At 46.1% G+C, this 64521-nt stretch overlaps 3 protein-coding genes across 3 annotated transcripts in view; all 3 read right to left on the minus strand.

The window, feature by feature from the left end:
• The window catches only part of LOC116814651 (BPI fold-containing family B member 4-like), a 9312-nt gene extending 4402 nt beyond the window's left edge, over positions 1–4910 (minus strand). Inside the window, exons 1-7 of the mRNA XM_032762412.2 lie at positions 4682–4910; positions 4513–4591; positions 3469–3573; positions 2696–2839; positions 1908–1968; positions 864–924; positions 53–144 (exon numbers count right to left, since the gene is read on the minus strand). Of these exons, the coding sequence (XP_032618303.2) occupies positions 53–144; positions 864–924; positions 1908–1968; positions 2696–2839; positions 3469–3573; positions 4513–4591; positions 4682–4910 (771 nt within the window). The remainder of the gene's footprint in view (positions 1–52; positions 145–863; positions 925–1907; positions 1969–2695; positions 2840–3468; positions 3574–4512; positions 4592–4681) is intronic.
• Positions 4911–12330: 7420 nt separating this feature from the next.
• On the minus strand, positions 12331–23027 carry LOC116814659 (BPI fold-containing family B member 3-like). The gene is made up of 16 exons (XM_032762423.1): positions 22951–23027; positions 21730–21855; positions 21267–21381; positions 20340–20444; positions 19853–19990; positions 19356–19416; positions 18648–18708; positions 17777–17868; positions 16897–17079; positions 16009–16062; positions 15747–15911; positions 15575–15642; positions 14937–14979; positions 13779–13842; positions 13587–13663; positions 12331–12743 (listed from the first exon to the last, which is right to left on the minus strand). Exons 2-16 carry the CDS (start codon positions 21839–21841, stop codon positions 12714–12716), a joined length of 1368 nt encoding a protein of 455 aa, XP_032618314.1. The 5' UTR covers positions 21842–21855; positions 22951–23027; the 3' UTR covers positions 12331–12713.
• A 7432-nt stretch (positions 23028–30459) lies between these two features.
• LOC116814660 (BPI fold-containing family B member 4-like) lies at positions 30460–59160 on the minus strand. Its single transcript, XM_075072419.1, has 15 exons — positions 59055–59160; positions 57877–57991; positions 56193–56300; positions 55253–55396; positions 54849–54912; positions 54133–54223; positions 52747–52838; positions 50693–50863; positions 37309–37485; positions 34711–34881; positions 34348–34415; positions 33107–33152; positions 32194–32257; positions 31169–31245; positions 30460–30600 (listed from the first exon to the last, which is right to left on the minus strand). Exons 1-15 carry the CDS (start codon positions 59158–59160, stop codon positions 30460–30462), a joined length of 1635 nt encoding a protein of 544 aa, XP_074928520.1.
• Between the last annotated feature and the right edge of the window lie 5361 nt (positions 59161–64521).

Here is a 64521-nt window from a genome sequence, read left to right on the forward strand (position 1 = left end):
CAATGATGAGAAACATCAGCCCTTGGGTACACATGACAAGAACAGGACTTACATTTAAATCAACTTCCAGGAACTGGCCAGTTACTAGCGGAAGGCTGGAAACAGTGTACTGGATGCTTCCCAGTACACCCAGGGGCACCAGGGCTTCATTGAAATAGAAAGAAAGCTAGTGAGCATCATCTGGATTTGGATGCAACTCTACATCCTAGCTCCACTGTCTCCCACAAACATCCCAGAGCTCAGGTGTTCTGAGCAGCCAACTCAAACACCCTGCTGAGAGTCCCAGAATAGCCCTTGGCACCAGGCAGTACTGTGGATGGAGCTGAGCTCCTTGCAACCAGTGTTTTCCATTGCTGGAAGAGGAGGAGGACTCCAGCCAGAACAGCCTTGAACATAGTCCCAGCACTGGAGAAGTTTGGAGCCAAGACCCAGAGAAATCCACATCTCAAAATTGAACAAAAACCAGGACCTTCTCGACAGGGGATATCCAGATCCAATTCCAGATATTATCTTAGGGTAAATTGCGCCCCTACTTTGGTGAGTGCAGACGTTCTCTGGCTAGTGGAGAAAGGCTCAGGAAAGGGAGGGATTTGGGGAGGCAGAAGGGGGTGTATGCATAGCAGGCACTACCCCATGTGAGGTGGCATTCTGCTCCGTGCCTGGCCCCTATATGTAGGGTGCAGGGTCAGAGCAAGGGAGCTCCTTGAAGATCTCGTGTCGAGTGGCAGAGCAGGGTATGGATTCAATAAGCACCTTTTGCCCTGAGGATTCATTGTCTCCTCGGGTCTGTGTATTGCATGAATAGTCCTGAGGGAACATGAGGAATGGACTTGGCACTTGGGGAAAGAGAAGCAGAGACTTACAGTTCACGAGGCCCAGTTCATCATTGACAAGGCCAAGGACAACATCAACCACTGGGCACAGCTGTAAGAGTCAATGCTTTGATGAGACATTCCCAGGAACCAGGCTCTTGCTCAAAGTCAGACTGGTGAACACAACTAACAGTGTAGCAACGTGTCACGGACAAATCAAAACCCTTTAGTGTAGTGCCTGCAGCCAGACCCTTACCTGGTGTAAATCAGCATGAATCAGCTTGTCTGATTTGCATCAGCTGAGGATCTGGCCCCTGGAGCTTACTACACTCCCTTCTCTGTATGAGGAAAGCCACCATTCATGTTAATTACAGATGGGCCAAAGCTGGAACCTCGAATCCCAAGCCCTGGAGTTATCAGAGGAAGGGGACAGGGACTCTGCAGGCACCGGGCATGGTGGGCTTGATCCTGCTCCACTGAAGTCAATGGAAAACTGTCACTGACATGAATGGGGCAGGACTGAGGCTGTGCTGCGCATTTTCACAGGCTCACTCATTGCTCCCTCAATAAATTTGCCCCATTGTGTATCAGGCTCACTCTAAGCTCAGAGTTTTCCAAAGAAGGGATGGTTTCAACAGAGCTGGTACGTTCTCTGATATATCATTAGTGCTGGACCCAAACCAAAACTCTGGCCCCAAAGACCCTGAACTTTGAAGGAACAGTGGTTTTTGAATACATGCTTAGATCAGAATTAAAACGTTACTAATGGCTTCTGCCTTTATAATGGACTGAACCAAAACCCTGGATCTCACCTCTAGGATGTATGAAATCTGAATACTATAGCCTGAACCTCTCTGTACTGGGGATTTATTCTCTTCTCCCTTCTTTGTGAATATTACGGAGTCAGAAGGTGAATCAAGGAACAAATCAAGCTGTTTGGGAAAGGGCTACTCTTTACATTTCTTGAAGATCATCTAACAGAGGCTAATTTTTTGAGAAAGATTAAAATATTTGCTTGTTTAAAATATTCGAAAGGCATTTTGTAGCATGGCTGTAGTTACGTGATGTGCTAACATACTCTCTTTCTGGACTCACCAATTCAGGAAGCAGTCTGTTAAGGACCCGTGCCAATAAATTATCCACAATCGGGAGCAGGCTGAGAAAAATAAAACAAGAGGATGAAAAATGTTGCTGAGGAATAAAAGTATCTTGTTGAACAACAGAACTGTGGATTAATAGTACCTGATGGGTACTGGTGTGGACCTCTGGAAGTAACTGTCCTGCCAATAAGACAACAGTATAAAGCAGTTAAGAGCTTTGTGGAAGTTTTGATTTTGAATGCTGTGATGAACCAAATTCTCATCCCATGGAAGCAAATGAGAGGTTTGCCACTGAGCTGTATGTTCTATGGTTGAACCCTTTTAAAATGTTCATGTCTTTAAAAGAAAACCTTGTCCCAGGAGGGGACTGTGCAGTGTATGTGAAATGTATATCTCAGAACACATCCAGTGGTGAAGGAATTCAAGAGCAGAATAGGTAATATTGATGTATTTCCCTATGGAATAACTGGAGCATCTCACACACCACTCTGCCGTAACTCTAGTAAGTGCCAACTTTTCCGTAGCAACCACTGTACTGTAAATGCATATTGAGTAACCCCCAAATAATATTGGTTTTGTTAATTGCATATGTATGTGACCAGCTAGATCCTTAACTTACCACAATGGCCACTATCACACATGCAAATTAGGCACAAAAACATAAACACATTGTAATACATGCAGCTGCATTTGCAATTCAGAAGATATGGCCCTGAAGGTCATCAGTGTATGTTCATAATACCACCAGCACTAGGGGCAGTTTAAAATCCCTTTTGCACCTACCCTCTAAGGAGTCTGATTTTAATACCATCGAGAAGAGTATCACAGCTCTCAATCACCAGCCTGGGGTAGCCAGTGCCATCCATGGTCAATCTGACTTTCGACGTGATGTTCACTTCCACTGCAATGTCAAGCAAACCTAGGAGGCTGCACAAGATGACAAGAGCAAGGTCAAGACAAAGGATCTCCTCCAAGGGGAGACTGATGGACTCTTTCCCCAACCAGCAGCTGCCTCCTGATATGCAGTAGCCTCCATCCTTTCACCCTTGTACAGGGATGGACGCAGTCCCACTGCAGAGCACAGGCACTGAAACCTGTTAATGCTTGGATATGATGGGAAAGAAAGGAACTTGCTACCTAAAATAGGGACTGAGGGTAGCACCATGGCCCCACTTCCTCCCCAGTATAGCTGGCCAGGGTAGAGGGGAGCGTATCCCCACAGTGCTTAACATTGTGATGGAGCTGCCATGGCAGAGTGTGCTGCTCCCAGTGGCCCTGAGGCCAAATGCTGACTGAGTCTGAGGGCTCCTCCTAGGCCTGCCTGCTGCATCACCACCCATCCCACATCCCTCTGCTTCTCTTCACTTCACAGGAGTTAGAGTCTGAGCCCCTTGTGTCACTTAGTGACTTGTGTTTGACTGCCCCCAAAGCTGACACTTCCACCCGGAATGATTCCCCCACCCCCGGGGCAGAAGCTAGAGAATGCCTAGTGCAGGTGATGATTTTACTAGCTGTCCAAAGTGAATGAGACATTTCCCAAAGAGTACCCTACTCACCTCTTACCATTGATTGCTACTCTAGTATACAAGTCCAGGCGGACTCCAATCCCTGGTAGGAGTCTCACAGATACTTTGGGGAGTGTTAGTTCCACAATTCTCAACCTGCAGGATGCAAAGAGTTATCGTGAGCAAGTGACTGACTGGGAGGGCCAAGTCTCAAGAAACTACTTAGAAATGTAGCATACAAATGGTGTCTTCTGACATCCTTCAAAGATCTTTTAAACTAATGCATAACTGTTTCAAAACTGTTTAAAGATACATTGCTCTAGGGTTACATTAGCACTCTCTCTAAAACAAGGATCTCAAATGGTTAAATAAGGTTTTAAATGATGCCCTCTGTGCATCGCAAAATCATGTAATCAAAATAATTTAAAAATGCCTCCACTGAAGTAATGTAAGTGCCAATGGAGACAGAACCCTAAGGAACCAAATTCTCTCAAAACCTAGTTCCCAACGTACAAGTCTCTCAAGTGGCCATGGGAACCTTGCAAACAAAGTGATAAATAAACAAATTAATGGAGCCATACCTATCTTCTAGAACTGGAAGAGACTCCGAAGGGTCATTGAGTCCAGCCCCCTGCCTTCACTAGCAGGACCAAGTACTGCTTTTGCCCCAGATGGCCCCCTTAAGGACTGAACTCACAACCCTGGGTTTGGTAGGCCAATGCTCAAACCACTGAGCTATCCCTTCCCAATAATTGGAGAGAAAAAATGTACCCAGTAGTTCAATGTAGCTCTTGCATTTGTGCATCTCTATTTGCTTCCTGCTTTCAGCTGGTAGGGGTCACAGAAGTACTGAAATGCTCTTCAGTATACTATACTGGATACGTGATGTTACTGCTGTATTTTTTACCTTTCCAGAAGCAGGAAGCAGTGGAAATCTTGTGGGATTTCCAACCTGATTTCTAAGCCCGAGAGGTTTCAACTCTGAACCTGCTCGAGTTTACCTACTGCTCCTGAGCCGTATGACATTATTGCCCTGTGACCATGCAGTGGGCTCATTGCCACATCTGTGCAGAGACCTTTGCAGTATGTTCTCACCCTGTGAGCCCCTGGACGGTGCTGAGCAGACCTCCTTCCCCGAGGATACCAAGTAGACCTCCATCACCCAGCAGACCTCCTAGCAATCCTCCAGCTCCGCCACTGGGGAGACTCCCTCCAGGAACATAACCACCAGCCCCAGGTAGGCCTCCGCCATAAGCATTGCCACCATCGCCAAGGAGACCTCCACCACCACCACCACCTCCACCAAGCAGGCCACCACCACCACCACCACCACCCCCTCCACCAAGCAAGCCACCAGTAATCCCACTAAGTAGCCCTCCTCCACCGCCACCTCCACCAAGTAAGCCCCCAAGCAGGCCACCACCACCGCCACCACCAAGGAGACCTCCTAGCAGGCCTCCATCTGCATCTGGACCTCCACTGTCGAGTGGCATGTCCCTGATTGCGCCTTGGAGGGCATTGCCTTGTATCAGTGAGCCTGTGACAGCTGGAAACAATGCACAGGGTAAGTATTCAACAAATGGGAATCTGGCTTCTTTTGTACCATCTGCCTACTTTATTTTAACAAGGGAGATGTCAGGCCACCTATATCCAGCTGAGCTCAAACCCTGGATGAAGCCAACTAATGAATTTTAGTTCTGACTTCTGAATATTCTCTGTAAGCATGGTTACAACCATTGCTTTGACAACACATTAGAATTCCTCATCGTCATGTCAGCAAAGGGAATTCTGGACCTATTTGACACTACGGGGATGGGCAGCAGCAGAAAGACCTCTCTGTGAAAGACTGAGTGGGTGAATTTGCCTACTACCTGGATAAGCAGAATAAAATTTCTTGCACAATCACAATAATCATGCACCTGGTACGCATCCTAACTGTGTGGCCTCACTGTGCAGGTCAGTAACCATAGCATCTCTGTGTGCCTACACCTGGCGAGGACCAGCCTCACAGCTGGTACAGGACCAGGCTTAGCAGGTAGCTGTTGCTGTCACTGGATAACCCGCGGTGAGAGGCAAGTGACTGAGGCAGCTGGGCCACCACTTGACTCTCTCATGGGCAGCCCTTGACTGCGCTGATGTCAGCATACCCATCCACGGCTGGAGTGGGTTAGCTGGGTACTGTCCTCCCCATAAGAGCACATGTAACCAGGCTTTTTGACATATCTGCCTACTTCACTCGGGTCCGTTTTTCCCATGTATTCCCTGCCATACAAGCCTGGTGGTTTCTCTCTTGCCAGGCATTTCCCCTGCTCTAACAGGCCTCACTGTGTTTTGTCTGCACAATAGTTTCAGCACCTCTGATAACAGCTATTTATTCCTATTTCCATCTGTACCCCAAAGGCGACATTCCATTTACTTACCATTGCCTATCACACCTTTACCAACCCTGAGGACAGCGTCTGGCACAGGCTGGCTTAGGGCTGGCGTAGGCTGGCTCAGGGCTGGTGTCAGCAGACCACAGAAGATGGCAATGCCCCAGCCCTTTAGCATCTTGGTGTCTGCGCCCTGGTGAGAACATTTCCGGTTAGCATCATGCCACGCCAGAAAAGGGGAAGAAACGAAGCTGCACCATGAAGAGAACAAAGAGTCCCAGGGAAATTCAGGACAGGAAAGTGGAGAAATAGATCATGCACATGAACTGGAAAAGACAGAGAAAGGAGTACGAGGCTGAATTCTGCTCCCATTGGGCCTGATCCAAATCCCACTAAAGTCAACGGGAAGATTGTTTTTTTTACCAAAATATGGCAGATAATTATTGTTAATGAAAACACCGTACTTACACCAGGATTACAAAAGAAATTTAAAAATAAAGAGCAAAGTTCTTCCCAGCAGTATTGTAGGGACCATGAGCACAATGACTAAAAGCACCTTGTACCAACCTCATTGCTTTTCTTACCTGGCTTTATCCCAAGCTTTAGAGGTGGTGTTATTCTTGCTTTGCTGAGCTCTCGATCAGCCAGAGGTTCGGTAGCTGTCCATAGCAGCCTTGTTCTCACTGTGTTCTGTGTCTGAAAATATAGAAAAGGCAGGTCTTATATAGCAAAAATCTGCAGAGGCGAAGAGGAAAGCAGCCTAAATGGTAAAAGGTGGGATAATGGCTTGAGTGTAAAAAGGATGTTTGTGGTTTTGACGGATTCCAATATAAATAACTGCTGATAAATCTGGAAAAGCTATTAAGCAACAGGTATCAGATACAGCCCAGGTTAATCAGCCAGTGCTGTTACTCAGCTTTCCAAGGGCTAATGCACATGTCTCCAAGCGCATACTAGTCATTTGCCAATACGACGGGTTTCAGGTGCCCACAAGCCCAATCCTGCAAACTCATGCTCATGTGACAAGCACATAAAAGGGCAATAGACAGGGATGGACCAAACAGCCATTCCGAATTGAAACAGTGTGATCTTTGCAGCATGGGACTCACCTACCTCAGCTGAGATCTCACTGGAGACCAGAGCTTTCAGCTGTGACTGCGGAGAGAAAGGCACCTGCGTAGAACTGATGTGAATGAAATTGTTTTTAGTTATTCACTGTATCATTGTAACTTCTGTTCACCATTTCATTACACTTGCCATTTTACTTGCATTGTAACTTCTGTTCACCATTTCATTACACTTGCCATTTTGCCTACATTGTAACTTCTGTGCACTATTGTAATTCAAAACCCATTTTAAAATGCTTACTCCATTTTGTGGAAGGCTTGTGCTGCAGCCTCCGTTTTTGCAAGCCATGCTGTAATTTTATTAGTTTAGTTGAGATGTGTAAATGAGGTATGTATGGGTGATAGATTAACCTCCAGCACCAGCCTGTCCTGATGAGATAAAGTTCAAATACCAACAACTGAAGACCTAGACAACAGCCCTAAACAGAGTAAAAAGCATCCACCCTAAAAAGAAAAGAACCCAAGAACAACAGAAAGAAGCTCAAAGCCAGGTTCAAGGCTGACAGTCACGCCTGCAATTGACGGGTGATCAATCACCAAACCCGGAGGCAGCGTGACACAGCAAGACCTATAAACCTTGAAACCAAACTAAAAGCCTATAAAAAAGAAGGGTAAGATGAGAGACTTTGAGTAACATTCTGCTATCAACATCGAGGGGCATCGGTGCGCGCCCGACAGAGACCCAGCTCCCCCCCCTGCTCAGCTTTCCTGGCCAGTTAGCTGCCACGAGCTACGATCCCCAGCTGCAAACTCAAGCCACGAACTCAAACTACAGTCGGGACTGGTAACTATCCAGCAGCTGCAGAACGTTTGGGGGAGTGTGTGTGTGTGTGTGTGTGTGTGTGTATATAAGTATTAAGGTATTTGCTAGTAGTTATAGATCATAATAAATGTGGCATCTTTGTCTTGACCCCTAAAACGATCCTGTGTAGTTTTGTCTGCACAACACCTGCACCCATGTCTGCGTACATAGGTATGTGGCCTGGTCCTCACAGATGCTGAGCATTTGCAGCTCCCATTGACCTGGGACAATCAGACACTGCTGAAAAACCAGGCCACCGATTTAGGTGCCAAAATGCAGATTTTGGTGCCCAGCTTTAGCAGCCACTTTTGTGACTGCACCACACAAAATTGCCAGCTAGCCATCTCTAGGTACGTGTGTGTGTGTGTGCATAGCCCAGAGTCTGGGGCACAACTGTGGCCATTATTTATTTGTTCAGATTTCTAAGCATCTCAGCCAATCAGTGCCCAGCCTGTTCGCTGGATGCTCTTCCATTGTTTTAAATGTACAATCCCATCATCCACTGAACATCCCACTCTAATAACCACCCCTGAATTGCATGTGCAAATTAGAGATGCAGTTGCACATTCAATTCTGAAAATTCAGATCTCAATGGCTCAGAGGTAATGTCAATGCCAGGATTAGACTAATGAGCTCTAAGTATATGTCTACACTGCAATTAAAACCTGCAGCTGGCCTGTGCCAGCTGACTTGGGCTAAGGAGCTGTTTAAGGGTGCTGTAGACATTTGGGCTTGGGTTGGAGGGTCCCAGAACTTCTACACTGCAATTAAACAACTCCTTAGCCCAAGCCCCACCAGCCTGAGGCAGCGGGCATGGGCCAGCCACAGATGGCAAACTGCAGTGTAGACAGACCCTGAGTGCCCCAAGCAGGGTCAGCCCGCCAGGGCAAAGCTTCCTTTCATGCAAATGTCACTGGCTGCTTTTCGTCTCTCTGTTTGTTATGCACGGTTCATTTCGGAAAAACAACTGAAATCACTCACAAACAAGACACTAAGGCCCCTGATAACCTGCCTGTGATGAGCCCAGCAGAACACCACATGGTGCTGAATGCCAGCTCTGAATTGCAGAACAATGGCATCTGGAGCCTGCATGGGGAACAGTCTCCAGGAAAGTTCAGAGGGAGGTTTATGTCCTTAAAGTTTCAACCTGAGAAGTGTTTTCTGAAGATTATCAGCACAGTTTCTACAGCCTCCATCATGTTATTGATAGAACTGATGCCTTCAACAGACATCGACAAGTCCCTACCCAGTGAGAAATTGAGGTTTAGTGTCAGCTACTAGCTTAAATTGCCATCAGCTCATAACGATGCTTTTGTCCTAGTCACCTGAATGGTTAATACCTTTGAGATAAAATCTTTTGTTAGATCCCAGCTACAGCGGTGAAGTATATCACACAATAAGGGAAAATGTGTTTTCAAACCAAGTAATCAGGTCATCAACTCAGCTTATCCATATCAGACTCTTTGGATATAATTACCACCTTCATGGACTCTCATTAAGTGCAGCTCTGGGAAATGCCAGTGGATGTTGCTACAAGAGCAAACATTTTAAATAATGGGCCATCTTGCCACAGAAAAAGGAACCTCTCTTCACTGATACTCTTGGCTCTGCTTATAGGCCACCTCTGTGAATCATTGGCAGATTTTCCAAGTTTAAGTGCACACGGTGCTCTGAACTTTTGTCAACAACTGCCACCATTGCATGTGCAAAGTAGGTAATTGTGCGTGCAAATTGCCAACCAATACTGGGCAAGCAGTGAGACAATTACCTGTGAAATCTGAATTATAATTCAATACCAAGTCGATCGTGCTATTTTGCTGGTGTTGCTTCCCCATAAACATTAGTGTGGCTGGGGTTTGACCCTCCCTGTCACTGAAGCCCTGTCAAGGTGGTGCGGAAGGGAAGGGATGAGCCATACAGGGGGGTGCTACACCCCATTGGCCTGCTGGAGTTCAGTGCCCCAGCAGACCCAAACTGATGCCTGTGGAAGGGAAATTCCATTTGGGGCTGACTGAGGAGGAGGCCACGTTTGTGCAGATGCCCTGACTCCCTATGCAAGGGATACAAGGTAGCAGTGGCCACTACTCCAACATGTGGGCCAGAGACCCAACCATGCAGGGAGGATGCTGCAGCCCTGCTGCTTTCACAGACCCTTTAAATGCCCCTTGAGGGACAGAGTAGTGTCCTGCACAAAGACCAGTCACTTGGCTTTGGGCTGGGAGAGTGAATTGCTCTACAAACGATGCCATAACCAGAGTGGAGGCCCCTGGGAGCTGGAAAGGGCATACTGGGTTATTGAGCTCCCAGAGAGCTGGGGAATAGACAACAGTGTCATTCAGAGGCTCAGTTCTGGAATAGTTAAGTGCCAGTAGAACAGTGCAGTTGCCTCTGTTCCTTCCCAGGACAGATGGTCTCTCAGCTCTCTGGCTCGCAGCACAGAGATCTTCCGCTTGAAAATAGATTTCTGGTGAAAGCCAAGGAGTCTCCCAGCCACAGAGGGAGGAATTTCCAGCCAGATGATTTAGCAAATGGGCTGCTTTCCTATGCAGGGTTTTCTCCAAAACAGCAGCCTGACTACCTTTCCATTTCCTCCACCCCACAAATTTATAGTCTCTGCTGCAACGTGGACATTAACAATTCAGGGCCAGATCCTCTGCTGCTGTAAATTGGCGTAAGCTTGAGACATATTGATGGCACTATATGCAGTGTACACCAGCGGAGGCGCTGGCCCGTGGGCACTACTTCTGTACATCTCCAAAGATCCCCAGTTGTTGAGCCGGAGCCTTAACCTGGTGTAAATCTGAGTGGCTCCATTGATTTCCGTGGCTCTGGGCTGACATTACTGGCCTGTTCACTCCCCAGCCACTCCCCATAATAGCTGGGAGACAAACTAGAAGTTGCCTGTATTCAATTTGCACAGCACACGTAATCACCTGTGATCTCCAGCTTGTGAAAGGGTATTTTGAATAGTACCTGGCTCAATGTACCAGGGGAAGGATGTCATCTAGGGCCATAGCAACTCCACAAACCCAACTGCGACCACTCAGTCTAAACGTGGTACCTGTATACGTGGCTATATACATATCACACACATACCACATAAACGCAGCCAACAGAAGCTCAAGGAACAAAGCCTCTACTTCTACAGAGAGTGATTAGAGGAATAATGAATAAATGGCTTATGGCCTAATTTTCAGAGGTGCTGAGTGTGTGCAGCTCCCACTAACATCCACAGGACCTTTGAAAATCAGGCCATTAGTGGTTAACCTCTTAAGATATTTCCAGAAGATCTGCCTAGATCTGCGGCTGAGGAGCATGCAGCATGAGCATCCTGCTTAGCTGTTGGGTATAGTGACCTCATCTGTGTGGGGAACACATCTCCTGGCCTCACAGATAAGGAGCTTCCTTCAAACAGTCTCTTTGAAATGCCAGGCAGACTCCGTGCTCTTCAGCCAGGCAGAGGGGTAAGCAAGAAACTTCCCCTTTCCTGGCTCAGCTGTTCCAAAGTTAGGAAGGATGGTTGGTAGTGGCACTAGATTGGAACTCAAGAGACCTTTGTTCAATTCCTGACTCACCCCCAGCCTCCCTGTGTGTCTTTGAGCAACTTACTTGGTCTCCCCTGTGCCTCCTCCCCACCTATAAAGCGGGGATAATACGGACTGTACTAGGACTGTGAGGTGCTTAGATACTATACTGAAGAGGGCCATGTGAACAGAGTTGGGGTTGTACTCCAGGGCACAGGAATTGCTCCCATTAGGGGAGCATAGCCGCCGAAAGGGGACAGAGAGGCTAGTGCAAACACAGAGGTAACATTACCTACAGTTCTCCATGGGAAATGAGACCTTCCTCAGGACACTGTTGCATGTAACTGATTGGTGAACAGACATGCGGGGCGTTGCCTGATTGGTGGGGAAGGACATTGTGACAGTGCTGCATCTGGCACTCTGGTCATTATTTGTACTAATTAGGCCCAGCCTCCCTGAGAAGGATTAATTGTACAGAGGTGTACCCGATTGCCAGGCCAGATTGTAGGGTTAACAACCCTCCGGGATCGTCCTGGAGTCTCAGGAATTAAAGATTAATCTTTTAATTAACAACTGTGTCGTATGATAAAACCTCCAGGAATATGTCCAACCAAGCTTGGCAACCCTACCAGACTGGGACTAATTAGCCCATTAGCAGAGAAGCTGTATAAAAGGGCACAGGAAGGCTTGCTAAGGGGGGAAGAGAAGATGAGAAGCTGAAGGCTAGGAAGTCCTCTGAGTAGACCCCGTTCCCCACCCTGATTTTGGAGAAGGGGTGAGAAAGTTGAGATGAAGTGTGGAGACACTGCTCTGTTTTGGGGGGAGGGACTGGTGGTGTTTACAGAATGAAGGCTCAGAGCAGTCTGTGTTTGTGAAAGGAAGGAGTGGCCCATTGCAGACATGCATTTGGGGTGGCTCAGGCATTGTGCTGAACTTCAGAAATGTGACCCTTAAAGGAGCAGCCTAGCAAACAATGAATGATGGCTCCCTTTTCAGTGTCTTGTCAGATGCAAATTTCTGTATTAGTTGTGTGGCAGTGGGTGTGAGGGGGGCAGGGGAGCATTCTGACAACCAGAGTCTTACAGCAAAGGGAAACAAAACGAAATCAGGAATGCTGAGGCAATGAAAGCTTTTATTGAAAGGGTAACAAGAAATGGAAAGAACTTCCATGCACAAGGCAGGGCTCTCGGCTCCAAACTCTCCTGAAGCTTAAGCTGACTGCAGAAGTTTGCTTAGAAAATCCCAATTATTTTCAGCCAAGTAAGCAACAATTTCATTCCTACTAAGTCTTTTCTACAGCTTGATTCAATGATCAGAAGCAGAACAACATTTTGTTTCTATCGTCATAGCCTTGACTCAAAGTGTCATGGGGAACAAAAGTAAGGAAATGCAGGGTTCTTCAGTCGTGAATTCTCTCCTCCATCCCGGTGCCAGTGGCAGGCTGTCCCCACACTCGCCCCTCGTAGAAGGGTTAGGCCAGCGCATTAACCAATAAAGCATTCTGTGGGAAAGAGAAGGTACTCGGTCAGGAGAATTCAATTTTCTCCATGGGATTTTCACCAACTTTTCTCACCTGCGCTAGAGGGACCATTGAAAGAATTAGTAATGGTTAATGGGTGCTACAGTACCAGTACGTAGTACATTAGGGTACATGGCCCTAGTTTTATCACAAGTGGAAATCAGATGGAGGTTCAAATCCAATCTATAGCAAACATGTAATGTATCCACTTCACAAAGCTACTGCATGGGTTAGCATAACATCCTCTCATCTCAGGAGACGATTTGACTAGAACAGGATGGGGAGCAACAAATCGTCACCTAGAGTACGGTTAGAAGATTTGACAGGACATCCATGTATGAAATTGTGACAGTATGTGGCTCCTGGTTGCACTGTGAAGACTGAGCATTATGTCCCATTCAGTCTGTGGTAAGAAGACGTGTTTCTCAAATAAAGCAGCAGGGTTTATAAGGTTTTACCATGTCAACAAGGTGGGACATTTCAATTGAAGTCCTTACTTTCAGAGGTGGCCTCTAATTTTCTACCGTATTTCGCACCTGCACTAATTGTGTGTACAATTTCGTGGACACAAAGTATATCACTTAATTGTCGGAATACTTGATTGCAGCAGCTCAGTCAACAAAGTACTATAAAATAAACAGACAAAAAATGTAGAGAGCAATTCAGAGGCACAGTTGAGGCCCTTCTTGAAAATTCAGGACCATGACTGGCAGGGTCTAAGTGTACAATATGTTACTGCGAAGTCTGAGCAAGTGAGACTCCAGAAAAAGAGACCATCATGAAACTCTACAGGAAACCAACATGAAGAAATGAGCAAACCCTTACATTAATGACTTTGACAAGGCCATTTTCCCAGTTCAGGTTGAAAAGATTGGGCAGAGGAATTTCCACCGCCAGGGCACCTGAAATAAACAAGCAGAAACTATCAGCCCTGCGCTAAACAATGTGGTTGCAGCCAATGAGGAAAGACGAGAGAAGGACTCTATGAGACAGAAGACTCAAATATAAAGAATGTACCATTGATGAGTGGCACGTATGCAGCATTGAGTATGTCACTGATTAATGGTTCAAGATGTGCAACCTACAATGGAGAAAGAAGTATCTTAGTGACAGCATATTTTATGACTGAAAAAGAGAACATCTGCCCTTTCATTGTGGATACATTGAATTTGATCCATTCCGTCTCTGGATCAAAATGTCCCCCCACCTGCCAGCTGTTATCATGGGACGGTTTTTAGTAAGCAAGACAATCATTTCTCGGGTTGAGACATTCCCATTTCACAGATCACAGGAGGAGGACAGCACGTGTCTCAGTTCCCTGCTGGGCCCCAGACTGTCAAGTCACTTCGTTTCTCTGTGACTCTTGTCCTATAAATGAGGATAAAAGCACATCCCTGCCTTGCTGAGGGCTGTGAGGGTAAATACCTTAAAGATGATCAGGTGCTCAGATACTCCAGTAATAGGGGCCATCTAACTCATATAGATAGAAGGTGCTGAACGAGAGGTGCCTTCAGTAAGCTTCCTGTCAGAACCCCAGTTAGTCCAATCTGTGATGCTCCTTTTTTATTTTAAGTGAGCATCAAGAGTCCAGAGATTGCTTCAGAATCTCCCACTTGCTTTACACCTAATGCCCTGAACTCCTGTTCTCTCCCCACTAGAGATGCCAGAGGCTGGGTGTTTGCTTGTGGAGGTCAAAGCTTCCTCTGCTCTAGGATGATGCCTATAAGGGTATAAAACCGAGTGGTGTCAAATTTATTAAGCAAATTCTATCAGTGCAGGACACTCGGGGCTCTTAAAATGCAAATCTTAGGCAAGAGTTTCCCAACTTTTTCCAGGACTGAAAGCGGGTGTGTTAATCACAGAAATGACTGACAGGTAATTATGCTCCATTCCTTCCCATCCTCTCCTACAACCTTCACAAACTCACAAGATGCTCCCAACATGTGTAATTAATTCATGTATTCAAATGCAATTCTTAGAAATCAGAATGGCTTCGTATGAGTGATGATTGAGGAGTCAATTAAAATAATCCTCTCTAGGAACGTGAGAATATCAACGTTTTCTCCCACAAGAAAAGCTTGGAGACCAACACTTATTAAAACTTCTGTTCCTTATTCCCTGGATACAGTCTCCATCATTATTGTACTTTGTTCAGTGTGTGTGTCATGAACTTACATTGAAATTGCTAATTAGCGAAGAAGCCAGTCTGAGGCCGACTCTACAAAAAATGGAAAAAGTCAAGATAGAGTCAGAGACTATCCTATGCGATATCAAATTTTCCAGTATCTGCATAACCAATGGAAAGACATTAGTAGGTCAGAGAAAACTAATATTTCACTGGGATGGCAACACAGTTACACACACATAAACAGTTTATCATTAAATCAACGGAACATGGAAAATCTAGGCTTTGACCTACCAGTGCCTGATTTCCATAGACTACAACATATTGTAACAACACGATGAAGTCCAACTCTAATCAAGTCTTCGAGTGTTAATGAGATGCCCATTTGGCCCCTGCTTCTTACACATGTACAGAAACAATTTTTGTGAAAACCAAGCTGAAAAATAGAGTGACATTTTTCAGTAACCAAAGCTCCCTAATTATTTTTTATTCTTTTCAGAGTCCACATTTCAAATATCTGTCGTTACCGAAGTGAGCCAAGGGAATCTACTGTAAAGAATTATCAACTCTTTGTATTGAATTTAAATTGTGCATTTCCATTTAATCTTGTCTGGTTCACTGCCTATTGTTCTCCTGAGGAATATTCTTTCCGATATGAATGAGGCACAAGGGACAAAGCCCCATTTACCTTTCCAGAGATACAGAGATGCGGAGTTTGTTGTCTGAAATGGTAGGCTGGACTCTCAGACCAATATCCTGCAATTAGAACAAGAAAATATAGCAAATTGATTCCTTCCTCTCCCATTTCCAAGATTGAAAACAAAAGCCCAAGTCATGTAAACTTTTATCTTTATACTTACAGCATTCAGAACAAAAAGAGACTGCTGGGGCAAATCTGAGGGGGAAACCTCAATGGAAGCAGGGAGCCTCACAGTGACACTGCCATCTTTCACCAACACTGCAGGCGTTTCCAGAACTCTGATCTTCAGCAACGGTTGCTGTGACTCCAGCAGCAGTTTGGAGACCTGTGCAAAGTCACCAGATTCAATTACAGCAAGGAGTAGAAGATTTTGAAGGTAAGAGGGATATGGCAAAAAATCTGAAAAAAATAAAATCACTGACCTCAGGAATGAGAGCGCGAAGCACAGAGGCTGTCAGTGGGATGTCACTGGGCAGCTGAGGGAGAAATACCAAGTGAGTCAGAGAGCTGAATTGCTTCCAAGAAATGCTTTGCTCAACCAGTTCTCAGGGTTGTTCTTCTGGCAGCAGATCTTGCAAGTAGCAGTTTGCTGAGATTATGTAGATACAGTGGATGATGCAAGGAGAATTGTGTGGCCCAGATTCATTTCTGCTGCCACTTCTCTGGCTGCTCTGGGGCTGAACCTGACCCCAGACTGACAGCTGTTAATTACTAGCAAGCTGACATCCAGTGTGTCATAGCCTGGATTCTGCAAGTCCTTGCACAGTGAGTTGCAGGAAGCCTGTGGTTGCTATGCTCCAAACAAGGCTGAGCTCTGCTACATGTGGGCACAGGTAAGTTGATTTGTCAATCATTTGCACTGAGCAGAAGTCTCAAGCCTCTTGTGCCCTTACTCTTAAGAGCACAAAGTAAAAAACTTGCAGGGTATGTGCAGAAAATGGGCTTGTCTCAAGAGACAAGGGCTTAATTGCCAACGAGGAGTGCAGCTGGACTCTCCCCTCTATGACCTTACTGCTACTACTAGATGGATAGAAGTCAGTGGCCATGCAGAAGCCCTCTCAATAAGGCAGGATCAGGTTCCCCTGCTCATCAATGTTTTTATCTTGTGTTCACATGTGCAGCATCCCACCCCATGCTGTGCAAGCTCAAGCCCCGTGTGTTATCAAAATGCACAAGGCAGGAATCTTATCCTAAGGAGTCAAACTATTCCTAGGTCATTTGAGAGCAAAAATAGATGAGCAGGCCTAAAGGTGGCATGCCTGGGCAGAAGGCTCAAAGGAAACGGATCCCTTCCGGTTTGCTGCGCTCACCTCTTGAGCTGCGATGTCTGTGCTGAGATTCTCAGACGCCAGCAGCAGCTTGAGCACTGAGCTGAGGAGGCACACAGAGAGGCCAACCTGGGAAGAGCTGGCCACCACGGACGGCAGAGATACAGTTGCTGCTGAGCACGCAGGATCGTTGACTTTATTGCCAAGCAAATCCTCAACTACAGCCTGAAAGAAAGTTTAGAAGGGGCGGGGGGAAGGGGGAACATCCATAAGGCTCCCTACAATGAAATACACTAGTCATTAAGCCAATATCACTGTGGCCGATCTGTATAGTAAGATTCCATTCATAAATAGTTTATAAATGGTCTGTGCACAATTAATAGATGTTTTAATAAATAGTTAATCAATTGTGAAAACATTCAACAGATCAATAGGTTGCTTATAGCCATGGCTTACAAACATCTCTGATGTCATCTACTGATGTCCTCATAAACATCAACAACACATACTACTGATGTAACGTCTATTAGCCATCTATCAACTCTTTAGAAATGGAAACTTAATATGAAGCATCATCATTGTTGCTTTAGGCAATGCATTAGGCATTAGGTGCTTCTGACTGAAGATCAACTTAACATTGTTGTATTAAACTAGCAAATATCTAAGCTGCTGTTCACCTCTCATACCCAATCATCAAGCTTTAGTGCATGATGAAGTCTACAGAGAGTGAGGAAGTGACAGTAATAAAATGACCAGTCACTGGGCTGCAGCCCACAGCCTCTTTGAATGAGTCCTCTGTTGCTGACAGCTGGAAAACAGTGGGCTCCTTTGAGAAATCGTCACCACACTGAAGGGGACCACAAGAACCATCCAGCATTGCGGACTCAGGGATGCGCACGCTAAGGAAAGCGACAGCACTTACATTTAAATCCAGTTTGATTGCCGCATCACTGACTACAGGGACGTTCGCTGAAGTGTACTGGAGACTTCCTACCACGCCCAGTCGGACCACGGCTGCAAGGAGACAAAGAGTCTCTTACAATGGGATGAAGAGGAAAAGCCCTTGCTCTCTCTTCCTCTTGTTATTTGTTATTTTTTGTACTCTCATCTCACCTAGGAGCCCAGCCAGGCACCAGGACCCCGCTCTGGTGAGTGCCGTGCAGACACAGAACAGACTGTCCCTGTCTGGCATCGCTTGCGCATGAAGTATTTCTGGGTATCCCCAATCACTTACTCCCAGCAGAATAGTGCTGAGAGCAGCAGTCCTTGAAAGGACCTGCACTGGAAAGAGAACCTGCAGAGAAACACCCAGCTGCGGCGCCGGGTCACTCTGAGCAAAGCTGTAAGAATTGGCTCAGAACTGAGCTGTGAAGCTCTCTCAGGACCAAGTGGCTCTTAGAATGGAGAAGGTTGTAGGCTTCCTGTGGGAAGTCCCAAAGCAGCCATTGAACTTTCCCAGCATCTTCTCTATCAGAAACTTTACAGAGTTTTCCCCCCACATTGGGAAGGTTTGTTCCCATCCCCTGTTCTTTGGATCACTCGGCTCTGAAATAATCTCACCTCCAGCACCAGAGCACTGATTGCTTCTACCGCCTACGGCCTACGGCTGCCCTTTCTGCTGCAGGTCAGCTTAACAATGGCTTAACGATTTAGAAAACCCGGTAGATCCTTTAGGTGAAATACTCTTGTAAAATCAGATCATTTTTCATATTGCGCAGCTACAAAGTGCTGAACTGGACCAGGAAGGGACTATTTTGGAACAGGAAGGAAGGAGGAAGTGACCAGAGACTTACAGTTCACGGTGCTCAGCAGATGGTTTGTGGCGTCGAGCACGGAATCAATTAAAGGACACAGCTGTAACACACAGGGAAAAGATCCTACTGCACGAGACTCTCCCAGTAACTGGATTCTATCACAGGCTGTATCATACTGGTACAGTCATAGGAATATTACCAGTTCATGAACTTGGCAAGAAGCTGCCGTAATGCAGCCCAGGAAGTTCATTGCCTGCTTGGGGAAGCCTCTTAGAAAGCCTCCTCCACACCCTCTCTGCTGACAAATGAAGGACCAATGCTGGCCTCTCAAAAGGGGTACAATTGTAGTGTACCAAGGGGTGCAGAAGCTCACCTCTCTGCACAGTGTGTGGACCCTCTGAATCAAGGTGAACTTCAGCCCAGGACAAGATTTTCACAGCTTATGTGCACAAAATGCACAGTTAATTCATGTACACATTGACTGGGAATGCGGACTGGAGTAAGTGAGCATGCAGATAGCTAGGCACATGACAACATGCTACTGCACATCACAAGGGCCCAGTTTTCAAAATGGTGGGCCAGCCTCTCTTTGGGGGGGTGAGCCTTTACTCTCAGGAATGGTCCTTTCTCGTGAGAGGTGCCCCAATGACTTAGTGCAATAGGGTCCACGCAGCTGACTACTTGTTTGCACATTTGGGCTTCTCAGGAATCACTTTGATCCTTGCCACCGTTGCTTTGCACACTTACCACTCCATCAAAGAGGTTCCCAGGGGCCTTGTTTAGGACAGGTGAACCTAGTCGGAGCACACCAAACAACAGAAGAATATAGAATCAGAGATGATCCTGGCTAGTAACTGGAAAATGAATGTAATCAGCACAAGAGAAATTGAACTGCTCGCTCGTAGCTTCACGCTGTCCTCTGCACAGCGCAGTGCTGGGATTTTGTTCTGAAATTAATAGCTAAGAAAGAAATTCAGGATCTGGCCCAATATTAGGATTAATATGCATCCATGTATAGTGCAGCACAATGCAGAAACTCTCTCTTTTGGCCATTTGAGCCAAACCTTTGACAGAAACATTTGTTCTAGTCACAACAAATGAATATGGCACTGAGGTATCCTAAGTATCAAACACAAGAATTAGCGAATTTATTCTCTTTGAAGATAATAGTAAAAATGGCTGATGCCAGCCCATCTATGGCACACTGTCATTGTGGCACAGCAGATATCTGTGGTACCCACTTGTGGAGGATCCGAACGTTAACAAGCTGCGTCGTGCAGTGTTCAACGGTTAACTCGGGGGCATCCTTGCCATGTTGTGCCAGTCTGGCTCTTGCAGTAATGTTCACGTCCACGTGGAGACCGAGCACCTTACCTAGAAGGCTGAAAGCAGACAGAGGAATTAATTGCATCCATCTTAACAATCGCGCCTGCTGATTGACTCTGCAAAAGAGGGCAGGCTAATGGTCTCTTTACAGGACGCGTCTACATGCTAGACCTGGGGCTTTCCAAGTAACTCACCGCTGTTTCACGCTATCCTCTCTCTGTTATTTCTGAGCCATGTGAACTTTTAAAGGTGGAAATATGGTTAATAAATGAGAGCTATTGATATACACAAGTCTATGAAAGAAACGACTCTGTCCACAGAAAGCCGGGAGGACTGCGTCCTGGCCTGACTTTTCTCGCGCTGCACTCTTTTGCTTTATGGCCCCCTCCAGGGAAGACTACTCACTCTTTCCCTTCAATTAACACTCCGGTGTTGACAGTCAGCTGGACCCCCACTTCTGGCAGGAGCTTCAGCGATACTTTTGGGAGAGTAAGTTTTTTTATTTCCAGCCTGGAGACCGAAAGAGAACAAGAAGTAGGCAATAGAACAGTAGTGCTGAGGACACGGACTCTCCATAGCCCAGTGTTTGTCCCCTCAGCCCGCCAGTCCCCCTGGAAGTGGCTTCATGAGCTAGAGGGGTTTTCAGTGTAGGAGTTTAAGCTATGTTTTCACAGTGCTTTAATTCCACTGTGTGCTGGGAACTCTCCCTCCTGCACAAGTTGAACTGGGTACAGGGTTTTTTCCTTCAAGGGCTTATACTAGCTGTTAATACTTTAAAACCCCAAAACAGAGGGGAAAACCCACCAACTGCAATTTCAGGTGTCACCACTGGGTAGTTGTGAAGCACACCTAGGTTCATCACTTATTGAGTTGCTCATATTGATGGTAACGAGTCATATTCTGGACAAGTGAGTGCATAGGCACATACCTAGAAACATGGTCTCAGCACTACGTGGGACAAATGCTTGCTCCAATCTTAGATCCCCAAAAGATCATGGAGAAGTTGCACCACTGCTCCTCACTGACTCGGACCAGCAGAGGGATGTTATTGGGGGTGGCCAGTGGGTCGGGGTGCACAAGTGGATGATCAGAGCTGACAGAGATGAATGCAGACCGCACTTCCTACTAGATTATTCTCACTCATTAGAAACGTACTGGAGTAGGGAGGGGAGGGGACTGCTCATATCCAGAATGGGGCTGGACATCAGCGCTGCCTTTTGCAACATCTTTGTGCTCCTCGTTGGAAGCTGGTTCTGCCAGTTTCCCCCTTCCCCCATTGGCCAGAAATCAGCCCATGGTTGTTCACTGACACCTGGGCTGCCCCTGACTTACCCTGTGACGCCAGTGCCCAGCAGATTTCCCAGGTTGAGGAGCCCTCCATTGCCAGCTGACACGAGTCCTAGCACACTTCTGAGAATGTCATCTCTGTGGAGCAAATCATCTATAACTGAAGAGATGACCAGTGGTTAGAGGAGGTAAGCCAGGTTTCACCCCCAACCATGTAGCCTAGGGCACGTCTCTTCCTCGCCCGTGCTGCTGTTTCCTCATTAGTGAAGTGGGTTTGGTGATAGTTTCCCACCAGGATAAAGCCCTTTGGAATCTTTGGGTACAAAGTACTTTATAAATGCAAGAATGACTCTGATTATCATTGTGATTGATACTCAGTGACTTTGGTACTGCCTGCAGCTTTTCTGTGTAGGAGCAAATGAAAGGAAGGACAAAATGGTTCAGAAAATTGTAATAAATCTGACCCCTTCCACAACACTGAATTGAATAGTATTCTAATAAAACTTACTTTTTCCTAATACGTTTGGATTCACCCTGGCAAGAACTTGAGCAGCGCCATCTAGTCCTTGAGATGGGGTCAGCAGGCTGCCGAAGAGGAGAATGGCCCAAATCTTTAGCATCTTGGCTGCAGTATCTGTGAAAAGCATTCCCAGTCCGTTAAACATCAGAGGATGATGATCAGGAACACGGTGCCAGAGGGGATTAGAATAGACAGGGAAAGAAGCCAGTTGCACAGAAAGAAGGGGAAGCAGAAAGAAAGGAGAAGGCATCACAGAGGGGATCCATTTAGGCAACAAGCAGATGAGTGTCAATAAGTACTTGTGGCCAACTCCTTATCCCATTGAAGTTAATGAAGTAAAATTACCAGGGATTTAGAAGAGACAAAACCTGAACCTTCAGTGGATGACTTCCATAATGGAGCCATGTGAAAGGAGCAAGCAGTTATCCCACTTTCCTTACTCCCTCGCCTTAGGAAAGTTGCATCATTTTCCTCATTCCATCGGGAATGGTTTCCAGAATTTTTGCATTGGAGTTTGACTGAGAATTTTCTCCCACAAACCAGAACCCAAATCCCACATGTAGGGGAGGCAGAACCTTGTTTGCAACACAACACGTCATGAACGTTAATGGGATGGCAGAGACATAGGTTTCACTGAAGAGTCAGCTAAGAAGGAGTGCAAACTCTTATTACACAGAAGCCTCTGATAAAAACATGAAGTGTCTAAACATGTTAGAGTCGTTTTTCAAAGACCATGTTAAAGGAAAGGACAGCAGGAACACGTCACTTTTATTTTTTGGTTTTAGAGATATTACCAGCTCCGGCCATACAGTCCCTATACTTAAATGTGGGACACAAGTAGAATTAGTATCATCTCAAGAACCAGAATGAACTTCGTCATTGCTCCTATTGCATCAACACATGTACATGGAAATACAACAACAGAGCAAAAAGCATCAGGATAAAAATTAAGGGTCAAATTCACCTTGGGTCTAAGCATACCTGGTTTATGGAACTACTCAAGGGATGATTTTAATTATTATAATTATTTATAAAAACTTTGAAATAATATTTCAAGAATTCTCAACAACATGCAGCGAGCATACATCTGTGCTTCAAAGTCCATGAAGAGCAGCAATCTCTCTGCCCCCCTTTGTCTGTGATGGTGGATTTGCTTTCATCCAGGCTTGATCTAAGACAACGCTCTTCAGAGAGTAGTTTTGGTCTTACCTTCACAAGCTCTTGGTCACTAAGAAAGGTCTCAAGAGTTGTCGTCCTTCTCTGAAGCTGACCTGCAACTGGCAGCCCTTATATACAAAAAAATCTGTGACTAGAATGAGGAAAACGACATGACTGAGAAAAAGTCAGGCTAATTGTTTGCGTTTAACAACAAGGTGTGGTCTCTGATGTCTTCCAGTGCAAATATTTCCTTATAGATGTGAAAAGTTAGGTAAATTATTGAGCAACACGTGTCAAATGCGCAGCCTGATTTCTGGCCAGCATTTAGTTCAGCATTCCAGGTGCAAATCCATAAGCGTTGATTTAAAAGATCCTTGCCTCTTTGCTAGTCTAGTGCAGTGAGTTTTTTGCCTTGCTGCTCAGCTGAGTAGTAAAACTGGGATTGGCTGTAGGGTTGGTTGAAAATCTTCCATAGAAACAGTTTTTGATGGATATGTGGGTCTTTCATTAGATGAGGTGGGGGTGGGGGAGAGAGAAAAAAAGTGTCTGCTTTCCTCGGAAAATTTCAACTTATAAGAAAACCTGACCACCTGAAAACAAAAACCTTTTCAGTTTTCAGCTAAATAGCAAAAAAATCCAGCTAAACTCAAAACACTGCAATTCAGAACTGCCACCACAGGGGGCTCATGCAATTTGTAGCTCGAGTATCTCATGCCCCCATCCACCTCGACAGGCTGGGTTCTCCAGCTAGACTACATCTCCCATGATGCACTACAACCAAGGGCTCCCAGCATGCACTGTGATGGCTTAGCAAGGGAGAAACTATGGTGTATCACTGGAAATGAAGCCCAGCATACACAGAAGAAGGAAGGTGTGAGGCACTTGAACTATAACTCCCAAGAGGCACTGCAGCATCATTTCCAATTTGAAATTTTTGGTTTTCAGCCAGAAGTTTTTGGCTTTCCATTTTTCACCAAAAAGTCAAAATGTTCTGTGGAAAATGTTAACAAAAACAATTCTCCAGCCAGATCAATTGGTGTGGCCTAAACCCTGTTCAGTTTGGTTGAAGCTGGTGAAGTACAGGTAGGAGCTAGCAAGGAACAGTCAAGAGTCTGTTTAAATATAACACATGAAGGCAGGCAACCTGAATATTGACAAAATGTACAAGTGCTTATATACAAATGCTAGAAATCTAAATATTACGAATTGTGAACTAGAATATCTGGCATTAAATGAGGATATGATATAATGGGCATCATGGAAATGGAATGAGGATAATCAGTGGGCCAGGGTAAAACCCAGGTACAAAATATATAGGAATGAGAACGGGTCGCCTTGGTTGGGGGAGCGGCACTAGATGTTAAAGAAAGCATAAAGTAACAATCATAAATGCATCTAACTGTACCAGAGAGTCTCTATGGCTAGAAATTCCGTGTTTGAACAATAGGAGCATAGCAGTAGGAACATACTACTGACAACCTGACCATGATGGGGATGGGGATTATAAAATGCTCAGGGAGAGCAGAGAGGCTTAAAAGGCAGGAAATAACAATAATGGGGAATTTCAACTGTCTTCCTATTGAATGGGTTCATGTCACCTCAGGAAGGGAGACAAAGATAACATTTCTGCTGACTGACTCTTGGAGCAACTAGTCCTGGAATCCACAAGAGGAGAGGCAATTCTTGAGTTAGTCCTAAATGGAGCACAGGCTGTGGCCCAAGAGGCAAATATAGCCGAACTATTCAGTAACAGCAACTGTAATGTCATTAAATTTAAGATGTTTGGTGGGGGAGAGGAAATACCAAAGAAACCCACCACTGTAGCATTTAACTCAGGGGTAGGCAACCTATGGCTCGTGTGCCAAAGGCAGCACATGAGCTGATTTTCAGTTGCACACTCACTGCCCGGGTCCTGGCCACCGGTCCAGGGGGCTCTGCATTTTAATTTAATTTTAAATGAAGCTTCCTAAACATTTTAAAAATCTTATTTACTTTACATACAACAATAGTTTAGTTATATACTATAGACTTATAGAAAGAGACCTTCTAAAAACGTTAAAATTTAGGCCTAGCAAGTGAAACCTTAAATCAGAGTGAATGAATCAAGACTTGGTACAGCACTTCTGAATGGTTGCTGACCCCTGATTTAACTTCAAGAAGGGGAACTACACAAAAACAAGGCAGCTAGTTAAACAGAAATTAAAAGGAACAGTCACAATAGTAAAATGCCTGCCGGCTGCATGGAGACTATTAAAAACACCATAGTTGAGGCTCAGACTAAAAGTATGCCCCAAGTTGAAAGCAAACAGTAAGAGGAACAAAATGTGCCACCTTGGCTAAACAGGAGAGTAAAAGAAGCAGTTAGAAGCAAGAAAGCATTTGACCCTTGGGCGTGAAATCCAGCTGAGGAAAGCAGAAAGGAGCATAAACACTGGCAAGTCAAGTATAAAAGTATAATAAGGCAAGCCAAGAAAGTGAGTTGCTCTTTAACTTCTAGAGACACAAAAACAGCAAAACTTTTTTTTAAATACATCAGAAGCAGGAAGCTTGCAAACAGGCAGTGGGGCTACTGGACGATTGAGATGCTAAAGGAACACTCGAGCACAATAAGGCCACTGCAGAGAAACTAAATTAATTCTTTGCATCAGTCTTCATGACCGAGGATGTGCAGAAGAGCCCCACACCTGAGCCATTTTTTTAGGTGACAAATCTGAGGAACTGTTCCAGGTACAGGTGTCATTAGAGGAGGTTTTGGAACAAATTGATAAATGAAACAATAATAAGTCACCAGGACCAGATGGTTTTCACCCAAGAGTTCTGAAGGAACTCAAATGTGAAATTGCAGAACTACTAACTGTGGTATGTAACCTATCATGTAAACCAGTCTCTGCACCATATGACTGGAGGATAGCTAACGTAACTCTGATTTTTAAAAAAGGCTCCAGAGGTGATCCCAGCAATTACAGGCCTGTAAGCCTGACTTCAGTACCAGGCAAACTGGTTGAAATGCTAGTAAAGAACAGAGTTATCAAACACAATAATGTTGGAGAAGAGTCAGCACGGCTTTTGTAAAGGGAAATCATGCCTCACCAATCTATTAGAATTCTTTGAAGGTGTCAACAAGCATCTGGACAAGGGTGATACAGTGGATATAGTGTACTTAGGCTTTCAGAAAGCCTTTGACAAAGTCCCCCACCAGAGGCTCTAAAGCAAAGTAAGCTGTCATGGGGTAAGAGGAAGATCGTCTCGTGGATCAATAATTAGTTAAAAGATAGGAAATAAAAGGTAAGAATAAGTGGTCAGTTTTCACAGTAGAGAGAGATATAGAATGGGTCCCTCAAGGATCTGTACTGGGACCAGTGCTGTTCAACATGTTCAAAAATAATCTGGAAAATGGAGGGAACAGTGTGGTGGCAAAAATCTACAGACCATATAAAATTACTCAATATAGTTAAATTGAAAGCTGACGGAAGAATTACAAAGGGATCTCACAAAACTGGGTGACTGGGCAACAAAATGGCAGATGGAATCCAATACTGATAAGTGCAAAGTAATGCACATGGGAAAACATAATCCCAACTACACAAATGATAGTGTCTAAATTAGCTGATACCACTAAAGAAAAATCTGTATGATGGACACAGCACTGACCAGCCAAGGGAAAGAGGAAGCCATGAGAGTTAATACAGGGCTCAAGGTCCAGAAGTCAGGAGGAATCTAGGCTGTAGGCACTGATTTTTTTGGCCTGTTGCTGGCACCACAATAAATTATAACCCACCCACTGCACGGTGTGCATGTTTCCTGCCCTAGTTGGCACATTAAGCAGTACCCATGAGGTCTTGTCTCCATTGAGTCACTGAGTGACCACACACAATGCATTGAGGGCTAGCTTGTGGCGTAAAGTCACTGGGTCATGTGGAGGTGCCTTTTCCATTTGGTAAAACCAGTTCTATGAGCCACCCACCTGGGAGAGAGGGTCCCAGGGATGCACCGATAGACCAGTCCCTGCAGACAAAGGGGGATCGGTGGGGAATGTGATTAGTTGTGAATGAACCACTCATTACTATTAGAGAGACTCCCAAATGGGATTCTCTGCACTTGTGAGGCACAGTGCAGGACCCACTAGAAAAGCACCTGTTCAGATTTAACACTTTGTCTAAACTTCTGACGGAAAGACCTGGCCACAGAGGATTAGCTGAGATGGCTTTTGTCTCACGCTACTTCCAGCTTTAAAGATCTTATCTTACAACCAAAGTCAACATAGGAGAGGTGCCAAGGTACTTATAATGCTGCCATTGTCCTAGCAACTTAATCACTCACTAACCTCAAAAGAACAACGGGTTTCATTGCTGGCTAGAACACAATATGTAATGAAATATAAGTGTGTGTTGATAAAGGAGCTCATCTAAGTCACATCGAACTTTGAGTGGATGAAAATAATGAGCACGAAATCAGCATAAGCAGAGCTCCGGTAAATGTCACTGGGATTAATCAAGAAGACCAAACTGTGTAATAATGGGATACCTCTCCATGACAAAGAGCCGCTGCTCATTAGTGACCTTTCAGTCATGCTCATAAATTGGCTTCCTGTCAGCTGTAGTCAACTAGCGGTGTCAATGGAGGTCATGTGCCTGTTTTAAGGACATCATAATGGCATTACATATGTTGTGCAAATTGAAGGGGATTTTCTTAGAACTGGTCTCAATGTGAATCTTTTTAAGGTACTTTCATAAAAGTAACTCGCAAGACACAACGATTAAGAAATTAAATTATTGTAGGAAGAAAGGAATAGAGATGAAATTGGAGGAGATGAGACTCTAGTTCAAAAGGAGAATGGGATTAATATATGATTTTGGTGCTAGTAATCACTGTGCAATCTTAATTGGAAAGCAGATAACATACCTAAGCGGAGACTATGGCTTGTCTACACTTGAAATGGTACTGTGGCAGAGCCGCACCACTTCTGAGTAGATGGTACCTATGCCAACAGGACAGATTCTCCCATCGGTGCAGGGAATCCACCCTCCAAGAGGCAGTAGCTAGGTTGATGGAAGAAGTCCTCCAGTGACTTAGTGCTGTCTACACAGGGACTTGGGCATCTTAACTTCGCTGCTCAGAGGGGTGGATTTTTCACACCCCTGACAGTTACGCTGACTTAGTTTTCCAGTGTAGAGCAGGCCTTAGAGAGAGCTGGGGACTAGGGAGATGGAAACCAGTATTGCAAATGTGTGTGAGAGATGAACAATTGAAATCAGGTGATTGGAGAATAAAGATGTTACGGAGTCCAGCTATCTGTCTCCTTCAGCCTAAAGGGCCCATGATCGTGACTCCATTAACATGCACAGTGATGGGAAAAGGCCAGATTCCAAGTGCAGCGATTGTGGTAACCCCACTGGCATCAGCTGAGCAATCTGGGTTTACGTGAATGGGATTTAGAGCAGAATCTGGCCTGCAGGATTTTTGGATATTCCTGTATCACTGAGCTCAACACAGTGCAGAAAAAAACTTTTACCCTGACTTAAAAGACTCAGACGCCTTGGCTGTTCTATGCTGCACCACAAGTGGTAGCCTCTCTGCCCATATACACTCCATCCCTGCTGCCAGAGGGAAGGAGATGTGGGCTGGGATGCCCCTGTACTGTGCTAATCTCCAGCTGTGCTTTCAGCCCCTAGGGGCCAGTAGCAGCCAACGTAAGTTAGAGCTGCCCAGAGGCTTCTATTGCGAGAGTCCAAGTTGTGTTTGGCAACTTCTGGAACTTGAAACTGTATTCTACTGTTCAGCCACCAGGTGCAGTGTATGTACCTCATCTTATTTACAGGAACCTCAGCTGTACCGGGCAGAGCATTAGGGGACTGGATGGTGTGTATAAGCAAGCTCTGGGACCGGTTCAGATCTGGTACCAATGTACATGGCAAACCAGATGCCCCCCAAGCTGGGACTGACCAAAAAGTGCTCAGTGATTCCCACATTGATTGAGTCTGAGCCAGTCACATCTAACCAGGGCCTCCCAGCAGTGACTGGCAGTTTCTATCACATTTCATCAATGGCTATTAGCCAGGCTGGGCACCGCCGTGCAGGAGAAAACACCACCACCACCTGAAGTTCAGACATACCTTGGTATCCCATGGAGAAAAGGCAACACGCTTTAGTGGGGCAAGGCAGTTATGGGGTGAGAGTGGTCTGTACAGTGCACCCAACAGAGGCTAGGGACACCATCCCTCCCCAGACTGGCTAATAGCCATTGATGGACCTATCCTCCAGGAACTGATCTAGTTCTTTTTTGAACTCTGTTATAGTCTTGGCCTTCACAACATCCTCTGGCAAGGAGTTCCACAGGTTGACTGTGTGTTGTGTGAAGAAATACTTCTTTTTGTTTGTTTTAAACCTGCTGTCTATTAGTTTCATTTGGCGACCCCTAGCTCTTGTGTTAGAAGAAGGTAAATAACACTTCCTTATTTACTTTCTCCACACCAGTCATGATTGTATAGACCTTTATCACATCACCCCTGTGAAAGTAGAATGAATTATATTCTAAAAATAAGAATGGATTAAAGAAATGTTGTATGTACCTTTAAACAGAAATAAGAAATGTTGTAATACAGGTGCCAGGAAAAGAAACATTAGGCATAAACAAGGGTGCTAATGGCGAAACATTAACAGAAGATCGGTAATAGTTAGTAAGAAAATAAAATATGCATGGCTAACCCAGGTAAACTTATCAGATTCTGCTTCCTTTGTTATCTTGCTAAGTGCTCCCCCCCTTTTATCTGTACAAATAAGATAGTTTGTGCCTTGTATGGTGCTCACATTATCTGGGTGTATTAGCAGAGCGCTGTGCTAATAAAACAGAGTGGTCTGACAAACTGTGAGTCCTGAGTCTAACTTTGACACCCCTTAGTAGTCTCTTTTCTAAGCTAAGTCCCAGGTTTATTAATCTCTCCTCAGATAGCAGCCGTTCCATAGCCCTAATCATTTTTGTTGCCCTCTTCTGAACCTTTTCCAATTCCAATATATCTTTTTTGAGATGGGGCGACCACATGTGCACGCAGTGCAGCTGCTGGTCATTTGTTCCCAGGCACCTACCTAACTAAAATGAAGGGAATCAGTGTTCCATTTGCTCTCTTGAAATATCCCTGCATAGACAGTAGTTGCCATGGACAGTGTGTGCGCTGACCAGCTGCAGAGTGCTGCATACTCAAAGGTTAACAACAACCCAGTGAACTTGCAAAACTGTTTTTTATAGATTTTAAGAAAAATACATGTTTCCTTTCCTTTGCTAGATTTTCCATTGAGAGACCTAGGCCATGTTAGAGAGGGGTCCAGGCTGAGGAGTTCAAAACTGTAATCAGACCCAAATCCAAACTTCCCTAACATTTGGGGATGCTCAGATTCAGTTTTCTGTTTCAGCACATTTTAGAGATCGGCCCAGGTCAGATCCAGATCTGGATGGGTTCTAGCAGTGCCAGATCCAGTGGTGGTTGGGTTTGGGATATATCGGAACCAGTTCATTTGTAACTCCAGAGCATATTTCAGCACAATGTTGCATGACTGGGAGTCTGCTCAAGGCAAGCTCAGGACCGGAAGGGGTTGGAGAGCACTGGCAAAGTTGTGTGGCGGCATCTGCTCAGTGTCCTCCTGCCTAGCACTCTTTAGTTCCTCACAGTCCTGGACTCTGCATCCAGACACAGCCAGGAAGACCTTCTGAAAAGAGGAAACACCAAGAATGCAGAGAAAGAAACTAGAATCTTTTATCGCAATGGCATATGAAATGTGAAACTCCACTGCCCACAGTGCACTGCTGTTCTAAACTCCTGTGAAGGCTACAAGCTATAACAAACCGTCACTGAGAAAATTACAGAGATTAATTATATTCAAGCAAAGGAGCAGCCCTTTGATTGCGCTACAGGCAGAGCCCAGCACCTGCCAATTACCGGGAGCGGTGTTGCCTTTTTATATTAGTTCTATAAAGCCAAAAAATTAAATCAAAATGTTCAAAATGAAAAGAGGAAGAAATGGTTCCAGGGACACCAGACTTGCTTTTCTCCGTCTCCCTGACTCTTTCCAGTGGTGGTGAATAGTGTAGTGACGCCTCCTGGATCAGCTTGATGTGGCTTTTACATTCAGCACAAGAGCATTCTGACAGAAGTAAAACATGTCACAAATATTAGTCACCAGCTAGTTCAACGCTTAGATCCCTATGTGCTGACTACCAGCACAGACCATGCAACATACAGAAAAGCTTGTGGCAAGTCAGTCTCCATACACTTACCTCAGACATGCTAATATCAGCATTTGCATATTTAATGCCTAGCAGGTGAGGCAGAGGGATCCCTTCTTGCAGTGCCCCTGAAATGCGCAAACAGAAACCAGGGTAAGAACTGCCTTGGGCAGTTGAAGACTCTAGCAATGTCTACAAAAAGAACAGGAGTACTTGTGGCACCTTAGAGACTAACAAATTTATTTCAGCGTAAGCTTTCATGAGCTACAGCTCACTTCTGTGCATTCGAAGAAGTGAGCTGTAGCTCATGAAAGCTTATGCTGAAATAAATTTGCTAGTCTCTAAGATGCCACACGTACTCCTGTTCTTTTTGCAGATACAGACTAACACGGCTGCTACTCTGAAACCTAGCAATGTCTAATCACTTCTCCCCTAGTCTCCTGCAGCTTCCCAACTTCTGTTAAAATGCCTAGCAGATTTTTTATGTGCACCAGGAAGGAAAATTCCTCAAGATGGACTATTCTATTATTCTGATGGCACATTTTCCGTTCTAAACATCGATCTAACACCCAATAGCTAGAATGGGCCTTCTGTGTATTTTGTGATCAGCAAACCCAAGGAAAGCTAAGGTCAGATGAGCCCACTGGTGTTTGGAGATTTCCAAAACATACTGAATTTATGAAAACGATCTCCAGTTTCCCATGGGATCTAGTTTTTATTTTGCCAGCAGGTACCATATTCAAAGAGCTTCCAAAAATGCACCTGTAGTCTATCTGTTTTGCATGCATAGACCTCAGGTTTCCATGAGCAACTGCACATGCAAATAAGCATGAGAACATACACACATTACCGGGTCTGAATGCCCAAATGCAAGTTCTCCATGTGCAAAATGGCTGTGTCTGCAATTTGACTGGGCACAGTTATTCACCAACTCGTGAAAGTTGGAAAGGCTTTGCTGGGTCAGTTAGCCCATGCCACTGTCAGAAAAGGTTATTTCAGTCTAAAGAAAGTACCGGTAGTCATGGTATCTGAGAAGGATAAACAGTTTACAAAATGAAACCATCTCATCACCTTACCATTGATTGCTGGCACATACACAGCTTCAATAATATTCACCAAAAATCCCTTCACCGGCAACTCCTGAAAAGAGAGAAGTGACCTACTAATCCTGCCACAAGCAGCATTCACCCAGTCATTTTATATTGGCTCTGATTTCACGGGTGCAGACGTCCAGTTGCAATGGGCCCAAATTCACGCGAATTGCCTGTTTTGAGAACCAGATGGATAAATTTGAAAAATTCAGAATTTCAAAGGAAAATGATCATCCTCTCCATTTTACCACCAGTTCTAGTATTTCCTTTGGCAATGACTCATGGCTCTTCCATGAGTCAGCTAGTAACCAAGAATCAGAGAGCAGTGCAAATGATAGATCTCCTCGGACAAACTGAGTGCTAAGAGCCTGCTGGTATTGTCTCCTGTCCTTCACGGGTTTTTATGTTATCTATGTACACATCCTGGACAACAACAGCCCCTCCTTCTCACTAATGAAAGCAGGATTGGAGTGAATGAGGAACCTTGAACCTGCAATGCACACACTGTTAATGCAGAACAGATTTTCACTGCAGCATTGTTGCAAGCATTGGGGACGGTTATTTATTGACCAAAAGTCTTCCAGGAATTAAAGTGAGTGCATTAACTCACAGTGATCAGTCCAGATTGCTAATATTTCCTGACAAAAGAGATGGTGAGTTCTCCAATTAATTTGTCACTAGAACTTCTTACTCGTAATAACATTTTGATTTAGAGGATTACAACACATTGATTTTTGAAATAAAACTATTACAAGGAATACAAGAAATCCAGCTGGGTTCCCAAGAATGAACTCCAGGGCTAGAGATTTTAGACCAACACGTCAACACTCCAATTCATAAATACAACTATTCTTCAGCATTTGCTTGTGCCGAGTATCACACACACCACTGAACTCACAGCGAACTTGCCGATGGACGAAGCCGCCAAGGCCATTCCATACAAGCTGCAGAGAAAGGAAATAGGCATTACCATTGCCTCTCCACCCTTTGTTTATTTGTGGCTCCTTTTCCCTGCCACTGGCAGCATTTCCCACAACCCACTCCCTTTTCCTCCCTCCAGCCTCTTCTTTTGCCTTGCTGCCATGAATCAACATCTCCACTCACTACAACGTCTCCACTCACGTCCAGCAGAGCTTGGGCTTTACCTCTGCACTGACTCCACTGATTTACACCCAGATAAGCAAAAGGAAAAGCTGACCGTCTCTTTACCAGAAAGACAGGTATAGAGATGAACGAACCTCCCCATTAACTCATAGAACCACTGTTCTCCCTTCCCCGACCTACAGCTAGGCAGGAAATTCTTTTCCTGACCCACAAAAATTGTCAAGACTGAAAATTTTTCCTGTCCTAAATTTGGAGGGAAAAATCAAAATCTTATAATTTTTCATAAACCAAAAGAGACTGGGAAAAAATTTAAATGAAATATTTTGTTTCAGTTTTGACAAGAGTGTGTCTGTGTACGGTGGGGGTTTTTTGCTTTGTTTTTTAACTATAATTAGCTTAAATTTCTAAGCAAAAAATAATTTTGAATCAGGAAATTAGAATTTTTCATACTGATAATGTCCAACAATTTTTTTTTGACAATTTTGAAATTTTTTTCAAAATTCTTTAGTCAAACAATTTCTCAGAACTTTTCAAAACGCTTCCATTTTGACCAACTGGAGATTCCAACCAAAAAAATGTTGAAAAATTCCCAATTGACCCCCTTCAACTCTCCCAACAGGTGCTTGGATTTGCTTTTCTTGTCTCTAGATGGGTATTTTCTAATTGATAATTTTATAAGAAGTTCCCTGGAAGAGGTGGGGAAGGAAGAGAAGCTGATTTCCTTTTGTTCACTTGCCATTCTGATTTCTTCTTGGGTCTTTAACTCCTTGGCTCCAGGGCTCCCCACAGCTGACTGACCCACCTTACTCTGCCATTCTCCATGTCCACACGTAATACTTTTCTTTATTGTAACTACGGATGCGACTGGCCCTAATCAAGATCAAAATTCTGCACATTTCATCTTATTCACAGTTCATGCACCTCAGAACTGGGGTTTGCAAACAAACACTACATGGCTTCAGCCCATCCTGCGGCCCCTCAGGGGGCTCAGCACCGTTCCTTCTGTCTAATTCAGGAGAATAGCAAATGTCTGACCTGTCCAGAGCTAAGGAGATCCGCAGCTTCTCTTCTTGAATAGAGAATCGGGTATCCAAATTGATATGCTGCAATGAGAAAACTGAGTCAGCATCAGAAGTCGGTTCAGTCCTGCATGGCAGCATGTGCGCATGGAGCCAGATCTTTGGCCCTGTATCAGTCTCCATTGACCCATTTTAGCGACGCGAAGGGGGCTTCCAGCTGCCCCACAGGAACACAGAGGAATCCCCAGGGGATGCTAAGCATGGCCCGGCCTCCTCCCTCCCATCTAGGAGTGTGTGTTGGGGTCATGCTGGGAGCTGCCTCCCTGGGGACTATGTAGCTGTTCCTAGAGCAGCCCCCTAACTGATCATTTCAACGTACAATGTTCAGGACAAAGAGGGATTCCCGAGCAGCATTGGGCTGCGAAGTGAGGAACTCCGCGGTGCCGAAGAGATGCACAAGGCCTTTGTCCTGCCGCATGGTGAGCACGGGCGGTTTAGTTATTCGGATTTCAATAACCATTGGCCGAGACGGAGACAACGACTCAGAGAGCTGGAGAGATTCCAAACGCAAAGATGATAAAGTGACAGGCCCACCCAGCCACCTCTCTGATCAGCCCCAACAAAGGCTCTGGAGAACAGCACCCACAAGTCTATAAAAATTCCAGGTTACCAGAAAAGCGACCTTCTGAGAAAAGCATCGCACTGGCATTGAATTGTGTGTTGATTTGAGAATGGTACACGTCCCTTTCATGGACATTCCCTGATGCTTCCGTGTTCCTTGGGCAAGCAAAACCTCTTCTTACATAACAGACACTCTCCCTCCTTGATCAATTAACAGTACAACAGCTGGTTCTCGTTATTCTTTTCCCCCCCATAATTTGAGGCGTATCCTACAAGGCATTCAGCACCTGTGACTCCCTCCAAAGTCAGTGGAACTACAGGCGCTCAGCCACTCTTCGGGTAACGCCTGTAAGAACCACTAGTACCAGTCCCTCAACTTCCGTGAGCACCAAACTCATTCATTTTTGCTCAGATATGCAGAAATGTGCATGCTTCATTTGCACATGCAATTAGCCTGATAGTGACTGCATGCACCAGTAACCAGCTAGGCACTTAGCTGACTATACAAAGCCATTGTCATCATCATGGCACATGCAGTCAGGGCCGGCTCCAGGCACCAGCGCAGGCAGCAGGTGCTTGGGGTGGCCAATGGAAAGGGGCGGCACATCCGGGCCTTTGGCAGCAATTCAGCAGCAGATCCCTCGGTCCCTCTCAGAGAGAAGGACCTGCTGCCGAATTGCTGCCGAAGAATGAAGCGGAGCAGTAGAGCTGCCACCGAAGTGCCGCCGATCACGGCTTTTTATTTTTTTTTCCTTTGCCTCTTAGGGCGACAAAAAAGGTGGAGCCGGCCCTGCATGCAGTCACAGTAATTATGCAGGCAAATGTATCCACAAATCTGAAACACTGGGCTCTCAAAAATACCTGGATCTAAGTTAAACCGGGTGAGAATTCATCATTTTACTGAATGCCCATGATCTGTCTTGTTGATAAAATGAAGAGAAAGCAATGCTGGGTTTGGGGAAAGGTCCAAAGCAGGATCCTGGTGGAGAAGGCACCATGCTGCCTGCTTCCACAGGAACTAGGGTGACCAGATGTCCCGATTTTATAGGGACAGTCCCAATTTTGGGGTCTTTTTCTTTTATAGGCTCCTATAACCCCCACCTCGTCCTAATTTTTCACACTTGCTGCCTGGTCACCCTAACAGGAACCCTGAGATGTCTCAGAGGCCAATGGGATAAATAAATAAAGTTCACCAACCGTGGGGATCAAGATGCCAAGTGTTGTCGTCATTAATGGAGGAAGCCCATGAATCTGCCAACAAAATGTTGAGAGGCAGTGAGACAATAGGCTCACATTAACAAGGGTGGGAGAGCAAAGAGAAATAGGCAATGGTTATATAGAAAAACTGAAATCAATGGGCCACAGCCTCAGGTGCATTGGAAAGAGGGCACAGGTAGGTTTCTACCATCTTTCTTCTTCCTCACCCCCTGGGCAGCTTTGGCCCCTGATCAAGTTAGAGCAGCATCAGCTGGAACTGCCCCCATGAGCCATTCTGGGGCCCAACATTGTCACAATGCAACAAGCTCTTTTCCTCCACCATCCGGCATTCTGGCTCCAACACCCACATTCTGCTGGGGGGAACTCAGAGCAAGTGGTATTAAACTAGTAAGCCAGGTTTGTGCCTAATGCCACCTAGAGATTTCCTTCTACAAGGGAAATCTGCAGTTGCTCCATCTGGCAGCTTTGCTGTAGCATCCAGGTATATGGTAGATGATGAGTTTCTGAATTTATCTCATGGAGTAAATTACTTTCCTGCTCCAAGATATTACAGGAGTTGGGAATTTATGCTCATGACTCCAGCTGCAGGGTCACTGCAGGGGAATAATGTCACGGAGTGTGGGGGAGTCAGGGCCCTGCACCCCTCTTCCTGAGATTCACTGTGACTCTCAGCCAGCCAGTAACACAGAAGGTTTATTAGACGACAGAAACACAGTCCCAAGCGGAGCATGTAGGTACAACCATAAACCCTCAATCAAATCCTTCTGGGGGGTTCAGGGAGCTTAGACCCGAGCTTGGGGTTCCCTGCGTTGCACACTCAGCCCAAGACTGAAAACAAAAACTCCTCCAGCAGCTCTCTTCCCCCTCCCCCCTGCTCGTCCTCTCCTTTGTTCAGTCTCCCAGGCAGAAGATGTCACTTCTCCCAATCCCCCTCCTGGCTCAGGTTACAGCTCAGGTAGCTTCCTTCAACGGAAGTCCTCCATCCCCAATGTAACTCCCCAGCAACATTCCCAGGTCAAATCCGCCCTGCTTCCTGCTCCAGCACAAATGATAAACATGTATGGATGGATCTTGCCTGAATAGGTTTAGGTTTCCTTATAAGCCCTCAAAGGAAAAGCCCCAACTTTGAATTGCTCACTATGGTCTCCGTGACATCAAGGTTGAGGGATGTTTGCATGAGAGTGAGCTCAGCGCTCAGGAAATTCACTGACAGGGCCAGCTGGGTAGCAGAGTCCATTTTCAGCGGCAGGGAGGTAAGAGCTGAGGGGTCGGCGGGAAGGTCAATGAGGTTTCCGCCCTCTTGCAGGACCATGGTCTGAAAGGAGAGGTAGAGAGACGCATTCGGCCATTTCCAGAGAGGGGCACAGCAATCCAGAGGGTTTGCATTTGGACAATACACAGGCCACTGGCTAACTCGCCTTGTCTTGTTGCTAGGATTTTATGTTAAGCAACAACATCAGTATAGAACAGTGGAGCAAGACCACTGGCAACTGGGGCATGAGACTGAGCAGCTTCCTCGTCCACAGAGCCCTCTGCCTAAGGCCACAGGGGCCCAGGCAGCACCTATGAGAATAAGGGTCTCTGTTATCCAAATCATCAGAGCCCCCCGCATCCCCTCACACCCAGCCCAGCAGTGCGCTTACTTTCAAATCCAATTCTATGAAAACTTCACTCGTCACTGGTGGGCTCAGCAAAGCATAGCAGATGCTTCCAGCAGTGCCGACTGAGCTCGGGGCTGCAGAGAAAAAATGAGAAGCCATTTAAACTGCAGCAAATGCTCTAAGTGCTGCAAACCCTCCAGCGGAAGCAGAGCAGGGTGCCCTCCCGATGATGTTAACCAACCAGTTACACAGGAAGACAGTAACTTGAGTGCCTCTGCCCTCACTGCTGCTGAATGCTTGGGCCTGGTACAATCCGGGGCTCCCAATGGGATTTCCCTGTTGCTCTCTGCCCACATGAACAAGGCCTGTCATCTGGGCTCTGTAAAGTAGCCGACGCACTCTCTTTGGAGTTCTTTCCATCAGTTTCCCCACAGACCCTTCTGCCACCCCTGTAATGGTCCTAGTGGCCTGATAGGCTCCATCTGAAACCTGAGCCAACACCAATACACAGCCCTCTGCACTAGCCAGCCCTAGGAGAGAGTGAAATAGACCAGGAGAAGATTGGGGATTTGTTCTCGAGAGGACCCTTAATACCCAACTATCTCTATGTGCCTTGAAGAGCAATGAGTTGTCTCCTTAGGTCCCACTTCAGGAAAGCACTTAAGCACATGCTCAAAGTTAAGCAACATCCTTAAGTCCTCAAGGGGACTAAAGCACTACTCAATGCTAAGCACCTGTTTCGGTGATGTACTGGAGAGGGCTGCTTTCTTGAACTGAGCCCTGTGGGAGATGTGCGAGGCAACAATTGTGTGATCACCCTCCACCCCATTCCCTTTGTGGCACCAGGCCTTGTTCCGGGGGCGCCCTGACAGAGCAGCCCCAGAGCTCCCATGAGTGAAAGGACAGCGGCTGTGCCTGCAGCAGCACCCCTTGGCCTGCCTGTTCTGGCATCGTCCCTGGGTTTGCTCAGTGTTCTGGGACCTACTGAGAGGAGGACAAGATGGAGCCACAACTTACAAACCAGGGTGGTGAACTTTTGGTTCACGAGGGTAAGCACAGCATCCACTGCTGGGCACAGCTACAAGGTGAGAAGAGATACAAAACTCCAGTGAGGCACAAGCAGTAACAAGACCCAGAGCCAGGCATTTTTCCTACTGCAAAGCTTTTGGATTCGTCGGTGCAGGGCCAGATTCTCCTCTGGCTTCCAGCAGTGTCCCAGTGGGGTCACTCCAGTGGAGCTACTGCCCATTTTACACCCAGGGCAAAGCCAAACCTTTGTGCGATGGGCATCATGCAGCTCAGAGCCTGGTCTACAGGCTCAGGCTTACGCTCCAGCACTAAAACCAGCAGGGTAGATGCTGCGGCTCAAGCTGGAGCTCGGGCTCCGGAGCTCCTCCCCAGAACACCTATGCCTGCAGCAATGTTTAGCGCCGTAGCATGAGCCCAAATCTGCAAACCCTGGGCTCTGAGACGCTCTGCTTGCTGCGTACGCGTACGCTAAGGGGCACAGCACAGAACTCACAGCCCATGGGGCTGGAGTTGTGGAGGCTTTATGCACCTTTCTGCCCTCCGAATCCGGGGCTGTTTCTGTGCCTGGAGAGCCTGCGGGGACCTGTCTAAGTTACAGCAGCCTCCCCAAAGTGCCCTATGCCCACAGTCAGTAGAACCCTGCATGCTGTCCCCCCCACACATACACACACCTGGTCCTGGGGGGTAGAGGGGGCAGCCTATGACTGCGTGTGCAATGTGTGTACTGGGGGAATCCTCCCTGAGGTGGGTGCAGGGATTTTAAGATCCCTTTATGCCACGCTGGCCCTTTTCCATGCTGCAAGGGGCCAGAACAGGGGCAAGTATCTCATAGTACAAATTAGCTGCCATTCCTTCCAGTTCAGTTCCAACAAAATCAAAGTTCTCCACACAGAGGAGACGGGTCTCAGAAAGGGACCAGCTGTGGTTTATTTAGGATCCATCTACACACAAACTTCCTCTCGTTTAACTGAAGTACTTTAGGTAAACCAGTGTAAAGCTCTGTGTGGACACTGACTCCGATTTAGCTTAAAGGTGTTTCTGATCAGTTTAAGCTGAACTGAAAGAAGCCTGATTTAAACTGAAGTATGAGTGTTCACATAGCATAGTGCATCGGCAAAAAATAGGAGTGTAAACATGGTGGTACATGTCAGCATTGCAGGTATAAACCCAGGGTCCCTGAAGCATTGGAGAGTTACACTGCTGCATCTACACTGCTGTTTGCAGCTGTGCTAGCAAGGGTATGTCTACCTGAGCTGCAATCCCAACTCCAGCTGGCAGTGTAGACATGCTATCACTGTCAACAACACATCTCCAGTTAAACAGCTGCAAATGTGTGTGTAAGCAAGTCCCTAAATATTGAAGAAGAAGGAAAAAAGGGTTATCGAGACATGGTCATTCACCATTGTGACCACCGTAGGCAAATGTGTCCATGTCACTTTGTCTGAGATTACAAGCTCTTTGGGATGAGGACTGTGTCTTCCTTTAGATTCATACAGACCCCAGCACATTGCGGGTGTTACCAGAAACAGACAAATACTAGAGCACACTCACTGTTACCAAAAAGTGTCCTACTTCAAATACCACCAGTATGAGACTTGTTTACTGACCACCACCCCCGGGTAGTTGCTCTCTGGAGGAACAATGGGTAGTGGATGAACTACATGAACAGACTTACCATGTCTGGCAAGACTTTTTGAAGGGTGGTATTCACGAATTTATTCACAAGTTTGGGCAGCATGCTGGGCAAAGGCGGCAAAGAAAGAAATCAACAGAGTAAATAAAGAGATTCAAAATGACAAGAGTTGCTGCAAAGCAAAAGGTCAGAGGCTCAGCACCAGAAGAATCCAGTTGGCAAACTAGTCAGAAGTGTTTTGTGCTGGTTTTATACAATGCTAAGAGGTCCCCAATCCTAGAAGAAGCTCCGTCATTCTGGAGACCATTTCAGTGCACATAGATGGATACCACATGGAAATACAGTCAATTGGCTGTGGCTGAAATTTACTCCAGTACCAAGGGGCCAGCACAAGGCCGTTGCTCTTTTCTTCTAGCACTCGGTGCTCTGGTTTTCACTCTGCCAGCACTGAGCTGGGGACCTGCCCTCGTGGTTATAAGTGTTAAGTATTACAGATAGTGGCAAATCTAGTGAGCATTGTCCACCATAGCAGAGGCTAAATCTCAGGCACTCACCTGCTGGGGAGATTGGTTTTAATACTAACGAGAGAAATCTGGCAGTCGCCAACGCTGAATTTGGGACAACCCGAGTCATCTTGCAACAGTTTATTCTTGGCGGTCATGTTCGCAACCACTGTGATTTCCATATTTTCACCTATAAAGCTGCACAGAGCAAACTTCAGTTACCTCCTGGTGAATTCTTTACTTTCATCATCCTCCAGGGAAACCAGCTAGCATCCAGAAGGAGCTGATTGGCTCAGGGTTCATGCCAGCTGATCTCCTCCTTCTGATGCCTTAATGTAGGGCTGCTCATCCTGACCTTCCAGCTTGCTAAAGGGTGGGGGGGGGGGGCTTCTGGGGTGGTCCCAGGGAGTTGCTTTACGGAAATGGTTAAGATATCACTGCCCTAGAGTCTGTGTGCATTGAGTCTAAGGCAACATGTTTAGCGCTGCTCTGGACTGTTTATCTCATGGCAATAAAACCCCTTAAAACTCTCCTACTTCTTGCTCATCTTCTGGCTACCTGATTTTATGGAAACCTCGAACGTACCCTTTGGCTAGGGACGTAGAGTTAACCCTATAGCCACACTGGCCCACACATGCTGAGCTGGTGAGAGAGGCAGGCAATGCCAAATGCCAGAGTGGTGAGAGCTGCTCCCCTGGAAGAGATGGTTCTCCATCAGATCAATGCACTGTGCCTCTGGAAAGGCAGGCAGAGGAGCCAGAATGGATGCTGGATGCACCAGGGAGGGTACAAGATATAAGTCCAGCCTGGTGGTCTTTGAGATGCCAGGGGTGACTTACACATAGTCCGTTTGATAAGGTGCAGAGCCCCCACCTCTTCTCTTCCTTAACATTGCAGCTCTCGAGCCCAAACTAAGCCTGTGTTTGCCAAATGCTCTCAGCTTTGGCTAACCCATCTGCAGAGCATGCCACATGCTGGCCACTGCACTTCAGGTGTTGGACATTTCTGCAGAAGATGGGAAATAAACATGTTGCATTCCTTGCTGTCCTGAATATAATTGTTTTTAATTCCATATCAGCTTCCTGGGATCATTAACTCAAGGAACTTGGGAAACAGTTTACCCAATAGATCTGCTCACACGGTGCATTTTCCCAGGTTCCCCAGGGAGACCTTATTTGTTTTCAAATATTCTCAGTTCAATACGAATTGTTTAAAAGGAACGACACCTTCTCACACCCCAGGCAGGATTACACTCACCTCTTCCCAGTGATGGTTATGCGAGTTAAAACAGCCATGAAAAGCCCAGTCCCTGGTAAGAATGTCAGAGTTATCTCAGGGGGCTGAAGATCTTTAACTTTGACCCTATGGAATAAAACCAGGTGAGTAGTTAGGAGAGCCGGTGCCTGCACTGGTGAGACCGGAGTCTAAAGGGATACAAATCCTGTCAGGATTATTCCATTTGTCATTGCAGCTGCATCTAAGGGCTCCCATCAGGGATCAGAACCCCAAGTGCTGTAGAGAAACGGAACTAAGATGCGCCCCTATCGTTAAGCGCGCAGATGAAATAAGAAATCTAGAACCCTCGGTGACTGGCAGACCACGTCTCCATGCCCTATGCAGCGGTTTCGTATGCAGGTCAAAAATTCCTAAACAAATGGGACAAGTTATAGTAATCATAGAAGTGTAGGCCTGAAAGGGACCTCAAGAGGCCAACAAGTCCATCCCCCTGTGCTGAGGCAGGACCAATTAAACCTGGACCATCCCTCACAGGTGTTTGTCCCACCTGTCCTTAAAACACTCCAGCACCAAGGATTCCACAACCTCCTCAGAAGCCTGTTCCAAAGCTCAACTACCCTCAGAGGGAGAACGTTTTTCCTAACATCTGACCTGAATCTCCCTGGCTGCAGATTGAGCCAATTACTGCTTGTCCTGCCTTCAGTGCAGGTGGAGAACAATTCATCACCGTCCTCCTTAAAACAGCCCTTAACAGATTGGAAGACTTATCAGGTCTCCCCCAGTCCTTTTTTCTCAAAACTAAATATTCCCAGGGGGTTTTAACCTTTCCTCATAGGACAGGGGTTCTCAGCTTGTAATCCTTTTTGTTACTTTTTTCTGGACTTTCTGTCCACATCTCTCCCAAAGTGGGGTACCCAGAACTGGGCACAGGACTCCAGCTGAGGCCTCCCCAGTATAAGCAGAGCAGGACAATTACCTCCAAGGTCTTGTCTTGTTAATACACCCCAGATTTCTATTGGTCTTGTTTGCAACTGCATCCCACTGTTGTCTCATATCAGTGGCAATGGAGTCTTCCTAAAAGCGGTGGGGCCAGGAGGCCTCATCCCTCCTTTTCTCCACAAGGTCCTGCCCCTCAGCCAAGCCGGAGCTGAGCCAGGGAACCCGGGCGCCTCTATCTGCCTGGGGTGGGGGGCCCAAGAGCAGCCCCTGGCTCATGTCCCCAGGCCCCAGTGGAGGGTCCATAGTTCCCCACAGCTGCCCAGGCTCCCTGGGCCGCTCTTCCCTGAGCTGGGCTCCAGCTTCTGGCCTGTCCAGGAGGCAGAGCCTCTGGGGGAAGAGAAGGGGCAGGGGTCAGGCCCATCCACTTTCAAAAGTGGGAGGGCCATGGCCCCTTGGTCCCCTCTGTTCTGGCACCCCTGACTCATATTCAATTTGTGATCCACTCCCCCCCCAAATCCCTTTCAGTGTTACCACCTAGCCAGTTATTCCCCTTTTTTCACTTGATTTTTTTTCTTCCTAAGTGAAGTATTTGGCATTTGTCTTTATTGAATTTCATCTTGTTGATTTCAGATCAATTTTCTTGGTGTCACCCATAGATTCTATAAGTGTATTTGCCACTCCATTATCCAAGCCATTAATGAAAATGTTGAACAGAACCAGATCCAGGGCAGACCCCCCCATGGGACCCTGCTAGATACATCCTCCGGTTTGACAGCAAACCATCGATAACTATTCTGAGTAAGCGTCTTTCAACCAGTTATGCACCCAACTTCGATTAATTTCATCCAGACCACATTTCCCTGGTTTGCTTACAAGATCATCATTTGAGACTGTCTCAAAAGCCTCACTAAAATCAAAGGTTTCAGAGTAGCAGCCGTGTTAGTCCGTATCCTATAAAAGAACAGGAGTCCTTGTGGCACCTTAGTAACTAACACATTTATTTGACCCATTCACTCCCAGTCTTTATTTAAACCTAATTTAACGGTGTCCATTTTTCCAATTCAGTAGTCTCTCATTGGAGTCTGTTTTTGAAGCAATACTCTAATTCTATGTTTGAAGTTTTTTTGTTGATTTGCAAACTGGACATCATTAAATTAGGCTTAAATAAAGACTGGGAGTGGATGGGTCATTACACAAAGTAAAACTATTTCCCTATGTTTATTCCCCCCCACCTGTTCCTTACAACTTCTTGTCAACTGCTGGAAATGGGCCATTCTGATTACCACTACAAAAAGTTTCTCTCTCTCCTGCTGGTAATAGCTCATCTTAACTGATCACTCTCCTTAGAGTGTGTATGGTAACACCCATTGTTTCATGTCCTCTGTGTATATTATACAGCTTCCTACTGTATTTTCCACTACATCCATCCGATGAAGTGGGTTTTAGCCCACGAAAGCTTATGCTGAAATAAATGTGTTAGTTTCTAAGGTGCCGCAAGGACTCCTGTTCTTTTTGCTAAAAATCAAATCATGTCTTCAGAGCCCCTCCATCTACAGAAGGAAACTAGGTTGACTTAGAATGATTTGCTCTTGACAACTCCACAATATTTCCCCATTATCACCAGGTGCTTACAAACCGATTGTTTAATAATTTGTTCCAAAATCTTTCCAGGTGTTGAAGTTAGGCTGACTGGTCTGTAATTCCCTGAGTCCTCTTTGCTCCCATTTTTAAAGATCAAAAGTATTATGTTTGCCCTTCTCCAGGTTCTCTGGCTAAACACCAACAGTGTCTCCTGATGTGGGTTACGCTGTATCTTCATTTCAACTTCAGCCTCTAGTCCCGTCTGCATCTATCAGTGAACTTCTGATCTACGGCCACCCTGTGTTACAGACATTTCCTGTGTCTACAACAAACTCCCTAGTCAAGTAAGCAAGAATTAACCTCTGATCTGCTTTGAAGCAGCAACTCACATGCTGTGTTGCCTTCAGGTGATGGCATCTCCATATGTTTGTAAGCTGCTTTCCATTAAAATCACACTTATTAATGGCTCCAGATTCATTTGCTGCTCCTCTGGGCTGATGCTTCCACACCTAATGCAAATAGCTAGCATTTTTCACCTGCAGATCATTGACATAATGCTTGGCAGGTCGTGTTCAACTCACCCTGAAATGCCCTTGATGGGTTTGACACCTGGCTGCTTTTTAGTTGCAGCTGCTGCCAGTTTCTGAAGAATGTTGCTCTCAGTCATTGCATCGGAGACAGCTGGAATATTTCCACAAGAAAAGGTGTGGTTAGCACAGATGCCTCATCAGCAGGGATGGAGATAAGTGGGGAGGGAATCTTTTGTCAGGGAATTCAGGAGAGCATGTTGTGTAAATCATTCAGCTGCATGGCATTCCTATCCCAGTAAACACAGTGTGGCTGAGAAGTCTATAACAGTCATATGGCAAATTACAGCAATGTTTGCAGTCACTTCAGTGTGGTTGACTTTTGTGCAGAGAGTTCCACCTGAACCACCATCTGTTGTGTGTGCGCATTTTAATTCTAGATGTAAAATAGATTTGACTCAGCTGCCTACAGGCAATACCCTCCCCCTTCATCCTACCCATCAGGCCATCCCGTAGCTAGAACCTGCAGTTCTCCGGTCTGTGGGCATTGGTACATTGTCCCACCTCTGGAGAGCAGAACATGCATTTCTCCATGTGAGTGACTTATTGCAGATTATGGAAAACAATAAACAAAAGAAAAACAAATATGAAGAGTTGATTCTCGGACCTGCCTGTGTTGTGCTCTGCACGCGGTGTCAGGTGGCTTTATACTCCTTTAGCACTTTCACCTTCCTGATCCTAGGGCTAGCTTGGCCTCTAGCATGCTTAACGTAGCCGCAGGGCTTCTCTACGTTATGCCCAAGGGACTGTTCTGGCCTCTGGGAATTGGGGAAGCTCACTGGTGCTTTGGCCATGTGCCATATACTGTGGGCTGCGCAAGGGGGCAGCACTGGTTCTACACCTGGGGATTTCCCCAGCGCCCGGCCGGGAATTGTCAGCCATCTAGACAAATGGGCTTTACTACCCTTTGCACCACAGAACAGCACACAGTTACTATCTTGAATCCAGGAGTCCCCATATCAGAGAGCCCAGGAATTCACTGTCACATTCTGCAGCTGAAGTTAAACATGTGGCTACAGCCTCAAGGGGACACTTCAAGGTTGTGGGCACAGAAAACAGGATGGCGGCAATCTCCTCTTTCCCACAGCCACCTGTACCAGCCACACCAACCTGATGCTCTGCACAAATGTGAGGGGTTCACTCCAGGCACAGCTGACTCTGACTCATTGCATAACAGGCTTATTGACTCACCACGATCTATTGTTCCAAGATCAAGCTTCAGGATGGCCCCAGGGGCATTTGTTCTTTGAGAAGTAGCCAGCCAACCACAGGAGAAGAAAATGCACCAAATCCTTAACATCTTTGGCTCCAGCACCGTGCCCAACCTTCCAACAAGCAACGTGCGAACAGATGGGCTGAAATGAGACCCTCCGCTAACATGACCAGAAAGAGATTCTGCTAGGCTGAGTTCACCACTGCAGCAGAGCAAGCGCAGCAGCTCAAGGGGCAGATTCTAATCTCACATGGATTGTAATCAGGGGCAACTCCACTGACGTCAAAAGAGTTATCCAAGGTTAAAACAAGCACGTGCGGAGAATCAGCCCTGAGTGATTTTACCTATAGAAATACAGCTTGAAAGCACAGTTTAAGGTGCATTTGAATCAGCTCTTGTGGGGGGTGGGAGAAGAGACTCCTATAGCACCTATTTAACTTACCCCATACAGACCCAGGTTGTAAGCGCGTGGACTCACTCCATGGCGCCTCCTTCTGGTCTCTTCCAGAGCGCCCTCTGCAGGCCGGTGATCCACCTTACCACTAGCCTGTGTCCCTCCCAGGACCCCAGTGCCCCTTTCTCTGGGGTGCTGCCCCTCTGGCAGTAACCCTTCAGTCTCGGGGTCTCCCCACCCAGGGGAACCCCCACCCCCTATCCCCCACCTCGCCTCAGTCGTAGGCTCCTGCCAGTCACCAACTAGCCCCCATTCTCTGGGGCCAACTGCAGCGTATGCCACTCATCACTGGCAAGGAGGGTTTGACCTGCCGCCTTCTTCTACCACCCAGTACCTCTATGGACCTGGAACCAGGCTCTACAGCCAGGGCAGTCGCCAGCCTGGAGCTCCCCTGCTCCTCTGTTTTTTCCCCAGCCCTGCCTCACTCCCAGCTACCTCTCAACCTTCCCCCAGCCAGGCCTGTCTCCCTCCACAGCTAGAGGAAGGACTGTTGAGCTTCTGGCTACCCTGGCCTTCTTATAAGGCCCGGCTAGTCTGTTTGGAACACGGCTCCAGCTGCAGCCACTTCCCCCAATAAGCCGGGGGTTTGCCCCCTTCCCCAGCCTGAGCCCTCTGTGGGGCTTTTCCAACCCTTTCTGGCTGGAGCAGGTGCTCACCCCGCTACACAGGTATATAGACTGAGGTATGCGCTGTCAGCTTTTCCTGTGTTACAAGCATCAGAGTCACTCAGGGGTTCCTTGTAAACAGAAGAAAGGCAGTTAGTGGAGAGAGTTAACCCCAGGGGTTCCTTGGACGCTGCATGGAGCAATGTCTAACTCTGAGTGTGGCCGTCTACGTTTAGGTGCCACCCACCTGCCCCACTGAATGCTAAAGGTGCCAAAGGTCCTTTGGTGCAACCATCTGAGGAGCCTTCACTCAATCAAATGATCTGTGCTCCAGCAAGGCTGTAGCCACAGCTGGACACTCTGTGCCCATCTCATTGCTACCAGCATGACACGGGTGTTAGATGCTACCAAGTCTGACCAGTGGTAGCAGCAGCATTTCACAGCCCCATGGGGCAGGTGTTCCTGAGCACACGAGGTACGAGGCAGTGGAGAATCAGGCCCTGAGAGTGTATAAAAAAATATTTGTCCTAGTGTTGCAATAGCACTAGAGACATTTCATTGGGGCGTTTCGTGCTCTCACCTGGCCGGGCTGTTGTCCAGTGGTTTTCCAGAGCCGCCAGAGCCTTTCCCAGCAATATAGATGGGGCAGCCTTTATATACCACAATTTGGAGCAAAAAGGACGAAAAACGAAAGGAGTGATTAGACCGGAGCCAATTGTTGGGATGTAAAACTAACCCCCCTGTGGTTTCTGACATCTTCCAATGTAAATAATTTTGCTAAGAAATGTGAAAGTCTGGGCAAGTCGTTAAGTCTGAAGTATCAAGTGAATGTTCCTCCTGTGCACGGAGCCAACACTCTTACTCAACAGCCATGCAGAGCTGCTTGGGAGATTTGCATGCAAATCCAGAAGAGCAAGGCAAAAAAAAGAGATGCTGGAATAGGCCAAAAAAGTGAGATGAATGAGTGTAGGGAAGGAGGGAAGTGGAGACTCAAAGGATAAATTCTGCTGGGGGGGAAGGACACACGTGCTTAACTGTGAACCTTTCCCATGTGATTAGCATGGCACATGTTCCTGAGCAATGGCAGAGGTTACACCAGCGTCCAGGTGGAAACAGGGCCCGACCCATGGTTTAGTGAAGTCGGTGGAAATGATTTCAATGGGTTTTGGATGAGACCCATAATGAGGAGAGGTCTCATGGACAGAGCAATGAAACGAGAGGCAGGACTCGTGAGCTCTGCTACAGCACATCGCAGGGACAGCAGAGCTCACAGCTGATGTTCTGGGTCAGTCACACCAGTGTTTGCGACTTGATTTTTATGACCTGCTCTCAAAGGAAGAGAGTGGAGAGAGACTCATTGCAGGAGTGCAAGGGGGGAACTAACATGAATCTCTTTAAGGGGCTGAATATTCAGTTTGTTAAAACAATCTCACCTGCCTCCCTCTCTCTTCCCTGTCATTTCTAATTCCCGTCCTTCTCAGACCCCATCAGGAGTGGAAGTGGAGCAGTGTTTCTGTGATACTGCCAGTCAGGACAAAACCCAGAATTGCAAGAAAATGCTGTTTTTACTCTAGTTCTAGCCCAATTTTGTCATGATTGACATAAGGTCTGAATGAACAGAACCACCCTAAAACTGGATCTTTACATCTTCCTTACTGATTTCTCTCTATCCTGCTCTCTGAATCTGGCTAAGTTGTTACACCTTGCTCAGACCTGTGGCATCTGAAAGCTTGCTCAGCTGACTGTTTCGAGGTTTACCCATCATTCCTGTCAGACGCGCCATTGACTTGGCCATGTGCACCTCTGAAATTGGAGTTGCTGAATTATTTCTGTCCTCTGCATTATTTTTATGTGAAAACATGTTTCCTGAAGCTTATCTCAGCGTCTTTCTCTGAGTGGCAGGCCTGGCCTGGCGGCATTCTATCGCTGCTAAGCCCGGTTTGAGAGATTTCTCTCTTATCTATTAGGAATTTAAGCTTAAGTGCCCGTCAAGTCAGAAAGATGTTTTTGTGCCGGTAACTTGATCAGTCCTTAACTCAATGTCATCTTAGAGGGTAAGTCCTCACTTGGACAATCAGGTACAGAACAGCTCAACAATAGGAGAAAATCCGCATCTAAATAACAGGGAGGTGTCTTATCCCTTCAGCTTACCCCTCAGTCAAACTCTTTGCACAGGTTAAAATAACAATATGCATGTGACTAAGTCATAAGTGCAGCTTTGGAACTTGCCACTGGTAGTAGCTACACGGGCCGACACAACAAGCCAGGGCCATCCTCCCAGGTGTCCCTCCCCTAAACACAATTTTTGCAGTTTGGGGTGGAAGCAGAGAGGACAGTAACTGAACACCACAAGGAAGGCTTGTCCCAGTATTTCAGCCCAGACGAAGTAGGAAGTCCTGGAATTCTTAGAACAAAGCCTGTTGCTTCGTATGAGATTTCAAATCTACTTCCAAGATCAAAGATGGGGGGAAACTGTTCATTTCAACAGTTTTACAGGAACAGTTATGATGTTTTTCATTTTTTTTTTCAGCTGAAGTTCTTTGCCAAGTTCAGTTCAAATTTGTAAATAGATTTGGTCCCCCCCCCCCCGTATTTTTGGATAAAAATTTACTATTTGCTGGAAAACATTCAGCTAGCTCTAGCCTGAATGCAGCTTAACTGTGTCTGTTCTCAGCAAGGAAGACTGACGTCCGCTAGGAGGAAACGGAGGCTGCCTCAGTTGTTGGCGGCTTTCAGCAAATGCTGGTCACTGTGTCCTGGGGCTTTCTCGATGCACCCATAGCAATCTCGTCGCAGTGCACAGCTGTACTCCAGGAAGTGCTGCTGCTCATAACCTTGGCGTTTTCACTGGGGCAGATTCAGCGGGTGCTCTGTTGTGCTTGCTCAGACAAAATGCCCATTGAGGTCAATTGAAGATTTCCCCCAGTGTAGGATAAAGCCATGACCATGCTCCTAGCTCCCTGGCCAGAGTTAATGTCTCTGCTGTTTCAATACTTCCCAAGCTGTTAAGCACATCTCAGTGAGTTAGGCCAGGTGAATTAGGAAATGCCCAGAGCATCAGGAGATACAACCAATGCTCCAAACAAGTGCCCATGTATTTCCTCTAGCCTGGACAGAAATACCCTGGCACTCAGTACTCACCACGTTCGATGTAGAAATAAATGTCTGTGGCTGGATCCGGATGAGGAGGGACAGCGCAGCATTGAAGCAAGCCTGGCTCAGCCCCAGGTTCAGAACACTGCCAGGCAGGGTGACGGGGACGGCGCTGACAGGGAGGGAGATGTTGCCTCCTTCCACCTGATGGATCACGGTCTGGAAAGGGAGATGGTACTGAGTGAAACCATCACCTTCAAACAAGGGGAGTCACCTGCTGGGTTTACACCTTGCCTATTGCTCAGCCACTCGTGTTCTTATTTAAGAACATTTTGTTCTCTCAACAGTTCTCTTTACATTTAACTAAAAGTTCGTTTGCTAAACTCTATGATGCATAATGAAGGTTTCCCTGTTTTATTAAGTAGGCCTGAAACCAACCCCATGGATTTCATTGCTTGGCAAATGACAGGGTTTGGATACGGAGAGCAGGTGGGTGGAACTGGCTGTTTCCTGCCACGCTGCGTGAACGAACATCCACTCCAAGGTTGAACCAGTCATTCCTGCCACCACGATATTCACTGTGCACATTTTCATTCACGCATGCCTGAGACGTAACTAACCCTAACTTGAACACCTGTGTATTGACATGCAAATAAAGAGACCCAGAAACATTTGTCATTTGCTTGTTTATTACTTGCTGGTCATTATCTGTTGTTCATTATTGGCCATTTGCGTTTGGCTAGTCACTGCTCCTTAGCCTGGGCTCTCCTGGTTAACAAGTGTCAGTCAGCTGTGAAGAAGCAAAAAAAACACCAAGTGAGGGTCTGGCTGACAAGCCACACCCCCGAGGAATGGCAGACAGTGACACTGGATGGTTTGCAGACAGCCTAGCAGGAGAAGATGAAAATCGTTTGTCCCAGCCGCTGGTGAATAGTTACCAGTAACAATTATCTTTGCAGTAATCAGGAAAGGTTTGTCAATGACTTGCAAAGAGAAGAGCAAAGTGCTTGATCCAAAGTCCATTGACTTCAATGGGCTTCAGATCATGCCCTAAAAGTGTGGCTAGTATTTTAATAGTAATGAGGCCAGCTGTACTCTAGAGTTATGCTGTGCGGAACGTTCTTCATTTATATTAACTGTATCAATGTCCCTGAAGGTAAATGGACTCCCCCTAAGAACAGTGATCAGAGTTGTCGTAACTTCCTACTCAGATTTGAACCTTAGCGTTCATGAACTGAAAAGCTAGCATGAATCCTCTAAGCTTAATTACCAGCTTAGATCTGATATCGCTGCCACCATCCAGGAATTTCCAGGGCCTGACTCCCTTGGGTCTCCCCAAAACATTCCCTGGGGAACCCCAAGACTCAGAAGCCCTGAGTCTTACCACAAAGGGAAATAACCTCCTACCCTTGTCTCCTTTTTACCCCCTCCTAGGCTTCCCCTGGAAGATACAGCTTCAAGTCCTTGAAACACAAGCACCGAGAGATTAAGTATCTCTCCCTTCCCCCCTCCTTCTTCCCCTGAGGCTGTTCAGATCCACCCTCCGTAGAATTAACACAAAGAGAATTTCCCTTCCCTTCGTTCCTTAGCCTACCCAGAGAAAACTTCAACAGGTCTTAAAAAGAAAGCTTTATATAAAAGAAAGAAAAGACATAAAAATGCTCTCTGTATCAAGATAACAATATACAGGGTCAATTTCTTAAAAGAAAATTATGAATAAACAGCCTTATTAAAAAAGAAATACAATTTAAACATTCCAGCAACTACACACATGTAAATACAAACAAAACAATAAAAGCCTATTGTTTTTCTACCTTTGTACTTACAACTTGGAAACTGAAGATTAGAAGCTTGAAGATAGATAGAAAGATCCCTCTCATAGCCTAGAGACAGACAAAAGACACAGACCCAAACATTCCCTCCCTGAGCTTTTAAAAATCCGGTTTCCTGATTAGTCCTCTGGTCAGGTGTTTGGTTCCCTTTGTTAACCCTTTACAGGTGAAAGAAACATTAACCCTTAGCTATCTGTTTATGACAAGAGTAAACACCATCAAACACCACAAGGCAGTCTCAGGGGTTTGTTATCCAAAGTCAACACTTACATTTAAATCCAGTCCGACATACAGGTCAGTTATCAGTGGAAGGCTAGCTAACTGATACTGGATCTTTCCTACGGCACCAAGTGGGACCAGCACTGCACAGAAACAAAGTCCATCACATCAAGAGCAAACAAGCAGCCAACTAGCTCCTTTTCTTCCCATGTTGCTCTGGGCTCAGTGCTGGGACTGTTACTCATGCTGAGTAGAAAAGGGCATTGGCTTTGGTGGGACTGTTTCATAGAAGAAATGTCCAGCTGGAAGGGACCTCAAGAGGTCATCTAGTCCACGCCCCCATCTTGAGGCAGGACCAAATATACCTAGTTCATCTCAGACAGGTGTTTGTCCAACATGTTCTTAAAAAGCTTCCAGTGATAGGGATTCCACAACCTCCCTTAGTAATCTGTCCCCGTTCTTAACTAGCCTTATAATTAGGAAGTTTTTCCTAATATCAAACCTAAATCTCCCTTGCTCAAGATTAAGCCAAGTAAATGCTACTCAGGGCAAGCAAAGGATTCCCAAATTAGGCCTTCTGTGATCTGAATCTTTTTCCAGAACAGAGCCAATAAGGCAACGAGCCAAATGCAGAGATAATATGTAAAGAGCATAAGTGGGGGTGAGACTGAAGACACCAACAATGGTTTAAACTCTCCCCCCCGCCCTCTGGGGACTGGAAGAGACGAGTGTAGTAGGAAAAGCAGCTGACATGAAGATGGAAAAAGGATCAGTTACAGCAGACTCGGATTTACCCCTCCCTTTTTCTAGCTTTGATTTCTTTACACTCGCCTAGAAACGCTGGCCCCACTTCCTGATGTACAGCCTGAATGAAGGCTGAACAGGAAATAGTTAAAAAAAACCACACAATTTCCATCCCAAACCGGGACAAAAAGTTGAAATCTCCAAAATTTTCACAACCTGACATGGCAAAGAAATGTCAGTTCCAGTCAGTAAAAGTCTTTTGATTTTGCCCTTTTCTTTTTTTAACCTTTGTGTGGGAGTGTGAATTAAATTACATTTCAAAACAAAGTTAATTTTGAACCAAAAACCAAAATGTTTCATTTCAAAAATGACAAAATTGGATGCAATTTCAAAAAAAAAAAATGTCAAGTCAGGAAATTCATCAGCACTGGCTCATTCCCATAAACAAATTCAAGGAATCTTCATTTTCCATGAAAACACGTTTTGTTGAAAAACTCCTGATCAGCAAACCACCTTTGGCATCATCCCTGAATGTAGCCTCTCACTCTCAGGATGGGCCTGAGCCCACAATGGTGCACATCTCCCGCTGTGGATTGAAGAGCTTACACTGACCCCAGAACGACAACTGCTCCATGTGCTGGGATTACCGGGAAAGGGGAGGAAGTGGGAAGGAAGCTTGTGCAAGATACGTACCATTCAGGGTGCCCAGCAGCTGCATGTTCATCAGCTTGACGATGTTGTTGACTACTGGACACAATCGTAAAAAACAGCAAACACTCAGCACCTGAATATCTGCTAGCAGACCCATCACCAACTTCTTTGGGAGCCCTTGGGGAAAAGGCAGAGCCGACGGGGGTGTGGGGGGGGAAGCCAGTACAAATTACCAGGGCCCGGTGGTCCAGAAGGGGGCCCAGGACCTGGCTTCCCCAGCTTTGTCAGCCCTATTTAGCCAGTCCGCCCTTGCTGGGGGGCCCCAAAAATTTTCACCGGGGCCCGAACCCGCTCTCGGCGGCCCTGGGAAAAGGTGCTATCAATGTAAGGGCAGCAGGGGCTGGACTTCTGTGAGAAAACCCTCTGAACTATGGAGAAGAGTTTTCATTGTGAATTTCCATCTCAGAGATTAGTAATTGTTCTCATACACCCCAGCAGGTCCCAGCAGCCACCAGGCTGCCTACCTGCCCTCCGTACCTTTGCACAGGGTGGGACACTCAAACAATGACAACAAAGAGAGGGAAAAGGAGGCAGGAAGAGAGCTGAAATTCCACACGCCCCTGTAACCAAATCAGTTCTGATTCTTCAGGGCCTGGGCTAGCAAACTTCACAATGAATCTGATCAAACAACAATCCAGGCCATCCCTCATCCGCTTCTCAATGGCCCTCTGGCAGGATTGGTCAGTCTTTGATCTCACCAGGCTTGGCAGAGTTGTCGTAAGGGCGCTAGACACTAATCCAGTCACTGATACTGGCAGCAAATTGCAAGAGAAAGACAACCAAGTATGAAAGCCAGTCCAGGGCCAGGGTGGCTAAAAACACAAGTCTCAAGAGAGGTACCAAGGGACTAGAACCACCCAAGTTCCACAGTCCAAGGTAGCGTTAGCTGCCTTTAGTTTAGATAAAGAGTTTTGGAAGTGACACAGAACCTCATGATTTGGGTTTTAAACCAACTTCAGATTAGGATGAGACTTTCACCAGAGGGGTGAGGGGAGAATTATCCCACATTTGCTGCAATGGGAGGCTCCAAAAAGAAAAATGTATTATTCACTCAGGCCTACTAATGATCACTACAAAAGGTGGGAAAACCACTGGCACCTTCCCTGAGAGAAGCCCGATGTCAAAGGGACCAAGCAGGGATTGGCAGTCTTCAATTACAACTTGGAAGACACCTGTTGAATAGTCGGTCACTCTGACTTTTGCGTTAAGGTTCACGTCCACTGAAATATGTATCAGCTCAGATAGCCTAAAGAAATAAACTCAGGTTAAATATAGCTCATCTCAAAGCAAGCTGCAATATGATTCATCTAAGGAGAGACATTTATAACCTCCAAAACCATGATATGATGTTCAGATAAAAATTAGTGAATTCTCACACCTTTCTCTATTGAAATTCACTGCAAATGCTATTAACTGAGTTCTGCCCCTGCATTGTCAGCACATTGCTACATGTGGTGATCAGGTGAAAATCCATACGAGGTGTAAATTTCCTAGGTGCTGCAGAGCACACAGACGTAGGGTCACTTTGCAGTGAGGAAATTGCATAAACAACATGGTGCAGTGCAAAAATATCCACATCTCTGTATTCCTGAGGTGAAGTAACAAGAATCGACTGGGTCTAAGTGGTTGCAGAAGGTTAATACACTGGCCTTTCATGTCTGACCCCTGATTCAATTGTGACAGTAAGGAAGTAATTTACACTTCTTACATTACAGTTTTTTTCCCGCTCTTTAATGTTCTTTAAGTTTTGACCCCCGAGTTCTACAGACCTCGGGTGTAGCAGAGATTTCCTACGAATTGCAGCATTTTGTGAAACAAAAGTTGCGGCAAGCCAGATTATCCCCTCAGATGCAGGTTCATGGCACCCATTGCCTTCAGGGGGAGCCACCAACAGGTACTGGAGGGCGGGAGAGAGTCCACCGCTTTCCTCAGCGCTTGTCAGGACTCGTCCAAGAGCATCTGACCAACTTATCCATCCTCATTCGGTTCTTTGGGCCAGGGAGAAGAACAAAAAGCTGCAGGTTGTCAAACCCCACACTCACAACAAGTTGCCATTGATCTCTAGCTTAGTAGCAATGGTCAGCTGGCCCCCAATTCCAGGCAGCAGCGTCACCGACACCGTGGACAGCTGGACGTTAACAACTTCTAGTCTGCAGAATGAAAGCAGAGGCCGTGAGAAAGAGCTGAGCAGTTACATACATTTGAGAACTGAAATGCCAGATTAACCCTCTGTGATGTGCACTTTAGAATTTACCCACAAAGTAACGGGCCAAATGCAGTGGAGACATGTAAAACAGTGCATGGGGTGGGGAGGCGAAGGCAGTCTAACATGGCTGAACGCACATCCCAGAGGAGCAGAAGGAAAAATGAGGGTAGGGAAAAGCAGCTTTCCTGGCAGCAGGATACATTGTGTAGGATACAAACCTGAATGCTGGTGCTACACAGACCCAGTCCTGAGCAAAAAGTCAAAATGGGGTCCTGGAGTGATGCTGATCCAGGAAGTTGCATCTGTTTTTTCATTCTGACCTCTCATTGACTTCCCCCCACACACACTGCTGCGCACGCGGGCTTCAAAGCTATAATTCTGCATCTGAAAGTATAAACCACGCCCCCGAGACTGTCACCCTGTTGTCCAACTTGCCACAGTGAGATGCAGCCTGGGCATCTTGCCCACAAAGCATCGCACACTCATCTTAGCAACCCGTGGGAGAGCTGGAATGACAGTCTGTGGCATGACTGGGGTAAGGAATGGTGTCCCTAGCCTCTGTTTGTCAGAGCGTGGAGAGGGATGGCAGGAGAGAGATCACTTGATCATTATCTGTTAGGCTGACTCCCTCTGGGGCACCTGGCATTGGCCACTATCGGCAGACAGGATACTGGGCTGGATGGACCTTTGGTCTGAACCAGTATGGCCACTCTTAAATTCTTATGACAGCATAGCTACAGGCTACATTTAGACTATGTTCGGTGGGGCAGTGATCTGTCCTTTTCCTTGCCTGTAAAGTACCTCGTGCATACATGGAAATTCTTCAAGGCATTGACTGATGAACTAATCCAATCCTGGCCTCTGCACATCAAAACTAGACATGCACTTACAGGTGTCTACCTTTGCACATGCACAGACCTGCACATGAGCTCTCAATACCCCAATACCCGGACATCGGTATGTCTTGTGAATTTGCACCTGCAAAAACTATTGGGCTCAACATTCTTTATCCCCAAAGTCTGTCATATTCTGACAAGCCAAAGAACAAGCATAACAACTTTTACAGTCTGGAGAGAGAAGTAGGCATGGGATGTCCCAATGAGTGTTGCCACCTACAGATGATGACAGAACGTCCTGAGGGTCAGATGGGGGAGACTTGGACCCAAAGAGGAAGGTAGTTCAGAGGAAGGGCTAAAACCGCCTTCTTAAGTCATTCCAGTGATTTTAACAATCAATGATTCTTCTATACAAGATGCAATCATGGACCACAAGGGATGAAATCTGAGTCCGAGTTCACAACTGGCATCAGTAGGCACAGCACCAGCTGGGAATTTGGCACTGAGGGCCAGCTCCTCCCCTGACATAAGGATCCATGAGATGGACTCTGACTACATTCTTACTGATGGTAGCTTGTCCCCTGCTTCTCCCCTTTGGAGTCTCTCATAAAGACCCCATTGACTCCTGTGGGCTTTGGGTCAGGCCCCCAATGCAGAAGCTTTAGCATATTGTTCTCCGCTTACCCTGTGATGCTGATGAATGAACCAAGCAGGTCCCCTCCGCTCACGATGTCGGGGATCTGTATTGCCTGGAGATGCTTTTGGAGAAGCCCATCCTGAAGCAATACACCTAAGACAACTGGAACACATCTTTCCATGAGACCAGAGATCCTTGAGAGTGACCTCCAGTCAAACGGAACTCACGGTGTGAGTGTTACATCAATAATCCATAGAACACCATATTGGGGGGGAGCAATATTTTACAATATGGACTGAACTGAAACAGTCCTTGGCTTAGTAGCTCTGAAAGGTAATCGTGAAGAGCATCCTCAGTGTGGTATAGGGGAAACTGTGTTATAATTACAAGCTATCACCTTCAGTGAGAGGGGTTTCCTGGTCTTATTGCGGGCTACAGGACTTTGTAGGGAAGTGTGCGATCTGGGTCTTGTGCAGTTAGTCTGCAAAGAGCCAGCCTACGGTAAGGGGGGTGATTTGTGTATCTCTGCCTTAGAGATCAGACTGTTTTGTGTCTCTCTGGCTTTGGTTCTTGTGCGTTAGGGTTCTGGATTCTAAGCAATAAAGTCGTGTTACTTTGCAACCTTCTAGAAAGAGAATTTTATGTTTTTATCTCATTTCTGTGTGTGCGCCGTGAACTTAACACTCTATAAATCTAATTTAAACAAGATTACTATGTAGTTGTGTCTGCATTACAAACTTGCTCTCACCCTTGCCAGATTAATGCCAAAAGCACAGCTTGTACCATTTGTGTTCCATTTGGGGCATAACCACAGTTGCAATTTTAGTATAATAAGTATGTCAATATATGTTAGAAACATTAACAGTTCATTAAGTCTCACAACAAACCCTGAGGAAGGAAAGTCAATTCCCTGCCTTTTACAGATGGGAAACTGATGCACAGAGAGGCAAATGCAGACCTGGGCCCGAGCGGCTGCTTTGTGCTGCATCATCCCCTGCTTCTGACACTTCTGGGATTGCACAGGGCCCTGCAGAGACCCATTATCACTTCTGAGTCTCCTGCTGGAACAAGGAGCTCTGAGGAGCCAGGGCTGCCTCCGGTAAGTGAGTAAATACAGAATAAAGCAGGAACAAGGAAGGTGACAAAACAAAGGGGCTGTTCAGAGAAGCTTTGTTCTCACTCATCATCCCACACAGTTTGCAGCATAAGCGTGACTCATACTTACCATTGTGAATTCCCTCTGGACTGACTACAGAAAAGACTCCAGGGACCACTCCCTGAGATAGGGGCAGCAGGCTACAGAAGAGGACGATTCTCAAAACTTTTAACATCTTCAGCTCTGATCCCTGCAGAGAGAATCTCCAGTCAGTGCAACTGCAGTGTAACCAAGGAAAAACAGGCCCCTGCTGAGAGATCCAGAGCCATGGGCCAAATCCTGGCATGCCGCTCAGTCCTTTCTCAGCCAAAACTCTCACTGGAGCCCATGGGAGTTTCACTTCTGTAAGGGATGAGTAAAAGCTGAGTGAGGACATCAGGGTTTGGCCCAAGAACAGCATATCACCATTTATTGCACCACCAAAGCATTTTAGACACCTCTCAGAAGAGGCAACCAAGCTGCCTTTCATGGAGACGAATCCTTGATCAATGTTCTAATTATTAATTACTTTCTATAGCCTTTATTCTTGAAGAGCAGATTTGTTCCAAGGATCCCTACCAAAGGATTTAGCCAAGAGCCATGCTAGAAATAGCAGTAGCTCGAGCCTGACATGCTAGTTTATTGTTTTCAATTTTCACAAGTGACAAAATAATCAACTGAAATAAGTAATGTGAATGATAGAAAAGTCACAGATTTAAGAAACTCAGCACTGAACTAAGCATCCACGTCATTCACAGATTAGAAATGTAATGACTGCATTATCACTTGCTCGTTTCAAACTCATTCACATCACATGATGAGCAGCAGAGCTGGTAAGGTAATGTCATAGATGTTATAATTACCTAGATCCGTTCTGGCTCCTTTGGCCAATGCCTGGTAGCTGTCCAGAGGTTCTTGCTTTCTCTGTTCTTGGGTAGCTGAGGTGAAGCAGGGAGCCCTTATATAATCAAAACCTACGTAGAATGAGGAAAATAAAACGAATGATGAAACATGAGCTAGCCCCTTGAGTATAAGAATTCTGTGGGAGAAGGAATTTTTTCCTGTCTCTCAACATAACTGAAGACATTGAAAAAAATTGAGCATGTTCTTGAACAACAGGTTGTTCAAACGAAGCTGCAGGATAAGGGTCACCACCACCACCAAGCAGCATTCTCACTCTCCCACGTGTAGTGCTCTGAGGTCAGGAGTGCAGAGGACTTGCAAACCACACGGCACTGGAAGGGACTCCTGTCCTCTAGGGTTGCTTGCTGGCTGTAGAACAGGTTGTAAGGTCTTTACGTGAAGCTGTGGAAGTCAAAGAAGAACATTACTACTAAGCAGGCACTGAAGAAGGTAGAGTCCCCATGAGTCAGTTGTCAAGCATCTTCATACTCTGTCCCAGCTCTGTTTCTGGAGAACAAGCATGGATGTAAACTCAATTTTTAAGGCATATGCCCAGAGCATCAGTTTACAGTAGATATTTGAACCAGGTTCTTCACATAGAAGAGAAAACAACATAACTACTGCATGAAGGAAACATTTTAATCTCCTAGGTCTCCGTTGATTTCTGATGTATGGGGAGGTGTATTCTCCCATTGCATATCTTGTAAAGCCAATGATTGTGCATGCGTGTGCAGACACTGCAACAAGTATTAACCTGTGCAATGTCACAGAGAGCTGGGCTCATTCTGCTTTGCAAGTCTGGTCGTGGGAGCCAGAATGTATCAGCTCCGTACATCACGGTGCTGACAGACCTGGAACCCAAGAGCCAGATCCTTAACGGGCATAGATAGGCATAATTCTAGTGAACTCAGCGGGTCAGATCCCCATTTGATGTAACCAGGCAGAGCTCCATTGAAGTGAGCTGAGGGTCGGGCCCAGAGAAGTTAACATGAAAGGTACAAACATGGACACTACTATACAAGGCCGTCAGAATATAGAAAGTCAGAATAAAGCCCTATAGCCCTTGCTGCACCCAAATTACAGCCCATAAGATGCCTTCATTCATCATCCCAATCTAATAATTAGCTCTGCCACTATATTCCTGCTCTTGCAGTGTCCAGTTGCCTCTTGGATTGATTTATACTGCGCTGTTTTATTGCTGACATCCCTGCTGGGTTTGTTTGCCTTGATAGCTTGGAAAATCTGCCAAGGCAGCTCTCTGTGTTTGCATTTGAAAGGAGCCTCTCCAATTTAATAAGGCCAAAGCAATCACCATAAATGTCAATGGAGAATTTTCCAAGCAAGGAAAAGGGATGGCCTCCTTTTGCACAGATCTCAGCCGAAGGATGCACACGGCCACATATCCAGTAAGGCAAGTCCTTGTGTAGACGTGCAAACAGCATGCCAGTTTTACAACAAACATCAAACACACCCCTCCGAGATCCCAGGCAAGGCCCTAATGAGCCAGTGGGGATGACTGTCGACAATCCCTTTGGTTCAAAATTTCAAAGGCATTTAATAAAAACAAGGCAGATGAAAGCGGAATGCTAACGAGGCGCTAACAACATGCAGGGGACTTTTGTAGAGCCTAAGACTTATACACAGTTTTATCCATTTTGTCACCATGGGTCCGATCTGGGCAATGGCCCAGTGCTCAGCACAGTGCAGGAAGGGGACATGTCAAGATTGCTCTTAAGGTCCAGTCCTCAGTGTTTTGACAGTGGGGCGTAGGGTAATCACAGCCTTGCTCCCCTTGCCCCGCACACTGATGACTGGGGCGACGCTGGTGTCAAAACACTATAGCAGTTCTGAAGATCCTCCTACATGGAGGAGGCCACCTGTGGTGGGACAGGTCAGCTACAGGGTAGCTTTGCCCCAACATCCTCAAGGATCAGGCCCAATACCACGTCCTTCACAGTCATACAGCTGACTTAAGAATCAATGTTTTCAGTTCAATCTATGGGGAGCGTGGATCAGCGGCCATGTCACACTCCCCGTCAGTACCAGGCCCAGCCCAGGGAAGTGAATGATCCAACCAGTGGATCAAATTCAGTGATGAATCCTGGACACGTGCCACCTCAGGTACGTCATGCATAGCGAAGTAGTTGTTCAATCTATGCACGGATGTGCACCCGTTACTGGGCATTGCCATGGAAAATGGCTGCATTTAATAGAGTGAAATGAACTAGAGCTGCCGAAAGGACTTCCGAACATTCTTCTTATTTAGAGGTTTTCCGTGGGGTTTTAGCTGTAAGTGGCATACAGGCCTGGAGCTCACCATCTGCAGGGCAGGTGAATTTCACCCTAACAGCACAGGTGAGGAGGTGAAGACTACGACAACTCTGACACCCTGAAAGAGACTGAACCCCAGGGCTGGGTGCAAGTGTCTAGCCTCAGCAGGGCACATTGGCATGTCTCCGCTGAGGTCAATGGGGATGCGCTGATTCACACTGCTGTGGCACTAGTCCAAGCAGTCCCACTTCACTCCATGGTGAACCTAAGGCTAAGGCCTACTTAGAGGTTGTGTGTGTTCTCAGATACAGGCCTGGGTGGTTTAACTTGATTCTCTCTCCGCTTGGTGTAAGATGTTGCTTTATTTAAGGACCTGGACATTTGGACCTGGACTGTTCTTGGGCTACTGGCTGTGACATGTTCTCAGAGATGTAGAAAAGGAATGTTTGTTCCCGGGGGAGACAAAGGGGTTAGGCAGGTACCTAACTTAGAGCATCCAGGGCTAAGGGGGAGCCAAACATTGCTGCCAGGAACCTGGCTGCAGTCATGCTTAGAACCGGGTCAGGAAGTAGCAAGGGTCACCCCAAGATGAAGCAGGAACAAGGGACCAAAGATAACACCCCACAAGTGAGGTATCACAGTCCTGGAGCTGAGGAGCTTCCTCACACAACTGCACAGAGACAGTACGGCCCTTCTGAAAGCAAAGAACCCAGGCAGCCAAACTCCCTCATCATCATAACTTTCACATCTGATGATTAGCTCAGCCACCGTGTTCCCGATTTCTTCAAACTGTGTCCAGCTCTCTCTGGGATTGATTTACAGTAGGTGGCTTTATTGCTGATCTTGCTATTTGCTATCTGCTTTAATCACTTTGCTCGCTTTCACATGCTGACTTACTCTGTCTTTTTTTTCCAGTGTAAAGAAACCGCTTTGAGTTTACAAGGCTGAGGCTACCATGAATGTCCAAGGAGAATTCTTCACAGGGGACCACAGAACCTGTAGGGCTCAACTCTGACCTCACCTATGGTACAAGAGAGGTTTTTGCTACATGTCTGGTAAAGTCAGCCCTTGTTCATGTACAGGGGCTGATGTTCAGATAGTTCAGACAGGCAATTGTGTATGTAACATAGACATGGAATTGTGTGATTGGTCTGCATAGTATGACTGAACATGCAGAAATTGCCCAGGTAATGACTAATTAGTTGCATTTGTGTGTGTATTTACCTGACTTATACACACAGATATTACAATAACAATTGCAAGTCTAACCTGTAGTGACCATGTGTTTTATACATGATTTCAGACTCTTCGTGCTGTTGTGCTGGTTTTCTGATTTGGTCATTTTTTCTGCTTCCCAACCTCACTCTAAATCACTAATATTTCATTTCGCCCCTTTTATAAAGATTTGAGTTTTGGTTATCAGAATGCTGAACCTAGCCCTGGGGTGAACAGACTTAAAAATGAAGCATTATGAGAAATATTAGAAAAGAATATGATCTGAGTGCTGAGAATCACTGAAGTTTATTAGAAGACTAATGCATGGATGGAAAATACCACTTTTCCTCACAATGCAGTGTCTCAAAGTTCCCTGGAACTTATGACCCAGGAAAGTGTTAACTTAGAAAACAGCAAGCCCAGTAAAAGGGTACTATTTATTCTTAAAGAAAGCAATGTTTTCCCCTTCCCCTCCATTAAATGTTTAAATCTGCTGACGTTTTCACTCGAGAATTAAGAATCACATAGGATTGGAATGGCGCAAAAACACGCAGCTGGCCTCACCACTGATGAGTGGCAGAGAGATTTCCACCAGATTACAGATCAGTGTCCCAAGATGCAAGACCTGAAGTGCACAGACATGACTCCGGGAAAACAATGACAAGACACACAGTGAAATACACAAGTATCAGAGGGGTAGCCATGTTAGTCTGGATCTGTAAAAGCAGCAAAGAGACCTGTGGCACCTTATAGACTAGCAGACATTTTGGAGCATGAGCTTTTGTGGGTGAATACCCACTTCGTCAGATGAATGTGAAATACACAGTATAAAACATGTGCACAGCCATGAGGATTACATCTCCCGCACCACTGGCTCCTGATACAGACACATTTTACTGCTGTCCCCTGTTGAAATCCCCTCAGTGTGGCTGTGGGTCTGATACGTTCTTATGCATCATCTCCCAGCCCTAATGTTTTGCATGTAGTTGATTCTGTGCTTCAGGCCTGGTCTACACTACGCGTTTAAATCGATTTAAAGAGCATTAAATCGATTTAACGCTGTACCCGTCCACACTACAACGCCCTTTATATCGATATAAAGGGCTCTTTAAATCGATTTCTGTACTCCACCCCGACGAGAGGAGTAGCGCTAAATTCGATATTAACA

This window comes from Chelonoidis abingdonii, chromosome 14 (genome assembly GCF_003597395.2).
Source record: "Chelonoidis abingdonii isolate Lonesome George chromosome 14, CheloAbing_2.0, whole genome shotgun sequence".
Classification (NCBI taxonomy): Eukaryota; Metazoa; Chordata; order Testudines; family Testudinidae; genus Chelonoidis; species Chelonoidis abingdonii.

Bases quoted from the DNA above. Each gene is read 5' to 3' on its own strand.
- LOC116814659 (XM_032762423.1), bottom strand. From the start codon at position 21,841: ATGCTAAAGATTTGGGCCATTCTCCTCTTCGGCAGCCTGCTGACCCCA. The intron at 13,843-14,936 runs GTAAGTTCATGA...TCTCCATTGTAG, and splicing joins CGCTAATTAGCAATTTCAAT to GTTGCACATCTTGAACCATT. The intron at 13,664-13,778 runs GTACATTCTTTA...TGTTTATTTCAG, and splicing joins ATACGTGCCACTCATCAATG to GTGCCCTGGCGGTGGAAATT.
- LOC116814660 (XM_075072419.1), bottom strand. From the start codon at position 59,160: ATGTTAAAAGTTTTGAGAATCGTCCTCTTCTGTAGCCTGCTGCCCCTA. The intron at 54,913-55,252 runs GAAGGTGCCAGT...TTTCTCTTGCAA, and splicing joins GACATCGGGCTTCTCTCAGG to TTTGCTGCCAGTATCAGTGA. The intron at 30,601-31,168 runs GTAAGTGTATGG...TCCTCTTTTCAG, and splicing joins CTGATATTAGCATGTCTGAG to AAGGTCTTCCTGGCTGTGTC.